General features: G+C 44.6%; 1 protein-coding gene across 2 annotated transcripts; it reads left to right on the forward strand.

The window, feature by feature from the left end:
• The first annotated feature begins 13,914 nt into the window (after positions 1-13,914).
• CEP20 (centrosomal protein 20) lies at positions 13,915-48,838 on the forward strand. 2 transcript variants are annotated; one of them, XM_069734093.1, is made up of 5 exons: positions 13,915-13,987; positions 37,027-37,224; positions 37,462-37,546; positions 42,601-42,728; positions 48,578-48,838. In XM_069734093.1, exons 1-5 carry the CDS (start codon positions 13,960-13,962, stop codon positions 48,652-48,654), a joined length of 516 nt encoding a protein of 171 aa, XP_069590194.1. In that variant the 5' UTR covers positions 13,915-13,959; the 3' UTR covers positions 48,655-48,838. The 2 variants fall into 2 exon arrangements, with proteins under 2 accessions (XP_069590194.1, XP_069590195.1); XM_069734094.1 differs by lacking the exons at positions 42,601-42,728; positions 48,578-48,838 and having other exon boundaries at positions 37,462-37,550.
• The last annotated feature ends 23,251 nt before the right edge of the window (positions 48,839-72,089 follow it).

A 72,089-nucleotide genomic window follows, 5' to 3' on the forward strand; every position in this document is an offset into this window, starting at 1 on the left:
TATATTACCTCAGTATTTGGTCGGTATATTACCTCAGTATTTGGTTAGTATTTTACCTCAGTATTTGGTCAGAATATTACCTCAGTATTTGGTCAGTATATTACCTCAGTATTTGGTTAGTATTTTACCTCAGTATTTGGTCAGAATATTACCTCAGTATTTGGTCAGTATATTACCTCAGTATTTGGTCAGTATTTTACCTCCAGTATTTGGTCAGTATATTACCTCAGTATTTGGTCAGTATATTACCTCAGTATTTGGTCAGTATATTACCTCAGTATTTGGTCAGAATATTACCTCAGTATTTGGTCAGTATTTTACCTCTAGTATTTGGTCAGTATATTACCTCAGTATTTGGTCAGTATATTACCTCAGTATTTGGTCAGTATATTACCTCAGTATTTGGTCAGTATATTACCTCAGTATTTGGTCAGTATTTTACCTCTAGTATTTGGTCAGTATATTACCTCAGTATTTGGTCAGTATTTTACCTCTAGTATTTGGTCAGTATATTACCTCAGTATTTGGTCAGTATATTACCTCAGTATTTGGTCAGTATTTTACCTCTAGTATTTGGTCAGTATATTACCTCAGTATTTGGTCAGAATATTACCTCAGTATTTGGTCAGTATATTACCTCAGTATTTGGTCAGTATTTTACCTCTAGTATTTGGTCAGTATATTACCTCAGTATTTGGTCAGTATATTACCTCAGTATTTGTAAGCCCAAACCAGGAGAAGAACAATAGAAGGAAAAGTATAATAGAAACATATGCACCACTTCAGTATTTATCACCCACTCCTGGTTTTGTCTTACAAATCCTGAGGTAAAATACCAAATACTGACATACCCAAGTCATGGACAAAACTCACCAATGTAGATCTGTGAAAAATTCTAATATCACTCGGATGCCATTTTTAATTACATTTTTAAATCAGTTTTATTTTTCATATGAGAAAAGCTGATAAAACTCGGATGATTAAAACTGACCAAATTCTGATGAAAATTGTTTCTTTTTTTGAGTATGAAAAAAAATCATTAACGTGTGAATGAGCCGTAATGGTAGAAAACGTGTAAATAACATATCCATTAGTTACCTGTCGAACAGCCGCGAGACATGCACTGCAAGGACGTGAACATATTTTTCGAGCACGCCGAAGACTTTTGGTTAGCACCCGAGCATGCTCAGATAACACCTAATCCGTGCACGTTCGCTCATCACTACCGGTGAGCGCTGAGGAAAGTGTGCCGGCGGAATGGTGGACCGGACGTCATCAATGCGGGAGTGATAAATAGGTGAACAATGCTTGTATTATTATTATAAAACATTTCCTGTTCTTAGAATATGTTCTCAAAAATCTCAACCAACCCCTATAAGACTGATATTTACGTGGACAGTTTCATTGTACAAGGACAAGGACAATCACACAAGCAAAGTAAATCAGGTAGCAGGCAAAAAAGGCACATGGGAGCTTAATCCCCAAAGCAAAGACGCCAGAAGTCTGTCATAAATTGTTTTGAAAAGTTGCACCATGAAATGTGGAGTTGTGCAAAAAATGTTATGACTTTTGGCGTTTTCATAACAGTTTTGCCCTGCTTTGCCAAGATGAGTGGAGATGGAGCGTGGCGGGGCATGATAATACAACTTGTCTAATTCACGACAAGCTGCAGCGCCACCTTACGCCAGAAATCTTACTTCAGTCTCTGGCGAGGTTTTTGGTGAGGTGCACCCCACTTGTCGGACACTCTTAGGCATTAGTAGCAAGTAGATTAGGCATCTGCCGAGGTCCCAGCTCCCCCAAGGGCCCCCAGCCAGAGGTGTGACACTAATAGCGGCACACCAAGCAGCCACTATGGGGCCCATGAGTCAGGAGGGCCCAATGCCACTGCTGCCCCCGCTCCCCCTGCATTCAACTGTATCGGCATTACGTTTTTTTGGTCGCCGCGACATTGCATTAAAATGCAATAACGGGCGATCAAAAGAACGTATCTGCACAAAAGTGGCATAATTTTTTTTCTTTTAGCAAAGTTTGGAATTTTTTTTCACCACTTCGATAAAAGAGAACCTAGACATGTTTGGTGCCTATGAACTCGTAATGACCTGAAGAACCATAATGGCAGGTCAGTTTTAGCATTTATTGAACCTAGCAAAAAAGCCAAACAAAAAAACAAGTGTGGGATTGCACTTTTTTTTGCAATTTCACCGCACTTGGAATTTTTTTCCCATTTTCTAGTACACGACATGGTAAAACCAATGATGTCGTAAAAAAGTACAACTCATCCCGCAAAAAATAAGCCCTCACATGGCCATATTGATGGAAAAATAAAAAAAGTTATGGCTCTGGGAAGGAGGGGAGCGAAAAACGAACACGGAAAAACGGAAAATCCCAAGGTCATGACATGAAGGTGATATGGAGGACTATGGGGAGTGAATTATACTATATGGAGGACTATGGGGAGTGTATTATACTATATGGAGGATTATGGGGAGTGCATTATACTATACGGAGGAATATGGGGAGTGTATTATACTATATGGAGGACTATGGGGAGTGTATTATACTATATGGAGAATTATGGGGAGTGTATTGTACTATATGGAGGATTATGGGGAGTGTATTATACTATACGGAGGAATATGGGGAGTGTATTATACTATATGGAGGAATATGGGGAGTGTATTATACTATATGGAGGACTATGGGGAGTGCATTATACTATACGGAGGAATATGGGGAGTGTATTATACTATATGGAGGACTATGGGGAGTTTATTATACTATATGGAGGACTATGAGGAGTGTATTATACTATACGGAGGAATATGGGGAGTGTATTATACTATATGGAGGACTATGGGGAGTTTATTATACTATACGGAGGAATATGGGGAGTGTATTATACTATATGGAGGACTATGGGGAGTTTATTATACTATATGGAGGATTATGAGGAGTGTATTATACTATACGGAGGAATATGGGGAGTGTATTATACTATATGGAGGACTATGGGGAGTGTATTATACTATATGGAGGACTATGGGGAGTGTATTATACTATATGGAGGAATATGGGGAGTGTATTATACTATATGGAGGACTATGGGGAGTGCATTATACTATACGGAGGACTATGGGAAGTGTATTATACTATATGGAGGACTATGGGGAGTTTATTATACTATACGGAGGAATATGGGGAGTGTATTATACTATATGGAGGACTATGGGGAGTTTATTATACTATATGGAGGATTATGAGGAGTGTATTATACTATACGGAGGAATATGGGGAGTGTATTATACTATATGGAGAACTATGGGGAGTGTATTATACTATATGGAGGACTATGGGGAGTGTATTATACTATATGGAGGACTATTGGGAGTGTATTATACTATATGGAGGACTATTGGGAGTGTATTATACTATATGGAGGACTATGGGGAGTGTATTATACTATATGGAGGACTATTGGGAGTGTATAATACTATATAGAGGAATATGAGGAGTGTATTATACTATATGGAGGACTATGATGCACTTTATACTATATTGAGGACTATGGAGCAAATTATACTATATGAAGGACTATGGTGCACATTCTACTATATTGAGGGCTATGGAGAATGCATTATTCTATATGGAGGACTATGTACAAATTGAACATGTAGAGGAAGTCAGAGATTAGCTGCAGCCCGAACTTCCTCTTCATGTTCAATCCATCCGAAGGCGGGGACAGTGACGCCAGCTCTGATTTGGTGCTGGACATCACATGTCATGCAACCTCACTGTCACTATTGTAGGGGTTGTCCTATTAGTGGACAACCCATTTTATGAATCAGGACTCCAATATACTCCCTCATCAAGACAGGTGAGAAAGTTTCTGATCTTGATGAATTGCGGCCGTGATGTGCTAAAATAACAAAACAAGATGGACGTATTAAAAAAACAGAACATATCAACAATGTGATGTGTATGGGTTCCATGATTGTCCCCCAGTGACATACAATAAGTCAGGAAATGAGGATCAGGAATGTTATATTTCAACATGTACAGTCATTATGATCTCCCGAGAGATGCATCATTTAACGGTTTGTTCCCCTCTTCCCATTGAGATATGCAGGATGTCCCTAAAGTCTGGACACACAGGCGAAAACACACATTTTCAAGAAATGAAATTTATTAGCAAAATTGTATTCAATTGGAATGTTAAATAATTTCTTCAATATGATTTCCGTCATTTGCGATGCAAAGGTTGATTCGCTTTTCAAAATTCTATTATAATTGAATTAAATGAACTAAAATGATAGTGAGAATTCCTATGTGTCCTTTAAGGACACCCTGCACAAGCGCTCATCTAGCTATCACCAGTGTTAGTGGTGGGTTTCCTCTGCATTCTCCAGTTTTTTATCCACACTCCCAAGGCATACAGATCATTTAATTGGCTTCCTATAATATTGTCCTATGATATTATGAATGGCATTGCTGTCCATACTGTATGCTGGACAGAATTGGTGCTATTTAGGCAATGGAAAGTACATTACATGTAGAAAGTATTGGAACACTAGTCTAGATCATTGAGTTCAGGTTTCTCATTCAGAGACAGGCCAGAATCTCTCTGAGAAGAGACCGCACAGGTCGAACTGGGACTAGCTCAGCCATGTGAGAATAGCCAGGGTCTACTTTGTTTAGTTGGCACCTGGACAAAGCTAGGGATTTGGGGTTCATGGTTTTGTTTTTCGATACTAAGCACCATGTCAAAATAAGCGTCACACTGTTTTGACACAAGAATCTAGTGTCTGTGTGAACGCACCCTACTGCGGAGCGTGGATCCCTAAAATAGTTAAATAACCATTCGAGTAAGGCTACAACAACTTTGGCCATGTGATATTAAGTTTGCAATGTCACGCAGTGAAGATCACAAATAATAGTGCATTGGTTACTTTGAAACCTTGCAAGATTACATTTTTGCTGACTGCAACCACATTAATGATCATTATTAGCAATTTAGCTTTCGATTCTTGAGAACACAGAGGATTTTTAATAAGAGATCAATTGCAAAGTTGCTTGTTTTTATAAGGAATATAAAATTTTACCTATTTATAATCTTGACGCAACCCCTTTAAGATTGCTTTCCTCTTTAAAGAGAACCTGTCAGCAGAACTGTGCTCAGTAACCTACAGACAGTGTCAGGTCGGCGCCGTTATACTGATTACAATGATACCTGGTGGTGAAATACATCTTGTGGTTATTGTTTAATATTTTATTTTCAGTTTTGAGTTAATGATATGCTCGTGCTCCGGGGCGGCCTGTGATTAGATATTCATAAGTATTGGCTCTAATAGGTCACTGATCCCTCACTGACCCGCCCCCTAGTTTACATAATAAATATTGTATATACTAAAAAAATCACCTGTGCTGCACTATGGTAGCATGTGTAATGTGCAGTTCAGAGGCGTAGCTAGGGTTTCGGTTCGGGGGGGGGGGGGGGCAAACTTCTGAGTGGGCCCCTAACCAGGTAACATTGATTACAACTGGGTGACGCACCCTAAGGCTGCCGTCACACTAGCAGTATTTGATCAGTTTTTTACCTCAGGATTTGTAAGCCAAAACCAGGAGTGGGTGATAAATGCAGAAGTGGTGACCTGTTTCTATTATACTTTTCCTCTAATTGTTCCACTCCTGGTTCTGGCTTACAAATACTGATGTAAAATACTGACCAAATACTGCTAGTGTGACGGCAGCCTAATAGTGGAGGAGAACCTCAGCAGATGACTGCGCTGTTGCTGAAAGTAATCTATATACAAAGAGCAACATTGATATTACCGCCATAAGGTCAGTGGTAGATACCAGTCCTACAGAACATACAGTGGGGCAAAAAAGTATTTAGTCAGTCAGCAATAGTGCAAGTTCCACCACTTAAAAAGATGAGAGGCGTCTGTAATTTACATCATAGGTAGACCTCAACTATGGGAGACAAACTGAGAAAAAAAAATCCAGAAAATCACATTGTCTGTTTTTTTTTAACATTTTATTTGCATATACAGGCAGCCTGTATAGTATAATGCACCCCCATTAGGCAGCCTGTATAGTATAATGCACCCCCATTAGGCAGCCTGTATAGTATAATGCACCCCCATTAGGCAGCCTGTATAGTATAATGCACCCCCATTAGGCAGCCTGTATAGTATAATGCACCCCCATTAGGCAATCTGTATAGTATAATGCACCCCCATTAGGCAGCCAGTACAATATAATGCACCCCCAATAGGCAGTCTATTATAGGGAGGATATTGTTGTAGGGAGGACTGAAGCTGGCACTGTTGTAGCGATGACTCTGATGTACTCTCGCTGGCACTGTTGTAGAGGGTACTCTGGCTGGCACTGTTGTGGGAGGTACTCTGGCTGGCACTGCTGTAGAGGGTACTCTGGCTGGCACTGTTGTGGGAGGTACTCTGGCTGGCACTGCTGTAGAGGGTACTCTGGCTGGCACTGCTGTGGGAGGTACTCTGGCCTGCACTGCTGTTGGGGGGACTCTGGCTGGCACTGCAGTAGGGGGTACTCTGGCTGGCACTGCTGTGGTTGTACTCTGGCTGGCACTGTTGTAGTGGGTACTCTGGCCAGGGCTGCCACTAGAAATTTTGGGGCCCCATACTGGCAAAATTTTCGGGGCCCCCTTGAAACTCCGCCCAGGCTCCACCCCAGCCCCGCCTCCAGGCTCCACCCCAGCCCCGCCTCCAGGCTCCAGCCCCGCCTCCAGGCTCCACCCCACGAACTGTCCACAATCCCACCGCTCTCGGAAAATCTCCACTTCTCACCTATCACACATTGACAGTTCCCATCACCAGATCACACATATAGCCGGCAGCTTTTGTTTTGGCCAAAAGATTTTTTTAAGCCACCACCATAACACGGTAGACACTTTTGGCCGGGCCCTACTCTACTGTAACCTACTAAATATTTGTTAAAATATGCAATACAATTTAGGTATATTTTTATTTATTTTTCAATTTTTAAAATGACCAATAATACTACATACAAGGAACAAATACCACAGCACTATGACCAGATGACATATTACCACCACAGTGATTGAATAATATAAAATACAAGGAACAAATACCGCAACACCATGTCCAGACCGCATATTACCACAAATGACTGAATACTACAATACTGATCAGTAATAAAAAAAAACCCACAATACTATCACCATCAGTGCCATTATGCACAGGAGATCTGTAATTAGTATGCAGTGTCTGTGTACAGGTAATACAGTGATCACCGGTGACATTACACACAGGAGCTCTGTATATAATGTATAGGTAATACAGTGATCACTGGTGACATTGTACACAGGACCTCTGTATATAGTATACAGTGTATAGTGTCAGTGTATAGGTAACACTAGTGGCGTATCCAGGGGGGGGGCAGCCGGGGCATGTGCCCCGGGCGCAGCCAACAAGGGGGCGCCAGCAGGCCACCTGATGCGGTGGTCCAAGGAGGAGGCTCCCCTTCGGTGGAATTCTCAAACATTGCCCCTGAGGCAAGCATCTGCGGCCCGAGGTGCACGCTAGAAGAGGAGGCGGCACAGAGCTCTGGGACTTTCGCAGCTGCTGGAGACGAGAGCTGCCCACAATGCATTGCCATTGATACGCAGTGACTTCCGACCCCGTCCAGTGCCCGGAGAATGAGCCGTGCATCGCTAAACAGGAAGTGTGCACTGTGCAACACCTGGAGCAAAGGATTGTGGGGGCTGGGGGGATGCAGAGCCTGGCTGGAAGGACAAGGTATGGGCTCTAATATACTGCGTGGGCTGCTATATATTACATGGCTGCTATTTATTACGTGGGCTCTGCTATATACTACATGGCTGCTATTTATTACGTGGGCTGCTATATACTACATGGCTGCTATTTATTACGTGGGCTCTGCTATATACTACATGGGCTGCTATTTACTATCTGGGCTCTGCTATATACTACGTGGGCTGCTATATACTACATGGACTGCTATTTACTTCATGGGCTCTGCTATATACTACGTGGGCTGCTATATACTACGTGGACTGCTATTTACTTCGTGGGCTCTGCTATATACTACGTGGGCTGCTATATACTACGTGGGCTGCTATATACTACGTTGGCTGCTATATACTACATGGGCTGCTATTAACTACGTGGGCTTTGCTATGTACTACGTGGGCTGCTATATACTACATAGGCTCTTCTATATACTACGTGAGCTGCTATTTACTTCGTGGGCTCTGCTATATACTACGTGGGCTGCTATTTACTACGTGGGCTGCTATATACTACGTGGGCTGCTATATACTACGTGGGCTGCTATATACTACGTGGGCTGCTATATACTACATGGGCTCTGCTATATACTACGTGGGCTGCTATATACTACATGGGCTCTGCTATATACTACATGGGCTGCTATTTACTACATGGGCTCTGCTATATACTACATGGGCTCTGCTATTTACTACATGGGCTCTGCTATATACTACATGGGCTCTGCTATATACTACATGGGCTGCTATTTACTACATGGGCTCTGCTATATACTACATGGGCTGCTATTTACTACATGGGCTCTGCTATATACTACATGGGCTCTGCTATTTACTACATGGGCTGCTATTTACTACATGGGCTCTGCTATATACTACATGGGCTGCTATATACTACGTGGGCTGCTATATACTACATGGACTGCTATTTACTTCATGGGGCTCTGCTATATACTACGTGGGCTGCTATATACTACGTGGACTGCTATTTACTTTGTGGGCTCTGCTATATACTACGTGGGCTGCTATTTACTACGTGGGCTGCTATATACTACGTGGGCTGCTATATACTATGTGGGCTGCAATTTACTACGTGGGCTGCTATATACTACGTGGGCTGCTATATACTACGTGGGCTGCTATTAACTACGTGGGCTTTGCTATGTACTACGTGGGCTGCTATATACTACATAGGCTCTTCTATATACTATGTGGGCTGCTATTTACTTCGTGGGCTCTGCTATATACTACGTGGGCTGCTATTTACTACGTGGGCTGCTATATACTACGTGGGCTGCTATATACTACGTGGGCTGCTATATACTACGTGGGCTGCTATATACGTGGGCTGCTATATACTACGTTGGCTGCTATATACTACATGGGCTGCTATTTACTACGTGGGCTGCTATATACTACGTGGACTGCTATATACTACATGGGCTGCTATTTATTACGTGGGCTCTGCTATATACTACGTGGGCTGCTATTTACTACATGGGCTCTGTTATATACTGCGTGGGCTGCTATATACTACGTGGGCTGTGTTATATACTACGTGGACTGCTATATACTACGTGGGCTGCTATATACTACGTGGGCTGTGTTATATACTACGTGGGCTGCTATATACTATGTGGGCAGTGCTGTATACTACTATGTGGGCTGTGCTGTATACTACTGTGTGGGCTGTGCTGTATACTACTGTGTGGGCTGTGCTGTATACTACTGTTTGGGCTGTCCTATATACTACTATGTGGTCTGTGATATATACTACTATGTGAGGACTGAAACAAGGCCAAGGGGCTGGATGGGTGCAATGTTCTGATTTCTGCCCCCATAATGTGCTCAGATTTCTTCTGCCCCCCCTAATGTCCTGATTTCTGCCCCCATCCCTCCCATATGTTCCTCAGATTTCTCCACCACATGCAACTGCACCCGGGAAGGGAGGGGATGGAGGCAGGAATCAGGACATTATGGGGGCAGAAGAAATCTGAGATTATAGGGGGCAGAAATCTGAGGGGGGGGCCAAACTGATCTTTTGCCCCGGGTGCAGGAGGAGCTAGATACACCTCTGGGTAACACTGACTCACCAGTGACGTCTCTAGGTGAAGTCCTTCATCTTTCATCCAGCACAGACCGCCATCACTTCATCCAGCCAGGACTCGTCTCTGCAGGAAATAAAACAGTTATCTCGAGTTCCGCTTGTAGAACACATTACTTAATTTTCCCAACTTCTACATTACACCACATGAAGAAGGCAACATAGTATCACTCTACACAGTAACAGGACCGCCTCCCCATTTAAAACAGTATACTAAAAAAATAAAATAAATACATCACTGCAATAATAATATCCCTTAATTAGCCCCTATGGTAATATTCGCCATCCTAGCCCCGGGGTGTCTCATTCCAGGCTCCAGCCATATGTTCTCCCATCCTGCCCCATATGATCTCCCCATCCTGCCCCATCTGTCTCCAATCTTGCTCCATCTGTCTCCATTCTGCCCCATCTGTTTCCAATCCTGCCCCATCTGTGTCCAGCACTCTGCCCCATCTGTGTCCAGCATTCTGCCCCATCTGTGTCCAGCACTCTGCCCCATCTGTGTCCAGCACTCTGCCCCATCTGTGTCCAGCACTCTGCCCCATGTGTTCAGCACTCTGCCCCATCTGTGTCCAGCACTCTGCCCCATCTGTGTCCAGCACTCTGCCCCATCTGTGTCCAATCCTGCCCCATCTGTGTCCAATCCTGCCCCATCTGTGTCCAGCACTCTGCCCCATCTGTGTCCAGCACTCTGCCCCATCTGTGTCTAGCACTCTGCCCCATCTGTGTCCAGCACTCTGCCCCATCTGTGTCCAGCACTCTGCCCCATCTGTGTCCAGCACTCTGCCCCATCTGTGTCCAGCACTCTGCCCCATCTGTGTCCAGCACTCTGCCCCATCTGTGTCCAGCACTCTGCCCCATCTGTGTCCAATCCTGCCTCATCTGTGTCCAGCACTCTGCCCCATCTGTGTCCAATCCTGCCCCATCTGTGTCCAGTACTCTGCCCCGTCTGTGTCCAATCCTGCCTCATCTCTGTCCAGCACTCTGCCCCATCTCTGTCCAGCACTCTGCCCCATCTCTGTCCAGCACTCTGCCCCATCTCTGTCCAATCCTGCCCCATCTGTGTCCAGCACCCTGCCCCATCTGTTTCCAATCCTGCCTCATCTCTGTCCAGCACTCTGCCCCATCTCTGTCCAGCACTCTGCCCCATCTCTGTCCAGCACTCTGCCCCATCTCTGTCCAATCCTGCCCCATCTGTGTCCAGCACCCTGCCCCATCTGTTTCCAATCCTGCCTCATCTCTGTCCAGCACTCTGCCCCATCTCTGTGTCCAGCTTTACTGCCCCCCCCGTGTCCAGCTTTACTGCCCCCTTTGTGTCCAGCTTTCTGCCCCCCCCTGTGTCCAGCTTTACTGCCCCCCCTGTGTCCAGCTTTACTGCCCCCCCTGTGTCCAGCTTTACTGCCCGTCCCCCCCCCCCCCATCCCTTCCCGTGTCCAGCTTTACTGCCCTGGGCCCCCCGGGACCGCCGCTCTCAATAAAAAAAAAAAAAAAGTTCTGCTTACCTGCCGCACTCCTGCTCTCTCCACGCAGCTGCAGCTTGCACTCGCCGGCGACTGACAATGACGTCAGACGCCGGCGACCTGCACGCTGCGGCTGGCGGCTGTTAACTATTGACGTGCGGGCGCGGGCCCGCACGTCAATAGCGTTAAAGAGCTGTAGCGCCGGCCGCCGCTAAGGGCCTGGTTCAGCCTGCGGCTGCCGGTAGGGGCCCCTCTGCTCACCGGGCCCCATACGCCAGTCACGGCTGTAATGCCCTGATGGCGGCCCTGACTCTGGCTGGCACTGTTGTGGTGGTACTCTGGCTCTGTTGTGGAGGTACTCCGGCTGGCACTGTTGTGGGGGGTACTCTGGCTGGCACTGTTGTGGGGGTACTCCGGCTGGCACTGTTGTGTGGGGTACTCTGGCTGGCACTGTTGTGGGGTTACTCTGGCTGGCACTGTTGTGGTGGTACTCCGGCTGGCACTGTTGTGTGTTGTGGGGTTACTCTGGCTGGCACTGTTGTGGGGTTACTCTGGCTGGCACTGTTGTGGTGGTACTCTGGCTCTGTTGTGGAGGTACTCCGGCTGGCACTGTTGTGGGGGTACTCCGGCTGGCACTGTTGTGGGGGGTACTCTGGCTGGCACTGTTGTGGGGTTACTCTGGCTGGCACTGTTGTGGTGGTACTCCGGCTGGCACTGTTGTGTGTTGTGGGGTTACTCTGGCTGGCACTGTTGTGGGGTTACTCTGGCTGGCACTGTTGTGGTGGTACTCCGGCTGGCACTGTTGTGTGTTGTGGGGTTATTCTGGCTGGCACTGTTGTGGGGTTACTCTGGCTGGCAGTGTTGTGGGGTTACTCTGGCTGGCACAGTTGTGGGGTTACTCTGGCTGGCACTGTTGTGGGGTTACTCTGGCTGGCACTGTTGTGGTGGTACTCCGGCTGGCACTGTTGTGTGTTGTGGGGTTACTCTGGCTGGCACTGTTGTGGGGTTACTCTGGCTGGCACTGTTGTGGTGGTACTCCGGCTGGCACTGTTGTGTGTTGTGGGGTTACTCTGGCTGGCACTGTTGTGGGGTTACTCTGGCCGGCACTGTTGTGGGGTTACTCTGGCTGGCACTGTTGTGGGGTTACTCTGGCTGGCACTGTTGTGGGGTTACTCTGGCTGGCACTGTTGTGGGGTTACTCTGGCTGGCACTGTTGTGTGGTTACTCTGGCTGGCACTGTTGTGGGGTTACTCTGGCTGGCACTGTTGTGGTGGTACTCCGGCTGGCACTGTTGTGTGTTGTGGGGTTACTCTGGCTGGCACTGTTGTGGGGTTACTCTGGCCGGCACTGTTGTGGGGTTACTCTGGCTGGCAGTGTTGTGGGGTTACTCTGGCTGGCACTGTTGTGGGGGTACTCTGGCTGGCACTGTTGTGGGGTTACTCTGGCTGGCACTGTTGTGGGGTTACTCTGGCTGGCACTGTTGTGTGGTTACTCTGGCTGGCACTGTTGTGGGGTTACTCTGGCTGGCACTGTTGTGGGGTTACTCTGGCTGGCACTGTTGTGGGGTTACTCTGGCCGGCACTGTTGTGGGGTTACTCTGGCTGGCAGTGTTGTGGGGTTACTCTGGCTGGCACTGTTGTGGGGTTACTCTGGCTGGCACTGTTGTGGGGTTACTCTGGCTGGCACTGTTGTGGGGTTACTCTGGCTGGCACTGTTGTGGGGTTACTCTGGCTGGCAGTGTTGTGGGGTTACTCTGGCTGGCACTGTTGTGGGGTTACTCTGGCTGGCACTGTTGTGGGGTTACTCTGGCCGGCACTGTTGTGGGGTTACTCTGGCTGGCACTGTTGTGGGGTTACTCTGGCTGGCAGTGTTGTGGGGTTACTCTGGCTGGCACTGTTGTGGGGTTACTCTGGCTGGCACTGTTGTGGGGTTACTCTGGCTGGCACTGTTGTGGTGGTACTCCGGCTGGCACTGTTGTGTTGTGGGGTTACTCTGGCTGGCACTGTTGTGGGGTTACTCTGGCTGGCACTGTTGTGGGGTTACTCTGGCTGGCACTGTTGTGGGGTTACTCTGGCTGGCAGTGTTGTGGGGTTACTCTGGCTGGCACTGTTGTGGGGTTACTCTGGCTGGCACTGTTGTGGGGTTACTCTGGCTGGCAGTGTTGTGGGGTTACTCTGGCTGGCAGTGTTGTGGGGTTACTCTGGCTGGCACTGTTGTGGGGGTACTCTGGCTGGCACTGTTTGTGAGGACACTGTCCATGACAGGACGTGGTCATAGAATGGGCCTGCTCTCCGCCTCCAGGCTGTTGTGTTCTGTGCCTCCTCTTCTTTCAGGTTACAGTTTTTTCACATGATCCTGAGGTTTCTCCCACTGTAGAGTTACATGGCGCACAATGTGTAACATTAGGCCAGTTCTCTGCACATGCTTCAGGTGTCAGTCAGTTGGTCTCTACAAATATGGCGCCGCGCTGTCTCTACGTGTTATCACGCTAGTGTTAGATACGTAATGTACGTAATGACATGAGGGAGAGCGAGGACAGTACGGCGCATGCGCAGTGTGAGGCGGGTACTGTGGCTACAGGAGGCGTCATGGCGACTGTGTCAGAGCTCAGAGCCGGTGAGTGTGGCGGGTCTGTCTCCTGTTACCGAAGCCAATGTATTATGTGCGGACGTGAATACAGCCACCGACATCGGCTGTCTGAGCCCGGTGTAACTTCCCACTATAGAGCTGCCTGCTCTGGTTACCATGGCTACAGCTATGCCTACAACTGTCAGGTTTCCTAGGTATTCTGTGTACTGAGACCCCCAGATTGTGTGAGCGGTGGTGTTGGGCTCCGTTACCCTTTGTATTTGGGAATATTGAGAATAATCCTTTATGGCCCCCTACAGACCTCTGGGGGTCTGATCCCACGGGCCTCATGGGGTCTCTGATCCCACGGGCCTCATGGGGTCTCTGATCCCGCGGGCCTCATGGGGTCTCTGATCCCGCTGGCCTCTGGGGGTCTCTGATCCCGTTGGCCTCTGGGGGGTCTCTGATCCCGTTGGCCTCATGGGGTCTCTGATCCCGTTGGCCTCTGGGGGTCTCTGATCCCGTTGGCCTCTGGGGGTCTCTGATCCCGCGGGCCTCATGGGGTCTCTGATCCCGCGGGCCTCATGGGGTCTCTGATCCCGCGGGCCTCTGGAGGTCTCTGATCCCGCTGGCCTCTGGGGGTCTCTGATCCCGCTGGCCTCTGGGGGGTCTCTGATCCCGCTGGCCTCTGGGGGTCTCTGATCCCGCTGGCCTCTGGGGGTCTCTGATCCCGCTGGCCTCTGGGGGTCTCTGATCCCGGGGGTCACTGATCCCGCTGGCCTCTGGCGGTCTCTGATCCCGCTGGCCTCTGGGGGTCTCTGATCCCTGGGGTCACTGATCCCGCTGGCCTCTGGAGGTCTCTGATCCCGCTGGCCTCTGGGGGTCTCTGATCCCGCTGGCCTCTGGGGGTCTCTGATCCCGCTGGCCTCTGGGGGTCTCTGATCCCGCTGGTCTCTGGGGGTCTCTGATCCCGTTGGCCTCTGGGGGTCTCTGATCCCGGGGGTCACTGATCCCGCTGGCCTCTGGCGGTCTCTGATCCCGCTGGCCTCTGGGGGTCTCTGATTCCGCTGGCCTCTGGGGGTCTCTGATCCCGCTGGCCTCTGGGGGTCTCTGATCCCGTTGGCCTCTGGGGGTCTCTGATCCCGCTGGCCTCTGGGGGTCTCTGATCCCGCGGGCCTCATGGGGTCTCTGATCCCGCTGGCCTCTGGGGGTCTCTGATCCCGCTGGCCTCTGGGGGTCTCTGATCCCGCTGGCCTCTGGGGGTCTCTGATCCCGCTGGCCTCTGGGGGTCTCTGATCCCAGGGGTCACTGATCCCGCTAGCCTCTGGCGGTCTCTGATCCCGCTGGCCTCTGGGGGTCTCTGATCCCGCTGGCCTCTGGGGGTCTCTGATCCCGCTGGCCTCTGGGGGTCTCTGATCCCGCTGGCCTCTGGGGGTCTCTGATCCCGCTGGCCTCTGGCGGTCTCTGATCCCGCTGGCCTCTGGGGGTCTCTGATCCCGTTGGCCTCTTGCGGTCTCTGATCCCGTTGGCCTCTGGCGGTCTCTGATCCCGTTGGCCTCTGGGGGTCTCTGATCCTGGGGGTCTCTGATCCCGTTGGCCTCTGGGAGTCTCTGATCCTGCGGGCCTCTGGGGGGGGGGGACTGATCCCGTGGGCCTCTAGGGGGGACTGATCCCGCGGGCCACTGGGGTCTGATCCTAAGAACAGGACTCTGAAAATCCCCATCATAATGGAGTAGAGGCCAGGAATGCTGTGGCAGAGTACAGTGGTCAGATATTTGCCGCTCTCCCATAGAGGAGGGCTGTAGTGGGGGTGCACCTGCTTGGACTCTGCTCGGAGGGGGCATTTCAGAGCTTTGTTCTTGGAATCAGTGGGGAGACCCACAGAGATTCCCTGGATAGGTGATAACTTGTAATATTAGTAATTACCTATTAAAGCAGATCTGTTATCTCAATCTATTGCCCTTTTTAAAGGGAGGGTGCCGTGATTTTAGTTTTTGTATTAATAATTATTGATTATATAATCAATTATTTTTAATACAAAAGTAAATGTACTACTTTAATACTTTTTTATTTATTCATTTTTACTTTTGCCACTGGAGGCCGCCATTTTCATTAGTGTGGGTGTAAGTGTCTGGACACGACACTTGCACACCTCACTTACGGCAGCCATGGGCATAGGAGCCAACAGTCGGGCTCTGACCGCTCCTCCTGCCTCTCAGCTGTGACTTGGCCACGCCCACTGGGCTGCTACGTCACAGCTGTGAGAGGAGATCGCGGCCATTTTGGTTTTTTCCTCTGTCATCGCACACACAGCTCAGTGTGTGCGATCATAGCAGGAGCTGCCAGGGAGAAGCTGCTGCTGGGAGCGAGGGTCGGGGTGAGTATCTGCAGCCAGGAGCTGTGATTGCAGCCTGTACTTAGTATTACAGCACAGGCTGCAATCGCTGCTCACTGCCGACCTGTTCAGAGCAGAGCAGGGAGATGTCACACTGCTCTGCCCTGAACATGACTCAGCACTTCCTGGGAGAGGACTGAAGGTAAGTACAGAGTTTTTATTTTCTTATGCATCTACCACTGCTACCAGCCCCTATATACCACTGCTACCAGCCCTTATATACCACTGCTACCTGTCCCTATATACCACTGCTACCTGCCCCTATATAGCACTGCTACCAGCCCCTATATACCACTGCTGCCTGCCCCTATATACCACTGCTACCTGTCCCTATATACCACTGCTACCAGCCCTTATATACCACTGCTACCTGCCCCTATATACCACTGCTACCTGCTCCTATATACCACTGCTACCTGCCCCTATATACCACTGCTACCAGCCCCTATATACCACTGCTACCTGCCCCTATATACCACTGCTACCTGCTCCTATATATCACTGCTACCTGCCCCTATATATCACTGCTACCTGTCCCTATATACCACTGCTGCCTGCCCCATATACCACTGCTACCTGCTCCTATATACCACTGCTACCTGCCCCTATATACCACTGCTACCTGCCCCTATATACCACTGCTACCTGCCCCTATATACCACTGCTACCTGCCCCTATATACCACTGCTACCTGCCCCTATATACCACTGCTACCTGCTCCTATATACCACTGCTACCAGCCCCTATATACCACTGCTACCAGCCCCTAAATACCACTGCTACCTGCTCCTATATACCACTGCTGCCTGCCCCTATATACCACTGCTACCTGCCCCTATATACCACTGCTACCTGCTCCTATATACCACTGCTGCCTGCCTCTATATACCACTGCTACCTGCCCCTATATACCACTGCTACCTGCTCCTATATACCACTGCTACCTGCCCCTATATACCACTGCTACCTGCCCCTATATACCACTGCTACTTGCTCCTATATACCACTGCTGCCTGCCCCTATATACCACTGCTACCTGCCCCTATATACCACTGCTACCTGCTCCTATATACCACTGCTACCTGCTCCTATATACCACTGCTACCTGTCCCTATATACCAATGCTACCAGCCCCTATATACCACTGCTACCTGCCCCTATATACCACTGCTACCAGCCCTTATATACCACTGCTACCTGCTCCTATATACCACTGCTACCTGCTCCTATATACCACTGCTACCTGTCCCTATATACCAATGCTACTTGCCCCTATATACCACTGCTACCTGCTCCTATATACCACTGCTACCTGCCCCTATATACCACTGCTACCTGCTCCTATATACCACTGCTACCTGCCCCTATATACCACTGCTACCTGCTCCTATATACCACTGCTACCTGCTCCTATATACCACTGCTACCAGCCCTTATATACCACTGCTACCTGCTCCTATATACCACTGCTACCAGCCCCTATATACCACCTACCACTGCTACCAGCCCCTATATACCACCTACCACTGCTACCAGCCCCTATATACCACCTACCACTGCTACCAGCCTCTATATACCATCTACCACTGCTACCTCTGTCCTGTGTAGCTAATCTAGTCCTGTGTAGCTAATCCTGTCCTGTGTACAGTATCACACAAGATAGGATTAGATACACGGCGCAGCAGTCAGTATCTAATCCTCTCCTATGCACTCCTCTCCCCCCTGCGTGTCTTTCCCCATTGTGGTTTATTATTTTTGTTGTGGGAGATGAGGGAGTCGAGGATTATGCGTTCGGTATGGTATAAAAAAGATTAATAAAGGACTTTATTCTGGCCGAGTCTTTATTTACAATACATGTGAGATCTATGTGGCAGCATTATGGGTGATCTATATGGCGGTATTATGTGAGAAGCATATGGTGGTATGTGAGAACACTGGCGGTATTATGTGTGATCTATATGGCGGTATGTGAGAACACTGGCGGTATTATGTGTGATCTATATGGCGGTATGTGAGAACACTGGCGGTATTATGTGTGATCTATATGGTGGTATTATGTGAGAACTGTATGACAGTATTGTGTGATCTATTTGATAGTATTGTGTGTGATCTATATGGCGGTATTATGTGAGAACACTATGGCAGTATTATCTTCAGAAAGCGGACCCATTCTATGGTGGTTCTGGCTGAGCACCTGCACGCGGGTCTGGGGTAATAGAGGGGACAGCGTGACCTCCAGTTAGGTGCAGTCAGGGGAAGGCTGGTGAGGCGGCTGAAGAGAGGGGTCTCATTTTTATCGTTACTATATGGCTACATTTCCTTCCCAGCGTCACCCCGTACTTCGCCTGTCACCTCGCTTTCACATATTGCCAGGACAGGATGGAGAAGACAGGATCTGAGGAGGGGAATGGGGTCTGTATGCAAAGTCTGGATCAGACCAGGCCATCAATCCGCAGAAATGTTTCCTGGATTTCTGTGGAGCAGACGGTCCATCCATGTGTATAAAAGACAGCGCCCTATGTACAATCCCTGGCTGCTCCGCGCACCAAACAGGGGGCCCCCATAGACCAGCACACTGCTCTCCTGAAATACTCTGTGCTGCTGTCACCCTGCTCCCTCCACCACATATCTCCCAGAATCCTTGCTGCCTGCCATCCTTGGTGACTGTCTACTTGTCAGTATAAGGCTGCCTTCACACTATCATTATTTGGTTTGTATTTTACCTCAGTATTTGTAGCCAAAACCAGGAGTGGGTGATAAATACAGAAGTGGTGCATATGTTTCTATTATACTTTTCCTCTAATTGTTCCACTCCTGGTTTTTGCTTACAAATACTGAGGTAAAATACTGACCAAATACTGATAGTGTGACGGTAGCCATACTCTGCAGTCACCAACAAAATGGCTGCTCACTGGGTTCCTGAATATCATCCTCTCTAATCCCTTAGCAAACACCCATAAGAGGAGGAGAGGAGACATCACACAGGTCAGCAGACTCCGCCCATAATTACTGCAGTGCAGTAATGTGAGCTAGTTGTACACTAGGTTTTTCTGAAATTTCAGCAGCTGCTCCCCCTAGTGTTTAAAAGTGGAAATTCCAAAACTTTTCAAATTATTTTTCATATTTTACTAAATTATAAACAAATGATAATGATTACATTTTCTTAAAAAATATTAATTCTTTACATTTTTACAATTTCTGAAAAAAAAATTTTTTGATGGCACCTTCCCTTTAAAGGTTAACTGTGACAAGTTTTGGATTATAAACCATGTCATTTAAAAACATGTAGATGGGGTTTCTACAACCCTTTATATCCTCAGAGGTGCCAATGCATACAGTCATGGCCAAAAGTATTGACACCCCTGCAATTCTGTCATATAATACTAATTTTCTTCCTGAAAATGATTTAACCCCTTTCTGCCATTAGACGTACTATTGCGTCCATGTGGGGTGGGCTTTACTTCCCAAGGACGCAATAGTACGTCATATGCGATCGGCAGCGCTCACGGGGGGAGCGCCGCCGATCGCGGCCGGGTGTCAGCTGTTTATCGCAGCTGACATCCGGCACTATGTGCCAGGAGCGGTCACGGACCGCCCCCGGCACATTAACCCCCGGCACACCGCGATCAAAGATGATCGCGATGTGCCGGCGGTACAGGGAAGCACCGCGCAGGGAGGGGGCTCCCTGCGGGCTTCCCTGAGCCCCCCGCAGCAACGCGATGTGATCGCGTTGCTGCGAGGGTCTCACCTCCCTCCCTGCTCCCTCCAGCCCCGGATCCAAGATGGCCGCGGATCCGGGTCCTGCAGGGAGGGAGGTGGCTTCACAGAGCCTGCTCAGAGCAGGCACTGTGAAGGCTGCAGCGCTGCATGTCAGATCAGTGATCTGACAGAGTGCTGTGCAAACTGTCAGATCACTGATCTGTGATGTCCCCCCCCTGGGACAAAGTAAAAAAGTAAAAAAAAAAAATTTCAAATGTGTAAAAAAAAATATATTCCAAAATAATGAAAAAAAAAAAATATATATTATTCCCATAAATACATTTCTTTATCTAAATAAAAAAAAAAAAACAATAAAAGTACACATATTTAGTATCGCCGCGTCCGTAACGGCCCGACCTATAAAACTGGCCCACTAGTTAACCCCTTCAGTAAACACCGTAAGAAAAAAAAAAAAAGAGGCAAAAAACAACGCTTTATTATCATACCGCCGAACAAAAAGTGGAATAACACGCGATCAAAAAGACAGATATAACTAACCATGGTACCGCTGAAAGCGTCATATTGTCCCGCAAAAAACTAGCCGCCATACAGCATCATCAGCAAAAAAATAAAAAAGTTATAGTCCTGAGAATAAAGCGATGCAAAAATAATTATTTTTTCTATAAAATAGTTTTTATCGTATAAAAGCGCCAAAACATAAAAAAATGATATAAATGAGGTGTCGCTGTAATCGTACTGACCCGAAGAATAAAACTGCTTCATCAATTTTACCAAACGCGGAACGGTATAAACGCCTCCCCCAAAAGAAATTCATGAATAGCTGGTTTTTGGTAATTCTGCCTCACAAAAATCGGAATAAAAAGCGATCAAAAAATGTCACGTGCCCGAAAATGTTACCAATAAAAACATCAACTCGTCCCGCAAAAAACAAGACCTCACATGACTCTGTGGACCAAAATATAGAAAAATTATAGCTCTCAAAATGTGGTAACGCAAAAAATATTTTTTGCAATAAAAAGCGTCTTTCAGTGTGTGACGGCTGCCAATCATAAAAATCCGCTAAAAAACCCGCTATAAAAGTAAATCAAACCCCCCTTCATCACCCCCTTAGTTAGGGAAAAATTAAAAAAATGTATTTATTTCCATTTTCCCATTAGGGCTAGGGTTAGAGTTAGGGCTAGGGTTAGGGCTAGGGTTAGGGCTAGGGTTAGGGCTAGGGCTACAGTTTGGGTTGGGGCTAAAGTTACAGTTAGGGTTTAGATTACATTTACGGTTGGGAATAGGGTTGGGATTAGGGTTAGGGGTGTGTCAGGGTTAGAGGTGTGGTTAGGGTTACTGTTGGGATTAGGGTTAGGGATGTGTTTGGATTAGGGTTTCGGTTATAATTGGGGGGTTTCCACTGTTTAGGCACATCAGGGGCTCTCCAAACGCGACATGGCGTCCGATCTCAATTCCAGCCAATTCTGCGTTGAAAAAGTAAAACAGTGCTTCTTCCCTTCCGAGCTCTCCCGTGTGCCCAAACAGGGGTTTACCCCAACATATGGGGTATCAGCGTACTCAGGACAAATAGGACAACAACTTTTGGGGTCCAATTTCTCCTGCTACCCTTGGGAAAATACAAAACTCGGGGCTAAAACATATTTTTTGTGGGGAAAAAAAAGATTTTTTATTTTCACGGCTCTGCGTTATAAACTGTAGTGAAACACTTGGGGGTTCAAAGTTCTCACAACACATCTAGATTAGTTCCCTGGGGGGGTCTAGTTTCCAATATGGGGTCACTTGTGGGGGGTTTCTACTGTTTAGGTACATTAGGGGTTCTGCAAACGCAATGTGACGTCTGCAGACCATTCCATCTAAGTCTGCATTCCAAATGGCGCTCCTTCCCTTCCGAGCTCTGCCATGCGCTCAAACGGTGGTTTCCCCCAACATACGGGGTATCAGCGTACTCAGGACAAATTGGACAACAACTTTTGGGGTCGAATTTCTCCTCTTACCCTCGGGAAAATACAAAACTGGGGGCTAAAAAATAATTTTGGGGGGAAAGATTTTTTTTTTTTTAATTTTCACGGCTCTGCGTTACAAACTGTAGTGAAACACTTGGGGGTTCAAAGCTATCACAACACATCTAGATGAGTTGCTTAGGGGGTCTAGTTTCCAAAATGGTGTCGCTTGTGGGAGGTTTCTACTGTTTAGGTACATTAGGGGCTCTGCAAATGCAATGTGACACCTGCAGACCATTCCATCTAAGTCTGCATTCAAATGGCACTCCTTCCCTTCTGAGCCCTCCCATGTGCCCAAACAGTGGTTCCCCCCACATATGGTGTATCATCGCACTCAGGACAAATTGGGCAACAAATTTTGGGGTCCAATTTCTCCTGTTACCCTCAGGAAAATACAAAACTGGGGGCTAAAAAAATAATTTTTGTGGGAAAAAAATTTTGTTTTATTTTTACGGCTCTGCATTATAAACTTCTGTGAAGCACTTGGTGGGTCAAAGTGCTCACCACACCTCTAGATAAGTTCCTTAGGGGGTCTACTTTCCAAAATGGTGTCACTTGTGGGGGGTTTCAATGTTTAGGCACATCAGTGGCTCTTCAAACGCAACATGACGTCCCATCTCAATTCCTGTCAATTTTGCATTGAAAAGTCAAACGGCGCTCCTTCCCTTCCGAGCTCTCCCATCCGCCCAAACAGTGGTTTACCCCCACATATGGGCTATCAGCGTACTCAGGACAAATTGTACAACAACTTTTGGGGTCCAATTTCTTCTCTTACCCTTGGGAAAATAAAAAATTGGGGGCGAAAAGATAATTTTTGTGAAAAAATATGATTTTTTATTTTTACGGTTCTACATTATAAACTTCTGTGAAGCACTTGTTGGGTCAAAGTGCTCACCACACCTCTAGATAAGCTCCTTAGGGGGTCTACTTTCCAAAATGGTGTCACTTGTGGGGGGTTTCAATGTTTAGCCACATCAGGGGCTCTCCAAACGAAACATGGCGTCCCATCTCAATTCCAGTCAATTTTGCATTGAAAAGTCAAATGGCACTCCTTCGCTTCCGAGCTCTGCCATGCGCCCAAACAGTGGTTTACCCCCACATGTGGGGTATTGGCATACTCAGGACAAATTGTACAACAATGTTTGGGGTCCATTTTCTCCTGTTACCCTTGGTAAAATAAAACAAATTGGAGCTGAATTATATTTTTTGTGAAAAAAAGTTAAATGTTCATTTTTATTTAAACATTCAAAAAATTCCTGTGAAGCACCAGAAGGGTTAATAAACTTCTTGAATATGGTTTTGAGCACCTTGAGGGGTGTAGTTTTTAGAATGGTGTCACACTTGGGTATTTTCTATCATATAGACCCCTCAAAATGACTTCAAATGAGATGTGGTCCCTAAAATAAAATGGTGTTGTAGAAATGAGAAATTGCTGGTCAACTTTTAACCCTTATAACTCCCTAACAAAAAAAAATTTTGGTTCCAAAATTGTGCTGATGTAAAGTAGACATGTGGGAAATGTTACTTAAGTATTTTGTGTGACATATCTCTGTGATTTAATTGCATAAAAATTCAAAGTTGGAAAATTGCGAAATTTTCATAATTTTCGCCAAATTTCCGTTTTTTTCACAAATAAACGCAGGTACTATCAAATAATTTTTACCATTGTCATGAAGTACAATATGTCATGAGAAAACAATGTCAGAATCACCAGGATCCATTGAAGCGTTCCAGAGTTATAACCTCATAAAGGGACAGTGGTCAGAATTGTAAAAATTGGCCCGGTCATTAACGTGCAAACCACCCTTGGGGGTAAAGGGGTTAAACACAAATTATTTGGTATTATCTTCATTTAATTTGTCTTAAATGAAAAAACACAAAAAGAATTGTCCTAAAGCCAAATTGGATATAATTCCACACCAAACATAAGCAAGGGGGTGGACAAAATTATTGGCACTGTTCAAAAAATCATGTGATGCTTCTCTAATTTGTGTAATTAACAGCACCTGTAACTTACCTGTGGCACCTAACAGGTGTTGGCAATAACTAAATCACACTTGCAGCCAGTTGACATGGATTAAAGTTGACTCAACCTCTGTCCTGTGTCCTTGTGTGTACCACATTGAGCATGGAGAAAAGAAAGAAGACCAAAGAACTGTCTGAGGACTTGAGAAACCAAATTGTGAGGAAGCATGAGCAATCTCAAGGCTACAAGTCCATCTCCAAAGACCGGAATGTTCCTGTGTCTACCGTGCGCAGTGTCATCAAGAAGTTTAAATCCCATGGCACTGTGGGTAACCTCCCTAGATGTGGACGGAAAAGAAAAATTGACAAGAGATTTCAACGCAAGATTGTGCGGATGTTGGCTAAAGAACCTCGACTAACATCCAAACAAGTTCCAACTGCCCTGCAGTCCGAGGGTACAACAGTGTAAACCCGTACTATCCGTCGGCGTCTGAATGAAAAGGGACTGTATGGTAGGAGACCCAGGAAGACCCCACTTCTTACCCCGAGACATAAAGAAGCCAGGCTAGAGTTTGCCAAAACTTACCTGAAAAAGCCTAAAACGTTTTGGAAGAATGTTCTCTGGTCAGATGAGACAAATGTAGAGCTTTTTGGGCAAGGCATCAACATAGAGTTTACAGGAGAAATTCAAAGGAAAGAACACGATCCCTACAGTCAAACATGGTGGAGGTTCCCTGATGTTTTGGGGTTGCTTTGCTGCCTCTGGCACTGGACTGCTTGACCGTGTGCATGGCATTATGAAGTCTGAAGACTACCAACAATTTTTGCAGCATAATGTAGGGGCCAGTGTGAGAAAGCTGGGTCTCCCTCAGAGGTCATGGGTCTTCCAGCAGGACAATGACCCAAAACACACTTCAAAAAGCACTAGAAAATGGTTTGAGAGAAAGCACTGGAGACTTCTAAGGTGGCCAGCAATGAGTCCAGACCTGAATCCCATAGAACACCTGTGGAGAGATCTAAAAATGGCAGTTTGGAGAAGGCACCCTTCAAATATCAGGGACCTGGAGCAGTTTGCCAAAGAAGAATGGTCTAAAATTCCAGCAGAGCATTGTAAGAAACTCATTGATGGTTACCGGAAGCGGTTGGTCGCAGTTATTTTGGCTAAAGGTTGTGCAACCAAGTATCAGGCTGAGGGTGCCAATACGTTTGTCTGGCCCATTTTTGGAGTTTAGTGTGAAATGATCAATGTTTTGCTTTTTCTTCATTCTCTTTTGTGTTTTTTCATTTAAGACAAATGAAGATAATACCAAAGAATTTGTGTTTGCAATCATTTTCAGGAAGAACCTGAGTATTATCTGACAGAATTGCAGGGGTGTCAATACTTTTGACCATGACTGTAGCTCTGAAAAAGTGTTTTATACATGTCCTGCAGTGCATGTCCGATGGGAGAATGCAGATTATGATCCGGTCTCTTCAATCACCGTCTCTTCTGTCTGGATGGAAGTAGATGACGTCTCTGTCATCTATGTGGTGTTTGATGGCTCCAACACTATATGATGGCCCCTTCACATTAATCTCCACACTGTATGATGCCCCCGTAGATAGCCTCCATATAGTATAAAGCACCAGATCGTCCTAAATGTTGTATAATACACTCCCCGTAAGCCTCCATATAGTATAATGCACTCCCCGTAAGCCTCCATATAGTATAATGCACTCCCCATAGGCCTACTCTATATTGTATAATGCACCCCCATAGGCAGACTCTATAGCACAAGGCAGCACCCATAGGCAGACTCTGTAGCACAAGGCAGCACCAATTTTGGCAGAGACTGTAGTATAAGGCAGCACCCCATAGGCAGACCCTGTAGTATAAGGCAGCACCCCGTAGGCAGACCCTGTAGTATAAGGCAGCACCCATATAGGCAGATCTTGTAGTATAAGTAAGCCCCCCGTAGGCAGACCCTGTAGTATAAGGCAGACCCTGTAGTATAAGGCAGCTGTTGTGAATTCCGTTCTGGAGCTCCCTCCTGTGGTTGCTAATGGTATTTTTGTGGGTTCTGCCCTTGGGCTCCCTCTGGTGGTTTCGAGTGGAACTGCTGCTCTGTTAGGTAGCTGTAGCAGCTGCCTTCACTAATCGCCTTGCCTGGGGTTGTTATTTAAACCTGCTCTGGGCTTTAGTTCATGCCTGCTGTCTATGTTCTTGGTTGGATTTGATTCTATCCTTGGATTTCTCATATGGCCAGTCCTTGTCTGCAAAAGATAAGTTTTTGCTTGTGTTTGTTTGTCCATTTGTTTGGACTCCATTGCTCTGCATATTTGTCTATTTTTGTCCAGCTTGTCACTATGTATTATTCAGGCTAGCTGGAAGCTTTGGGAAAGCAGATTTGCCCCTCCACACCGTGAGTCGGTGTGGAGTTCATTTTTGTAAACTCTGCGTGGATTTTTGTAGTTTTTAATACTGACCGCACAGTATCCATTGCTCTATGACTATCTAGTTTAGTATTGGCCTCCCTTTGCTGAATTCTGATTTCATTTCTGTGTTCGTCATTTCCCTCTCCTTTCACAGTCAATATTTGTGGGGGGCTGTCTTTCCTTTTGTGGCTTTCTGTGAGGCAAGATAGCTTTCTATTTCCTTCTTTAGGGGTAGTTATATCTGAGGCTGTGACGAGGTGTCTAGGGAGTGTCAGGAACCTCCCTCGGCTATTGAAATGGACCCTGTTAAAGTCCAGGCCATTCATGATTGGACTCAACCTACATCGGTAAAGAGCCTTCAGAAATTTTTGGGCTTTGCCAATTTTTATCGCCGCTTTATTGCTAATTTTTCTAATGTGGTGAAGCCTCTGACCGATTTGACGAGGAAGGGCGCTGATGTGGTGAATTGGTCCTCTGCGGCTGTTGAGGCCTTTCAGGAGCTTAAACGTCATTTTGCTTCTGCCCCTGTGTTGCGTCAGCCAGATGTTTCTCTCCCTTTTCAGGTTGAGGTTGATGCATCGGAGATTGGAGCAGGGGCCGTTTTGTCTCAGAGAAATTCTGATGGCTCTTTGATAAAACCATGTGCTTTCTTCTCCAGAAAGTTTTCGCCTTCTGAGCGTAATTATGATGTCGGCAATCTGGAGTTGTTGGCAATGAAGTGGGCATTTGAGGAGTGGCGACATTGGCTTGAGGGAGCCAAGCATCGCGTGGTGGTCTTGACTGATCACAAGAATCTGATTTACCTCGAGTCTGCTAAGCGGTTGAATCCTAGACAGGCTCGGTGGTCTCTGTTTTTCTCACGTTTTGATTTTGTGGTCTCGTATATTCCGGGATATAAGAATGTGAAGGCTGATGCCCTTTCTAGGAGTTTTTTGCCTGATTCTCCGGGAGTTCTTGAGCCGGCTGGGATCCTCAAGGAGGGGGTGATTCTTTCTGCCATCTCCCCTGATTTGCGGCGGGTACTTCAGGAGTTTCAGGCTGATAAACCTGACCGCTGTCCTGTGGGGAAATTGTTTGTTCCTGATAGATGGACTAGTAGGGTAATTTCTGAGGTTCATTGTTCGGTGTTGGCTGGTCACCCTGGGATTTTCGGTACCAGAGATTTGGTGGCTAGGTCCTTTTGGTGGCCTTTCTTGTCGCGGGATGTGCGTTCGTTTGTGCAGTCCTGTGGGACCTGTGTTCGGGCTAAGCCTTGCTGCTCCCGTGCCAGCGGGTTGCTTTTGCCTTTGCCTATTCCTGAGAGGCCCTGGACGCATATTTCCATGAATTTTATTTCTGATCTTCCTGTTTCTCAGAAGATGTCTGTCATCTGGGTGGTTTGTGACCGGTTTTCTAATATGGTCCATTTGGTGCCGTTGCCTAAGTTGCCTTCCTCTTCTGATTTGGTTCCATTATTTTTTCAGCATGTGGTTCGTTAGCATGGTATTCCGGAGAATATTGAGTCTGACAGAGGTTCCCAGTTCGTTTCTAGGTTTTGGCGGTCCTTTTGTGCTAGAATGGGCATTGATTTGTCTTTTTCTTCTGCATTCCATCCTCAGACAAATGGCCAAACGGAGCGAACCAATCAGACCTTGGAAACCTATTTGAGATGCTTCGTGTCTGCTGATCAGGATGATTGGGTGACCTTTTTGCCGTTGGCCGAGTTTGCCCTTAATAATCGGGCTAGTTCGGCTACCTTGGTTTCGCCTTTTTTTTTGTAACTTTGGTTTTCATCCTCGTTTTTCTTCAGGGCAGCTTGAGCCTTCTGACTGTCCTGGGGTGGATTCCGTGGTGGACAGGTTGCAGCAAATTTGGACTCATGTGGTGGACAATTTGACGTTGTCTCAGGAGAAGGCTCAGCGTTTTGCTAACCGTCGTCGGTGTGTTGGTCCCCGGCTTCGTGTTGGGGATTTGGTTTGGTTGTCTTCTCGTCATGTTCCTATGAAGGTTTCTTCCCCTAAGTTCAAGCCTCGCTTTATTGGGCCTTATAAGATTTCTGAAACTATCAATCCAGTGTCTTTTCGTTTGGCCCTTCCAGCTTCCTTTTCCATTCATAATGTGTTCCATAGATCCTTGTTGCGGAGATATGTGGTACCTATAGTTCCCTCCGTTGATCCTCCTGCTCCGGTGTTGGTTGAGGGGGAATTGGAATATGTGGTAGAGAAGATTTTGGATTCTCGTTTTTCGAGGCGGAAGCTTCAGTATCTGGTCAAGTGGAAGGGTTATGGCCAGCAGGATAATTCTTGGGTTGTTGCCTCCGATGTTCATGCTCCCGATTTGGTTCGTGCTTTCCATTTGGCTCGGCCTGGGAGCTCTGGTGAGGGTTCGGTGACCTCTCCTCAAGGGGGGGGTACTGTTGTGAATTCCGTTCTGGAGCTCCCTCCTGTGGTTGCTAATGGTATTTTTGTGGGTTCTGCCCTTGGGCTCCCTCTGGTGGTTTCGAGTGGAACTGCTGCTCTGTTAGGTAGCTGTAGCAGCTGCCTTCACTAATCGCCTTGCCTGGGGTTGTTATTCTTTAGTTCATGCCTGCTGTCTATGTTCTTGGTTGGATTTGATTCTATCCTTGGATTTCTCATATGGCCAGTCCTTGTCTGCAAAAGATAAGTTTTTGCTTGTGTTTGTTTGTCCATTTGTTTGGACTCCATTGCTCTGCATATTTGTCTATTTTTATCGAGCTTGTCACTATGTATTATTCAGGCTAGCTGGAAGCTCTGGGAAAGCAGATTTGCCCCTCCACACCGTGAGTCGGTGTGGAGTTCATTTTTGTAAACTCTGCGTGGATTTTTGTAGTTTTTAATACTGACCGCACAGTATCCATTGCTCTATGACTATCTAGTTTAGTATTGGCCTCCCTTTGCTGAATTCTGATTTCATTTCTGTGTTCGTCATTTCCCTCTCCTTTCACAGTCAATATTTGTGGGGGGCTGTCTTTCCTTTTGGGGCTTTCTGTGAGGCAAGATAGCTTTCTATTTCCTTCTTTAGGGGTAGTTATATCTGAGGCTGTGACGAGGTGTCTAGGGAGTGTCAGGAACATCCCACGGCTATTTCTAGTTGTGTTGTTAGGATTAGGGACTGCGGTCAGTAGAGATACCACCCTCTCAGAGCTCGTTCCATGTTGCGTTTTAGCCACCAGGTCATATCAGTGTGGCCTCTTAACCACCAGGTCATAACAGGCAGCACCCCGTAGGCAGACCCTGTAGTATAAGGCAGCACCCATATAGGCAGACCCTGTAGTATAAGGCAGCACCCATATAGGCAGACCCTGTAGTATAAGGCAGCACCCCTATAGGCATACCCTGTAGTATAAGGCAGTACCCCTATAGCCAGACCCTGTAGTATAAGGCAGCACCCATAAAAAATAAATACTCACCTCTCTTCTTCCTGATTCCTCCGCAGCTCTGAGCGCCCGCTCATCTCCTGACAGTGGGCGCTGTTAGAGACGTAATTGCACCTGCTGTCAGTATTGGCGTCGGTGAGGCCAGACGCTGACAGGGGGATGATGGCAGAAGGAGCATAGCGCTCCTCCCATCAATGCGATCAGCTGTATCGGCTAAATGCTGATACAGCTGACCCTGCAATGACGGGCAGGGGGCCCACTGCTGGCACTGGGGCCCTCCCACCTGCTCAGGGGCCTATAGTAGCCGGGTGGCAAAGCAGGGAGATTGATTCTCCCTGGTCTGCGGCAGAATGTAATTGTATCGGCGCGCGCAGTTACAGTATCGTAGCTCTGGGTGGGCCCCCTCAGAGCACGGGGCCCTGGGTGACCGCCCCCTCTGCCCCTGGTAGCTACGCTACTGTCGGTCTCTGATGCCTTGCGCTGGAGCGAGACCTCCGGCACTGTATGGATGACAGACATCATCCCCTTTCATACAGATAGAAGAGGCGACAATTGAAGGCACCGAATCTTAATCTGGATTGGCCAGACCACACAATTCACATGCAGAGTGGGACATGTATAAAACACTGTTTATTCAGTCGCCATGACAGCAGCACGAGAGAGGGGATCTGCCCTTCAGGGACAGGAAATCTACAGACATAAAAAGGGCAGCACCTCTCTCCTGCATCAGCTGGTTTCCTGTCCCTGACAGGCGATCCTTTTCAGACAGACCTTGTGAAGAAGGTGGAAGAAAAGACTACCCAGTCCTGGTGGTCCGATGCAGGTAGCGGGTGGGCCCCTACATCGGACTGTCCAGGGCGCAGGAAGCACCACACAGCAGGGGGACTGCCTTGTGTCAGGTGTCAACAGAGGGAAGCAGCCTTCAGAACGGCTTGCTTCCTAATGACCCTTCGCCGCAGGTACCCGGTAAGTATGTGGTACCTGCTCCTGGGGCTGTGTCTGGCGGGCCTTTCTGGGTCTGATCGCGTCCTGCGGTGGTGAATGCTTTGGTCCGGACGCGCGGCCGGCATGTCCGGGTGTCTATGGACGCGCCGCAGTCGTGACCGGAAGGGGCGCTCCCTGGTGAGACCAGCGGCGCACCCTGATGACGCGGCCAGCGGCGCAGTCTGATGACGCGACCAGGCATGCGCGGTGGAGCCGCGCCGGATGGTGGCGTATCCCTCTGGGTTAACGGTGAAAGCGAGTGTGGCGTAGCCTGGGGGGGACCCTATTGTCAGCTGGGGGCGCGGCCTCGGGAGGGGGAGGCCAGTCCTCACGTTGGTGCCGGGCAGGTCACGCGGAGATCCTGCTGACCCCCATCCGGGGGCGGTACCGTTGGGGGCATATTTAAGAAAGGATATGGCAGCTGCTGAGTGTCTCAGACCCATTTTTCAAATGGAGTCACCAGAGCAAGAAGCACCGCAGCTGGAGAAGCGGCCTCAGCCCATAGAAGAGACCCATGCTATCTCCCAGCGGTGATCTAGTGGCAGTAGTCGTGCTGGTGGAGCCAAAAGTATTCAGAAGTCGAGCATGTCCTCAAGCCGTAAAACATTACCGGCCAGGAAGGACCTCCCCACTAACTACGGTACCGTGAACTACGCATCTGGGCAAGTAATCTATGTGAAAGTTCACTTGGTGATCCTCTGCCCTCTTTATGTCCCCTCTCTCTTTACTAGGGGAGAAAATGTTCCACCAAGGCCAAACACAGGGAGTGTGGGGAACCACTCCCGGATAGCTATGAGGAAAGGTTGTACAGGCCTTGCATACAACGCTTAATAGAGGAAGAGGCCCCTGACCTTACATCTACCTTGAGAGATATGGTTAGACGAGAAATCAGGGGTTCTATTAAATCCCAAAAGACAGATTTTAAAAAGGGGGAAAAAAATTAGATCCCCAATGTCGGACTTTAGTTCAGACTCGGGCAAGCTAAGCTCAGATTCCTCTCCATCTTCCTCTTCATCCATGGACGCTGAGTCGGGTCACTCCTGCTTACCACTAGATAGAATTAATTGGCTGGTTAAAGCAGTAAATAATACAATGGGGATTGAGGAGCCCCAGTCGGAGTGCTCCATGCAGAACATAATGTTTAAGGGGTTAGGTAAAAAATCCCGTAGATCTTTTCCGGTGATTGATAAAATAAACGCTTTAATCACAAGGGAGTGGAAGAAGCCGGAAATGATCACTTCCACCAGCGTTTAAGAGGAGGTATCCATTCGAGGAAGAAGATTCATCCTCATGGGATAAAGCCCCGAAGTTAGACGCAGCAGTAGCCAAAGCATGTAAAAAGACCTCGCTACCATTTGAGGATTTAGGCAATCTAAAAGACCCGTTAGACAGAAATGCTGACATTTTTCTTAAGGGTACTTGGGAAACGGCAGCGGGATCTCTGAGACCAGCAATTGAGGCTACTTGTACAGCACGGTCGCTAATGGTGTGGCTTGGCCGCCTGGAAGATCAACTTAAAAACAAAGTCCCTAGAAATGAGATCTTAGCCTCCCTTCCTATAATTCAAGAAGCAGCAGCTTTTCTTTCAGACGCTTCGGCGGATTCGGTGAAATTGGCAGCCAGATCTTCAGCCCTGTCGAATGCAGCCCGCAGGGCTTTATGGATAAAGTGTTGGCCAGGAGATTTACAGGCCATATCAAAATTGTGGCATTCCCTGTGAGGGGGTGCACTTGTTTGGGCCAGTACTGGATGAGCTGGCGATAATAAGAAAAACTATTTCCCTTCCTAGGAAGAACCTCATACAGACGGGAATACAATAGAGGATCGTTCAACAGCAAAAGGTCAAATAGAGAAAGATCCAGACAGGAGAAGAGGTAGAGGGTATATGTTTAATTCCTCTCTGGACTATAAAAAGCCTCAATGACTGCTGGACCAGGTGGGTGGAAGACTTTCAGCCTTCTACCTGGCCTGGTTGAAGATTTCCAATAGCCCATAGGTCCTCAGTATTATTGCAACTGGTCTAAAGTTCGAGTTCCAAAGGAATCCTCAGGATAAATTTTGTCTAACACCTGTCCGTTCTTCTTCTGCAGAACAATTGGCACTGGAATCAAGTCTGGGAACTTCAGCAAAAAGGAGTGCTGATTAATGTACCCACAATACAGAGAGGTAAGGGGTTTTATTCCCCCCTCTTCCTGATTAAAAAACCTGATGGGTCCTTCCGCACCATCATTAACTTAAAGGCCTCAATAAATTTCTGCTTGTTCCTTCCTTCAAGATGGAGTCTGTAAAGACGGCAATAAAGCTTATGTTTAACAATTGCTTCATGGTTGTCTTAGATTTGAAAGACGCCTATTATCCCGTCACGATAGACGCAGACCACGAACAATTCCTTAGAGTGGCCGTTTCAATTAATGGTACAATTGAGCACTTCCAATACCGAGCACTTCCCTTTGGTGTCGCGGTTGCACCCCGTGTATTCACTAAAATAATGGTAGAAGTCATGGCGCACCTTCACGAACAGGACATCTTAATAATTCCCTACTTAGATGACTTATTAATCGTGGGACATTCGGAGTCACACTGCACTGACCAATTAGGGAAGGTGACTTCAGTATTGCAGAAATTGGGTTGGATCATCAATCTTAAAAAATCTTGTTTACAACCCTCTAAAGTGCAGGAGTTTTTGGGTCTTGTCATAGATTCTAGCGGGCAGGAATGTCGTCTTCCAGATAGAAAAGTGGATAGGATCTAACAACAAGTAACTAAAGTGATTAAAAATCCATCAATCTCTATAAGGAGCAATGTCACTGTTAGGATCACTCACATCATATATCCCGGCGGTTCTCTGGGCTCAATATCACACCAGAGCAGTACAGTGGGACGTATTACGTAACACCTGTCACTTGATGGGACATCTTGACAGTATTTTTTCACTATCCACCGAATCTATACAATCTTTACATTGGTGGACACATATACCAAATTTACGTAGAGGTGTTCCCTGGACAAATGATGTGTCCCGAATAGTAACTACAGATGCTAGTTCCAGGGGATGGGGAGCGCACATGGAAAATAGTTGGGTCCAGGGACTGGTCTCAATCTGAGCAGAATTCATCTTCCAACTTAAAAGAATTATTAGCGGTAGAACGCGCTTTAAATAGTTTCCTTATACCCCTACAGGGTAGACATGTCAGATTTTTTTTTTCAGACAACCAGGTGACCGTAGCCTATATTAACCATCAAGGAGGTACTCGGTCAGGTTCGTTAATGGATGTTGCGAATCGTATTTTTCAGATGGCCGAAAATCATCTGCTATCCCTTACGGCTCTTCACATAAGGGGAAAGCTCAATGTCGTGGCCGACTATGTAAGCCGCAACAAACTCGGACAGGGAGATTGGACATTGTACAATCTGGTTGAGGATGATCTGATTCAATTATGTGAAAACAAGGAAAACAAAAAGCTACATCGGTTCTGCTCCTTAAACCCCAGGGAAAACCCATATGCAGCGGACGCTCTCCTAATTTCGTGGCACTTCAATCTCGCTTATGCCTTTACCCCTCTGAACTTAACTCCGATAGTTCTGAGGAAGATACGGGAGGACAAGGCCCGGGTAATCATGGTAGCCCCATTCTGGCCCAGAAGGTCATGGTTTCCGTGGCTGATGAAGATGTCCGTTTCCCAGCCTTGGATTCTCCCAGAAATACCAGATCTTCTCTCCCAGGGCCCAATCCTCCATCCACGAGTCGCCAATTTACATCTAGCGGCGTGGAATTTGAGAGGTCATTACTAAAGGCGAAGGGTTTTTCTCGAGACCTAGTAAATACATTACTAAAGAGTAGAAAGGTGTCTACGACAAACATTTATGTCAGAATTTGGGGGAAATTCTTGGAGGTCTCGGGGGCACATATTGGCCAAAAAGTCTGTATTAATAAAGTTTTTGAATTCTTACAGAAGGGATTAGAAATGGGTTTAGCCACAAGCACTCTTTGAGTTCAAGTGTCGGCTCTGGAGGCGCTGTACAATAGTAAGTTAGCCTGTAATCACTGGATATCTAGGTTTTTCAAGGCTGTCACTAGGTCCAGGCCAGTTATTAAGTAGAAATTGGTTACATGGGACCTAAATTTTGTACTGGCAGCTCTGATGGAAGCTCCATTTGCACCTATTCATACTGTCCCAATTAAAATCCTATCTTTTAAAAACGGCCCTTTTAGTCACGCTCACATCCGCAGGAAGGGTTAGCGATCTACAAGCCCTATCTAGACAACCTCCATACATGCAGTTTAGAGAAGATGGTTATTTTGAAGCCTGATCCTCTTTACCTTCCAAAGGTAGCGTCAAATTTTCATAGATTACAGGAAGTTGTTTTACCTTCATCCTGTTGTAACCCCACTAATGATAAAGAGCAAAAATTCCGGCGCATTATTGCTATTGTTAAGTTAATGTAGTTAAATGTTGTATACTAGGTGATTTATAAGACGTCAGTGATTTAACATACACAGTTTGTCACTTTTGTAATACTTTTAGATATAATAATGCATGACCCCTATCTGTATTTCATACTGTTACTAATAATGACAAATGCAAACGTGTGTATTGTGCAGTTTATTCTGGAATTAATAAACAAATTTAAAAAAAAAAAAAAAAGAGCAAAAATTCCATTCTCTAGATGTAAGAAGATGTCTTCTTAGATATATTTCGGCTACTAGCGCTTAGAAGAAAGAAAAATTCCCTATTTGTATCCTTCCAGGGAGTTAGAAAGGGGCTTAGTGTCCTAAAACTCATTAGCTAGATGGATCAGGGAGGCAATTTCTTTAGCTTAATCAGCAGGTGGCGTGCAGATCCCGGAAAGTATAAAAGCTCACTCCACTGGAGCCATGGCTACTCCCTGGGCAGAGAGATCAGAGGTGTCGATTGAAGACATTTGTAAGGCGGCCACATGGTCTTCTCCATCTACTTTTCTTAAACACTATAGACTAGATCTGGGTAGCTCCTCCGATCTCACGTTTGGGAGAAAGGTGCTTGAAGCAGTTGTCCCTCCCTAGTCTCTTTTACTTCTCTGAAAGTCTCTCGTGGTGCTGTCATGGCGACTGAATAAATACGTAAGCTACTTACCGGTAGCGGTGGTTTTCAGGAGCCCATGACAGCACCCTTATATTCCCTACCCTTTTTTCTTTTTCTCGTCTTGGTCAACACCCTTTTTCCATTTAAGGCCTAAGTTTTTCCACCGGGTGAATTGTACTATGTTTAAAATTAAATTGTGTATATGCTACTAACCAAGGAGATCCTCTCGTGCTCTGTAAACCAACTGATGCGGGAGAGAGGTGCCGGACTTTTTATGTTTGTAGGTTTCCTGTCCCTGAAGTGCGGATCCCCTATCTCGTGGTGCTGTCTTGGGCTCCTGAAAAACACTGCTACCAGTAAGTAGCTTACGTATTTCAAAACTAGGTAGGGACACCTCTTGAGGATATAACGATGTTGTAGGAATCCAATTTGCAGGATTTCTGAGCAAAAAAACTGGTGACAGGTTCCCTTTAAATGGATTTGATTCTATCATTGCATTAATGACCCATTCATAGGATGTGTGATCATTCGATCAGTAGAGATCTGACACCTTCTGTGCTGCTGTTATCATTATCAACACCACCGCTCGATACTCTGCTGTATTCCTCCTGGTACTCAGATCAGCTGCTATTACCTAAAAAGACGGCCACTAAACCGTGTTGTGTTCACTGTTACGCTCCACATCCGACCACTGCTGGAGCTGGTAACCACTGCTGGATGGGTGCTTGGTGCCGGACCTCCACTATTCTAATATTAATTACCTTTTTACAAGTATAGGTCATCAATATCCTAGTACTAAAAAAACCTTTTGGGTCTGTGCACTTGATCCGGAAGTGGCAGCGCTTTGGACGCAGCACATGTTCGCTGTGGGTAAAGCGCTGCCATCTATTGAACGTAGGTGAATCTGCATGTGTTCACTGAACCGTGCAGATTCAGTGGTCGGACCCCCACGGATCAACAAGTTATTACTTATCATGTTTATAGATGATTCCCCAGAGAAGACCTTTAATATAGTTATGAATGGCCTCTCTCCATACCTGTGCTTTGTCTGTGGATTTGCTGCACAGACTAAAATGAATTTGTGCTATTTTTGTTACACACATCCAATATAACAATGGTATTTTAGATTTAATACTTGGTTTTATTTTACATCTTATTTTCTTCTTTAGTTTTGACAGATACGTTGGATAAAAGAGGCGTGCTAGGACAGCTCAAAGCTCGGGTGCGGGCCGAAGTGTTTGCTGCACTGAATGACCAGAGCGAACCTAGACCTGAGCTGTCACATGAAAATCTCCTGATTAATGAAATGATCAGAGAGTATCTCGAATTCAATAAATATAAGCACACGTCATCTGTTCTATCTGCAGGTACAGCCATCATTTCCCCCTCTGTCACCGGGCTAACCCCTTAGTGATTTACGTTCCTTGCAGAGAGGAGGCCATAAGTGCTGCACTTTTATATTGGCATCACAGCTGCATCAAGTATTTTTTTTTTTTTTCATTAATTATAAAATGTTGATAAATTTAACATAAACTGTCACATGCTAATATTTGTTTCCAAGTAGCGCATATATATACACATAATTGTTTTTTATTTTTTTGCAGAATCTGGTCTATCGGACGTCCCTCTGGATCGCTCTTTTTTAGCAAGAGAACTGAACCTTATTGAGGATACAAGAGCTCAGTCAGTGTAAGAGAATGTATAAGTTACTCACCAAAAAGGAAATAAAATTCATAAAACATCACAGAAAAAAGAATCCATATTCACCAACACCAGGCTACAATATTAAAAGGGCTGTTCAGGCTTGATGTTAGTCTGCAGTCACTTTATGTGACTGCAGACTTTTGTATCCTTTCAGCATGCACTGTGCACGCTCAGCATTCACTGATGCCGGGAGCGGGCGATCGTATGACCACACATACGTGATCTAAAAAGGATCTGTCACCAGATTTCATAATGCAAAATGTATACATTGTTAAACCTATCTTAGACCGGATAAGACTGGTGTATTTATTTTGAAAATCCTTTCCATAAAGACTCTATATTCTTGATCTTAAGATGAGCATTTTACGAGTCCTGCTATTATGAAATAGCTCATGATTCGAAGTGTTCTTAGTCTGCGCCCACCCGGCCTGCCTGACCGCTGCAGCTTGTACTGAACAGTGTGAGATCTCAGCAGCAGGGAGGAAGGACACCGAGGAGCGTCATTCAGGTGGGCAGAGACTTGACTTAAACATTCATAGAGGATGAGGCTGGTAAGTACACCAGTCTCATCAGATCTTTATAATGTTATATGTAGTTTGCATTATGAAGTGTGCTGACAGATCCACATTGAAGGGGAAAGTTATCAGGGAGCCTGCAATTATTGCAAAAAAAAATCTTAATCTTTAATTATCCAATTATTCCAATATACAGTAGACAAACGCTGAGATTACACAATAGCCGTAGTCATGCACTGATTTTGCAGAGCATTAGAGCCGTGTTTTGTGTAGAGTGTGTGTTCTATTAAATGAAGGGGTTGTAGAGGATGTGTCCTATTCCCCAGTGCACAGCAGTAACGTGTGTAGACATGCTTTGTCTTCAAGAACATTTGCTTGGTAATATTTGACAGCCCCATGCAAATTAATAGAGAAACCTGACACGCGCATCACTTCTCCGTCTCTGGTGACGGGTTCCTTGTAGATCTCAACCAAAACATACGAAGGACCATGATCTATCAACCATGTCAGTAGTCCAAGGCTGGTGGATCAGAGCATTGCAAACCTCCTACAGCTTGCCCTGGACATCTCTGCTGATTAGTAGACCCTCGCAACGTCAATTTAATGACATTGCAGTAGCCTCCTAACAGGGTCTTGTGCATCTTTTTAGATCTACTGTTGTTCCCTTCCCCATTTACCAAACCTATTTTGTGGAGATTCCACATATGTCCAGTATAAGATGGGATAAACCCTTAACCCATTACTAAAGTTATATTTTAAAGAGCACCAGTCACCACTTTTTATGCACTAATTGGCGACCTCAGGAGAAAGTGGCTGAAGAACTAACAGTTTTTATTATTTCTTTTTTTATGCTCTTTGTTGCAGAGGTTTTGGATTGTAAAGTTCTTGATCAGTGTTTCCCGTACTCCAGTTGTCATGGCCGCTCACAGATCATGTTCTCGGGATTTTCATAGTATTGCACGGGTGGTGGAAATATCATCAAGGCATCAAGAATTCTCTCACCTGTGCAGTTCTATGGAAATCCTGAAAACATGATCTGTGGGGGCCATAAGGGTACCGTCACACTATAACATTTCGATCGCTACGACGGTACGATTCGTGACGTTCCAGCGATATCGTTACGATATCGCTGTGTCTGACATGCAGCAGCGATCAGGGATCCTGCTGAGAATCGTACGTCGTAGCAGATCGTTTAGAACTTTCTTTCATCGCTGGATCTCCCGCTGTCATCGCTAGATCAGTGTGTGTGTGTGACACCGATCTAGTGATCTAGCGATGCGATCCAGCGATGCGTTCGCTTGTAACCAGGGTAAACATCGGGTAACTAAGCGCAGGACCGCGCTTAGTTACCCGATGTTTACCCTGGTTACAAGCGTTAAACTAAAAAAAAACAAACAGCACATACTTACATTCTGGTGTCCGTCAGGTCCCTTGCCGTCTGCTTCCCGCACTGTGACTGCCGGCCGTAAAGTGAAAGCAGAGCACAGCGGCTGTGCTTTCACTTTCACTTTACGGCCGGCAGTCACTGAGTGCGGGAACCAGACTGCAAGGGACCTGACGGACACCAGAATGTAAGTATGTGCTGTTTGTTTTTTTTTAGTTTAACGCTTGTAACCAGGGTAAACATCGGGTAACTAAGCGCGGTCCTGCGCTTAGTTACCCGATGTTTACCCTGGTTACCCAGGGACCTCGGCATCGTTGGTCGCTGGAGAGCTGTCTGTGTGACAGCTCCCCAGCGACCACACTACGATTTACCTACGATCACGGCCAGGTCATATCGCTGGTCGTGATCGTAGGTAAATCGTATAGTGTGACGGTACCCTAAGGGCTGGAGGTTGGGAAACACTGCTGTAGATATTGGCTGCCACCGTGCTCTGCGTGAATCCCAGGTACCAAGCCGTTATTCCCCGATTTCCAAAGCGTTTGATACCGTGCCGCACAAGAGGTTGGTACACAAAATGAGAATGCTTGGTCTGGGGGAAAATGTGTGTAAATGGGTTAGTAACTGGCTTAGTGATAGAAAGCAGAGGGTGGTTATAAATGGTATAGTCTCTAACTGGGTCGCTGTGACCAGTGGGGTACCGCAGGGGTCAGTATTGGGACCTGTTCTCTTCAACATATTCATTAATGATCTGGTAGAAGGTTTACACAGTAAAATATCGATATTTGCAGATGATACAAAACTATGTAAAGCAGTTAATACAAGAGAAGATAGTATTCTGCTACAGATGGATCTGGATAAGTTGGAAACTTGGGCTGAAAGGTGGCAGATGAGGTTTAACAATGATAAATGTAAGGTTATACACATGGGAAGAGGGAATCAATATCACCATTACACACTGAATGGGAAACCACTGGGTAAATCTGACAGGGAGAAGGACTTGGGGATCCTAGTTAATGATAAACTTACCTGGAGCAGCCAGTGCCAGGCAGCAGCTGCCAAGGCAAACAGGATCATGGGGTGCATTAAAAGAGGTCTGGATACACATGATGAGAGCATTATACTGCCTCTGTACAAATCCCTAGTTAGACCGCACATGGAGTACTGTGTCCAGTTTTGGGCACCGGTGCTCAGGAAGGATATAATGGAACTAGAGAGAGTACAAAGGAGGGCAACAAAATTAATAAAGGGGATGGGAGAACTACAATACCCAGATAGATTAGCGAAATTAGGATTATTTAGTCTAGAAAAAAGACGACTGAGGGGCGATCTAATAACCATGTATAAGTATATAAGGGGACAATACAAATATCTCGCTGAGGATCTGTTTATACCAAGGAAGGTGACGGGCACAAGGGGGCATTCTTTGCGTCTGGAGGAGAGAAGGTTTTTCCACCAACATAGAAGAGGATTCTTTACTGTTAGGGCGGTGAGAATCTGGAATTGCTTGCCTGAGGAGGTGGTGATGGCGAACTCAGTCGAGGGGTTCAAGAGAGGCCTGGATGTCTTCCTGGAGCAGAACAATATTGTAACATACAATTATTAGGTTCTGTAGAAGGACGTAGATCTGGGGATTTATTATAATGGAATATAGGCTGAACTGGATGGACAAATGTCTTTTTTCGGCCTTACTAACTATGTTACTATGTTACTATGATGCCTGGGGCCATTTGTGGAGATGTTTGCTTTTTTTATGTATGTATATGTTTGTTTTTTTTTGTTTTTTTTTGTATGACACCGCCTGCTTCTGATTGGTCAGTATCATAAAAGTAAATGCTCCTAGAGAAGAATCTCTAATGTTCCTATGGTTGAAATTAGCATATTAGGTGTCCTATAAATTAAAATCTCATGACCCAGATTTGTCAAGTGTCGTTGTTCACCCCAGTTTTTATGGTGGGGAGGGGGGGTGGGTGTGCTTTAATCAGACACACTGGATTTATTAAGAGTTGCTGCCTCTTAATGAATCAGGCATGTCTGAAAAATGATCATGAATTAGATGACCTGTGACATCAGCCCCATCATTTTGTATAAACTTTCTTCAAAACTCCAAAAGTAAAAAAATAAAATAAAATCACAATTTTGCGATTTATCAAAGTGTTGGTGAATCAGGGCCAATATCTCCCCAACGAAAAATGTAATTCAGATCTTCAGTAATTGTATAATGGTGTAACCAGTTTAGCATGTAAAAAAAAAAAAGTCCTTAAAGCGTCACTCCAGCATTTTTTTTTTAAATTTACCGAAGCTTCAAATCTAAGTCCCCTGCCCCATCTTATACTCTCCCTCCGGCATCTACATTTGTTATCGCCGCTCCAGTCGCGGTCTCCAGCAGTTTGTGACCTGCCGCCTGCTCCAGCGGTTCATGCAGCGAGCCGGAGGACACAGCTCAGTACAAGTCTGTGAGGGCCTCGTTCTGATCTCATAGACTTGCAATGATGGCTTGTGACGTAATGTCTGACTTCTGGCCACTTAGAAACTGGGCTCACAAGATCAGCGGCACCAAAAAATGGGGAAGATGCCAGAGGGTGAGTAGAAGTGTAGGAGCAGGGACCTTAGGTTTAAAGCACCAGTGCAATGCCTCGAAAACAAATGTTGGAGTGGGGCTTTAAAGGGAATCTGTCAGGTGATTCATGCTGCGCTAACAGCTGGCACCACAAGTCGCAGCCAGGCATGTTATTCTGAAATGCTTCAGCATTTTACTGGAAATTATTCTTTGAAGAGTTCCTGGCAGGGGATTGACCAATATCTCCCTATGTACCCATGAGAGACCTGCCAATCGCATGCAGTGGCGCTGGGAAGAGTCTGTTTGGAATGTCTTCAGACTAGTTTCACTCCCGGTTGGTTCTTCATGGTATATTTTCTCTTAGAAGCTGGAACTTTCCAGAAAATTGTATACCTGGCTTCAATCATTCAGCCAGACTGATTCATGTTGTTCGTACTTTGGGGCCTTAAGACACCTGACTTGTTCCCTGCTAAACTCTTGGATAGGATAAAAATGTGTTTTTTGGGATTGGCATGAGCTTCAAGTTTTCATTTCCAGGTGAATTTCTTATACATGCTGTTCTGTCTTGTTCTTCCATTTACAGACCAATCCTATATGGCTTGCTGGCTCATTTCTTACATGCACACAGGGAGATGCCTTGTCCCTCCGCGCTGGGGCAATCCTCAAAGAGACAGACACACGCTGAATACTCCGCCAACAGAGCTGCAAAAGGTAATTAACTACTTTTATTTTCTTGCCAGTGTGAATAAGACAGTCATAACAGGGGATTTCTTAATAATCGGTGATCATGGTTCAAGTGCGACCCAATGTTTTGTTGGATCGCACTCTTACCAGTAATACGGGCGTTTGTACAATCCCGTGGTCAGATCTGATATTTGATTTGGACATATCACTTCAATTGCCATTAGGGGGAGCTACCGATCCTTACAATCTTATTACAATCAGCCTGTTTTGCAGGCATTTTCCTGATTTGTGTAGATTTCTTCAGAAATAGCATGCATTAAGTCTAAGCACCTCTGTCCTGTCACGTAAGAACCCATCAAGTCAATGCATAGGACTTTGTTTAGGCTACAGAGCCAAGACGTGAGGGGTGGTATGTGTGACCCAGTCTCCTGACTCTGCCCCGTTGGCATTCATTATGACTACTTTGCTGCAGTTATGGAGACAGCCATGGGCCGTGACTAATATATATATATATATTATATATATATATATATATATATATATATATATATATATATATATATATATATATATATATTTTTTTTTTTATGCATTACAGAAGCAACATATTGTGAATATTGATTTTATTGTTTGACTTCTTTTTTGTAGAACTTTAGACTAATACAAGATTTAAATGTCCAGCCCTAATGTAGGATAGGGGGTCAAACATTGCACGTGTATTTACTTACAGACATGTATCCCCTAAAAGTTTGGTGTCCAGCTCCGATCTTCTCTGCTCAGTGACATCACTGCAATTGCGACTAGCCGGATCGCTCTATGCATGAGCCACTTATTTTTGAGCACGCTTATAAATCATTTTACCTGTTGAACAAGTGCTTTGCTTGTTTATTAGGTGATTGGCAACCTGTTTATTATTCCCCCATGATTATTGGGGAACGAGTATTCCTAGGAAAGCTCGTTCACTGCAATCATACCTTGCAAATGCACCTTAACAAGTTGAGCACATGTAATCAGACCCTGTACCAAATCAGATCATTTTTCACCTTTTGGTGATTTTTTTTTTTATTTATTCATTTTTTTTAATTTTACTATGACTGTTGTCCTATAGCCTTAATCAAAAGAGCTACTGTTTCAAAGGCGCCAAAATTATTCGAAAGCGCCAGACTCCTTCTACTTTGTGGAGCCCATACATCATCAACTGGAATCTAAGCCCGCAGTCAACTGCTGCTGATTTCCACTATGTCAACGTATCCATCTATTCTCTATCTCCCAATAAAACGTAGTAGGAGTAGTGGGGAAAAGGCCAGAAAGTAGAATATTTTTGCTCAAGTAAGTCTAGTATAAGGTAAAAAAAGTGACGACTTTACCTTAGAATTGTGGCACACGGCCCTTTGTGACAATTTCCGTCTCTATAGTTCTAGTGAATGTGCTTGTAGGCATTGGCAGACGTGGCATGTGTGAGCTCTGAACATCCTGATCTTCCATTTTTAGATCTATTTTTACATGTATTAACATGCATTTCTTCTAGAACATTACACTTTGATGTGAAGGTGCCAATGAATGGTGGTGTGTGTGTATTCACATTGATTTCTCCACTTGCTGATCACATTTCCATCCACGATTAATGAAATGGTTTATTTTGCTTTGCGCAGAAATAATGACAATCTCCCTTGAAATATCAGCAATCGCCGACCAGACTCGCTCATGTGTGTTCTGCTTAAATGGAACAGATTGCAGAACTGTTTAGAAAAATGTAAAAGAAACACTTAAGCTCTTAATCTCGATCCTCGTCCGTTTATATATTTGTCAGCGTTTATGAAGGAATCTTGGACAGGACAATCTGTTGTAAAATTGTTCTGAACTTCAGAAACTGCGAATCTCATAATTGTTTATGATACATTTCATTTCATTGCACTTCCCAGAGTGTAAGTTTCTAATCTGTAGAAAATACCAATCAATAGTTCAGTGCACAAAACCAATTGTCATAAATGTTTTATCTCTTGGGCAGAGTGGAGAAGGCTTCCCGCTAGGACACACCTTCTCATTTAAAGATTTTTCTGTATTTTCACGACTATGAAAATTGTACATTCGCACTGAAGGCATCAAAACTATGAAAAACAGGAACACAGGTGGAATTATATAATTATTATTATTATTATTATTATATAAAAAGTGTGAAACTGAAATTATGTCTTCTATTCTAGGTTCTTCAAAGTAGCCACCTTTTGCTTTGACTGCTTTGCACACTCTTGGCATTCTCTTGATGAGCTTAAAGAGGTAGTCACCCGGAATGGTCTTCCAACAATCTTGAAGGAGTTCCCAGAGATGCTTAGCACTTGTTGGCCCTTTTGCCTTCACTCTGCGGTCCAGCTCACCCCAAACCATCTCGATTGCCTTCAGGTCTGGTGACTGTGGAGAGCAGGTCATCTGGCGTAGCACCCCATCACTCTCCTTCTTGGTCAAATAGCCCTTATACAGCCTGGAGGTGTGTTTGGGGTCATTGTCCTGTTGAAAAATAAATGATGGTCCAACTAAACACAAACCGGATGGAATAGCATGCCGCTGCAAGATGCTGTGGTAGCCATGCTGGTTCAGTATGCCTTCAATTTTGAATAAATCCCCAACAGTATCACCAGCAAAGCACCCCCCACACCATCACACCACCTCCTCCATGCTTCACGGTGGGAACCAGGCATGTAGAGTCCATCCGTTCACCTTTTCTGCGTCGCACAAAGACACGGTGGTTGGAACCAAAGATCTCAAATTTGGACTCATCAGACCAAAGCACAGATTTCCACTGGTCTAATGTCCATTCCTTGTGTTCTTTAGCCCAAACAAGTCTCTTCTGCTTGTTGCCTGTCCTTAGCAGTGGTTTCCTAGCAGCTATTTTACCATGAAGGCCTGCTGCACAAAGTCTCCTCTTAACAGTTGTTGTAGAGATGTGTCTGCTGCTAGAACTCTGTGTGGCATTGACCTGGTCTCTAATCTGAGCTGCTGTTAACCTGAGATTTCTGAGGCTGGTGACTCGGATAAACTTATCCTCAGAAGCAGAGGTGACTCTTGGTCTTCCTTTCCTGGGGCGGTCCTCATGTGAGCCAGTTTCTTTGTAGCACTTGATGGTTTTTTTCAACTGCACTTGGGGACACTTTCAAAGTTTTCCCAAATTTTCGGACTGACTGACCTTCATTTCTTAAAGTAATGATGGCCACTCGTTTTTCTTTACTTGGCTGCTTTTTTTCTTGCCATAATACAAATTCTAACAGTCTATTCAGTAGGACTATCAGCTGTGTATCCACCAGACTTCTGCTCAACACAACTGATTGGTCCCAACACCATTTATAAGGCAAGAAATCCCACTTATTAAACCTGACAGGGCACACCTGTGAAGTGAAAACCATTCCTGGTGACTACCTCTTGAAGCTCATCAAGAGTCTGCAAAGCAGTCATCAAAGCAAAAGGTGGCTACTTTGAAGAACCTAGAATATAAGACATAATTTCAGTTGTTTTACACTTTTGTGTTAACTATATAATTCCACATGTGTTAATTCATAGTTTTGATGCCCTCAGTGTGAATGTACAGAAAAATCTTTAAATGAGGTGTGTCTAAACTTTTCGTCTGTAACACACACACACACACACACACACACACACACACACACACACACACACACACACACACACACACTCTGTGACTGAAAGCTGGAGGCTGCAGGGATGAATACGGTTAATTTCCACCTGGCAGCCGGGCTTTCAGTTTTGCGGCTGTGCAGTCTTAGTACGCTTTTAACCTGCATATTAACCCCATATCTATAGGTTGTGTTTTTTAACATGACAGGTTCCCTTTAAATGAAGTAGGGCAGCACAGTGGCTCAGTGGTTAGCACTGCAGCCTTGCAGCGCTGGAGTCCTGGGTTCTAATCCCACCTTGGGGAACATCTGCAAAGAGTTTGTTTGCTCTCCCCGTATTTGCGTGGGTTTCCTCCGGGTTCTCCTGTTTCCTCCCACATTCCAAAGACATACTGATAGAGAATTTAGATTGTGAGCCCCATCTGGGACAGTGATGATAATGTGTTTCAAAACTGTAAACCGCAGCGGAATATGTTAGCGCTATATAAAATATAGATTATTATTAAGTAAGGATTCTCCATGGGAGAAAATCCCTTTTACTTAAAGAAAACTTTTCACCAAGTTCACCAGCACTGACTGTGAGCGACCCTAATACTGAGCTGCTGTCAGTCAGTGTCGGGGGCATGGTAACTTGTACCGCTGTCTATACACAGAGCGGCGACTGAAACCGCGCCAGCGCCACCCCTATTACTGGAAATTGAGAATAGTTATTTTCTTCCCAGCAGCGGGACTCGATGTGGGCGACGCACGGTGCCAGAACTCTTTTAACCTGCATATTAACCCCATATCTGCAGGTTATAGCGTTATTTTACATGACAGGTTCATTTTAATCATTTTATAATAAAGGATATAATTTTGCGTGTGCTTGTTGCTCACCAGATCTCTGCTAGCTGCCATTGAATGTAAACTACGTACCCTTCCTGACTGTGTGCACTAGTGCAAATAAACCTCATTATTTGTAAAATGTTTAATTTCCCTTTTATTAGTATTAGAAGGTGGGAAAGACGGAGGGAATCCAGACCTACAGCTGCATATATACGTTTTCTAAAATATTGCATATGTTCTCATCTCGGTAAGGCCCAGTGCAGTATTAGGCCATGTTCACACGTTGCATTTTTTTTTTTTTCTACAGACAAAACCTGCTCTCTTGGCAGTAAAGAAGCTGCTTAAAATTACCAGGATTTGCTGTGTTTTTAATGTCTTTTGTGCGCTTTGATAAAGTTTAGCGCCCCAACAAAAACGCAGCAAAATCCAATACCTGTGTTTTTTGCACGTACTCATGCTTTCTATGGGTGAAACAACGCTGAAAGAGAAATGCAGCAGTTTTCCAACTCATTCAGGAAAAAAAATCAATGTGTGCGTGAGATTTCTGAAATATCATAGCTTTCGCTGCTGTAAAACGCAGCTTAAAAGTTGCATTAAAAACCACAGCAAAACTGCAACATGTAAACATAGCTTTAAAATGAGGCACTGTTTTTTTACCGAGTCTACACAGTAGTTAAAGGCCTTTAAAGGGAATAACAATGTGATTTTTGGAGATGATTATGACGCCGTTTTGATTGAAAACATGTTAGTGACGCACACTGCATCACAAACACACTGGGGGCTGTTTAGTTGCTTAAAATGACGTGACTGGTTCCTTTTAAAGGGGTCATGGGCAGGGGTCCCAGCCCTGTATTCCTGCCCCCTGCATTATCAGTGTGGTGCTCAAGCACATGTCCTGTCACTCCATTCAATGTTTCTGGGTGTGACGGAAACTTGTCCTGTCTCCATTTCCCCTGGAGTGGAAGGATGCATGCACAACCACAACTTTAATCAGTTTCCTCACTGCGTTGATAATTTGCATTTTTTTTTCGTCTTTCAGAGCCTCCCATTGTAAAGCTATTTTTCAATCAAAATTTGCACCAATTTTGTGCTTCGATTTGCAAAAAAGTCTCAGGAAAAAAAAAACCAATACTGTTAGCAAGTAGGATCTACATTGTATCTAATATAATTGGCTACATTGTAAAACCTTTATCAAAAGAAACCTAATTAGTCCGATATCCGCAGACAAAGTGCCGGATAAAAGAGCGAAGTTCTCCGATGTTCCATATTGGGGCCAAGCAAGGAATGAGACGTTTGTTACATTATTTATGGATGAATGGATCGGTCACATCGTCATGAATATCTGTACTCCTGTTAAAAGAATATATCAATCCGAATATTTTTTATTGTAGACTAAATATTTCACTATATTTTCTTATTTTTCAGGTGCTCATCTAGAACCCACGGACATGATGCAGCCCAGCTCTGCTGATTCATATGTACCCCAGGGCGCACACAGATGACAACCTGTTATGTTTAGTTTAATTTGTATATATTTTCATAATTTTATTTTTTTAGTCTCTGCACGAAAAAGAACGTTCGTTGCAATTATATTTTCAACCTCTGTATCGGCCGTGTATTGAGTGCGTTGATTTTAAGTTATATAATGGAATGGTAATAAATGATCCTCATTCTTTTTGATATTTATATTTGTGTAATTGGACTGAATCATTAGAAAAATATGCAAAATTAAACAGTAATAAAATCCCCGTATCCAGCAGTTGAGGATTTTGGCTTAAACTGAGCTGAAACTTTATGCAGAGTAGATTTTACTGTTAATTAGGTTTAGTTGGATGAATATAATAAATGTATAAACTATAATGTTGTTAGTTCTGTCGACACAACATGACAGATTAATACAAGCACGAGCGCTCGGTGCACCCTTAGTGTGGCCAAAAACGGGTCACTCCATTTTATCTCATGCTTGTTTTCCACCTTTCTCTGCCTTCTTATAACATCCGAGCTGTCAAAGGAAGAGAACAGAGATGGATGAAAATCAACTAGATGGGAGTGCGCTGAGCAGCTTGGTTTGGACTGAACCATTTTGCTGCTGTTCAGACTTTTAGAAGAGAAGTTCAGGATATTTTTTTGTGTTTTTCCTCTGTTAGCAACTGTGTATGTGTAATGATTGCAGTGACATAGTCGTTTCGGTCCATTCCATCACTACGTGACCACATTTGTGACCCGCCATATCACTTGGTGTCTGCTATGTGGGGTGGAGGTTTCTTTTTCTTTTTTTTTTTTCAATTATTTTGTGTTCTCAATGTAAGTCTACGAGACTCATAACCAGGGTAGTGAACCTCACTCCGTCCGATAGACTTGCATTGAGAAAAGTGCTCTCCTGCTGCTTTTAATGTAGATCCAACATAAGGTTGTGCGTACAAATTGCGTTTTTGCTGTTTTTTTTTCTTTCCCACATGTTGCTTGTTTTTTCCTTGCAGATCTGCAGCATGTCCATTCCTAAGCGTATTTCACCAATACTAATTTACGCTGTGTTTTTTTTTTTTGGCTCAATTTTCAGCAGAATTGTGCACACAGCCCCCCTTTTCTTCATGGTTGTAATTGATTTGATCTCTTCTATGTAAATTTGCCACCAAGGATCAAGCCTGTACCTATCTCAATGCCTTTTTATTTGCACTGCGTCTTCTTTTTGCTTTCCCTTCTCTTAGGCTATGTGCACACGTTGCGGATTTGCCTGCGGATCCAACGCTGCGGATTTGCAGCAGTTTTCCATCCGGTTTACAGTACCATGTAAACCTATGGAAAACAAAATCCGCAGTGCACATTCTGCGGAGAATACCGTGCGGAAATGCTGCGGTTTATTTTCCACAGCATGTCAGTTCTTTGTGCGTATTCCTCAGCGTTTTGCACCTATTCCTCAATAGGAATCATCAGGTGTTAAAACACAGGTGAAATCCGCACAATAAACGCTGGAAATACGCGGGTAATCCGCAGGTAGAAAGCAGTACGGATTTTTCAAAAACTGAGCGGAAGAATCCGCACAGAAATCCGCAACGTGGGCATATAGCCTTTGACCCCGATTCATCATTGCTGTTTCTTCAGCGCTTTATTAGTGACTTTTAGTATCTGTGCCATATTCCTTAAAATGTTTTTTTTTTCCTCGACCGCTTTGCTTAGTGAGATGTTTTAGATTCATGAAATTACTTTTCACAAATGTCGGTACTGTACTTGGCACACCAGGAGGCTAAATGCAGTTAATAAAACTTTAAATTCATATTAAAATCTAATTGTAAAACCAGTGTAACTCCAAAAACAGAGGATTCAGCATGATCTAAGCTCCTCAATTATAACTTGAAGAGCACACCATATGACTGCACTGATCTCATGATGCTCAACTTCGAAAAGATAGAATAAAATGGCACTCACCATCCAATAATCTCCTTGTTAGAAAAGCAATAACAACGTATTCCAAAAGAGGCAGCGGTACTACTGTGGATGACGTCCATTTGCATGTAACATTGATCGCCGATCCTTAAAAGCGTTGTTACACGCGCCCACCCGCCTTCTTCTTTTGGACACTTTTTTTATTTTTTTTTATGGCTTGTGAGTGCCACTTTTTGTACATTTTTGATACATTTTGTGGCATCACTATTAGGGCGCAGACAGGCGGCCTACAGCACGGACGAGGATCACCATGGACTGACCAGCGGCTCCCCGGATTTGGGTGTGATAGCATGTATTTCTATGCAGCTGTCATGCTCTGGTGGGGAGAACCGCTGGCCAGTCCGAGCATTGTGGTGCGATCGTTGTCCATGTTATACGGCCGTCTGCCCTTATTTACAACATGCAACTGCTCTGATAGAGCATTAAAGGGGTTGTCGATGGCACAAAAGTCTTTAGTCACTATCCAGGTTTAGACTTCAAGTCTGCAGTCACCCTGTGAGTCTTCACAGTGCGCGGTATTGAGACCGAGCGGTCTTGACAGGTAAGTGATATGCATCCTCCCGGCCACATTCTGACTAGACGTGCATGGTGCCTCAAGTCATATGTCGACCTGGTCTCGCCACCAGCACTGGTGAATCCTTACAGTGCGTGCTTTGAGTGTTCACGAGTCTGCATTCACACCGAGTGACTGCAGACTTCTGTGAAAACCATGGCCAACTTCTTTTAAGTATAGTAACAGTGAGTTGTAGGCAGACATGTACTAACATAGATTAAGCGCCTCGCTATGACAAAAAGAAATGGAGCACTCTGTCTTGACTTATCAATTATAGCTACAATGTAATGAGATAAATTTTACTGGATACAAAGTTCTAAAGGTACCATCACACATAACGATATCGTTAATGATATCGTTGCTTTTTGTGACGTAGCAACGATATCGTTAAGGAAATCGTTATGTGTGACAGCGACCAACGATCAGGCCCCTGCTGGGAGATCGTTGGTCGCTGAGGAAAGTCCAGAACTTTATTTCGTCGCTGGACTTCCCGCTGACATCGCTGGATCGGCGTGTGTGACGCCGATTCAGCGATGTCGTCACTGGTAACCAGGGTAAACATCGGGTTACTAAGCGCAGGGCCGCGCTTAGTAACCCGATGTTTACCCTGGTTACCAGCGTAAACGTTAAAAAAACAAACACTACATACTTACCTTCAGCTGTCTGTCCCCGGCGCTGTGCTTCTCTGCACTCCTCCTGCATCCTGTGTCAGCGCCGGCCAGCCGGAAAGCACAGCGGTGATGTCACCGCTCTGCTTTTCTGCTGACAGTGCAGAGGAAAGCAGAGCGCCGGAGGACAGACAGCTGAAGGTAAGTATGTAGTGTTTGTTTTTTTTACTTTTACGCTGGTAACCAGGGTAAACATCGGGTTACTAAGCGTGGCCCTGCGCTTAGTAACCCAATGTTTACCCTGGTTACCGGCATCGTTGGTCGCTGGAGAGCTGTCTGTGTGACAGCTGTCCAGCGACGCTGCAGCGATCGACATCGTTGTCGGTATCGCTGCAGCGTCACTGAGTGTGAAGGTACCTTAAGTATAGGAGTGAACTTTTTTCTAGACTCTACATAGCCTATTGTTCTAAATTGAGAGCAATCAAGCAGACCTAACTACACTGCTCAAAAAAATAAAGGGAACACTTGCAATAACACAATGTAACTCCAAGTCAATCACACTTCTGTGCAATCAACCTATTCAGTTATGAAGCAACACTGATTGTGAGTCAATTTCTCCTGCTGTTGTGCAAATGGCACAGACAACAGGTAGAAGTGATAGGTAATTAGCAAGACAACCCCTATAAAGGAGTGGTTCTGCAGGAGGTGACCACAGACCATTTCTCAGTTCTCATCCTTTTTGGCTCTTTTGGTTACTTTTGCATTTCGTCATTTCTCTCACCCCTAGACGTACAGTAGCATGAAGGAAAAGTTGCTCAGTTAATGCAGCTCATCCAGGATGGCAGATCAATGTGAGCTGTGGCAAGAAGGGTATGTATGGTTAGCACAGTGTCCAGAGCATGGAGCAGATACCAGGAGCCGTGGAGGGGGCAATAGGAGGGCAACAACCCCCTCCTTTGTGCAAGGAGGAGCAGTGCCAGAACCCTGCAAAATGACCTTGAGCAGGCCCATGCCACCAACATCCACGTGTCTGCTCAAATAGTCAGAAACAGACTCCATGAGGGTGGTATGAGGGCCCGATGTCCACAAGTGGGTCTTATTATGCTTACAGCCCAACACCATGCAGGTCTATTGGCATTTGCCAGAGGACATCAAGATTGGAAGATTCGAAATTGGCACCTTGTGCTCTTCACGGGTGAGAGCAGGTTCACACTGAGCACATGTGATAGTCTGGAGATGGTCTACTGCCTACAACATCCTTCAGCATGACCGGTTTGGCAATGGCTCAGCAATGGCGTGGGGAGCCATTTCCTTGGAGGGACACACAGCCTTCCATGTGCTCGCCAGAGGTAGCCTGACTGCCATTAGGTACCGAGATGAGATCCTCAGACCCCTTGTGAGACCGTATGCAGAAGCAGTGGGACCTGGGTTCCTTCTTATGAGGCAATAATGCTACGGACTGGCCTGCCTGTTCCCCTAACCTGAATCCAGTCGAGCAAATCTGGGACATCATGTGTCGTTCCATTAATGCCAGGTTGCAGCACAGACTGTCCAGGAGTTGATGCTTTAAAGGGACACTGTCACCTGAATTTGGAGGGAACAATCTTCAGCCATGGAGGTGGGGTTTTTGGATTTTTGATTCACCCTTTCCTTACCAGCTGGCTGCAATATTGGATTGAAGTTCATTCTCTGTCCTCCATAGTACATGCCTGCACAAGGCAAGATTACCTTGTGCAGGCATGTACTACGGAGGACAGAGAATGAACTTCAATCCAATATTGCAGCCAGCATGCAGCCAGCGGGTAAGGAAAGGGTGAATAAAAAACCCCACCTCCATGGCTGAAGATTGTCACCTGAATTTGGAGGGAACAGTGTCCCTTTAATCTAGGTCTGGGAGGAAATCCCTCAGGAGAACATTCGCAGCCTCATCCGGAGTATGCCCAGGCGTTGTAGGGAGGTCATACAGGCACGTGGAGGCCATATACACTAATGAGCATCATATTCTTGTCTTGAGGCATTTCCACTGAAGTTGGATCAGCCTGCTGATTTTCCACTTTGATTTTGAGTATCATACCAAATCCGGTTCTCCATGGGATATTCATTTTGTTTTACATTGATCATTTTTATGTTTTGTTGTTTTCAAGTTTTTTTATGCATTTTCTTGATATTGTGTTCAAATGTATAACTTCTGTATTATGCAGAATTTATTACCTTTCATAGTCCACTCTTTTTGCCCACTACTCATTTTTGTTTTCTCTCCTTTTCCACACCTCTTAACAATGACTGTCCCAAGAGATACCATCTCCGCACAGATTCAGGTACATTGTGTTTCTAAGCTCTTGTAACTTTCAGGATTAACATGACTTTGAGGTTTTGCCAAATTTACATCAATCTTTTCAACACTGAAGAGGTTAATTACTAACATTAAACTATTGGGATCCAGATTCGGCAACCTGTTTCTTTCCTGAGAGTAAGCCAAAGCTTTGAAAGTGACCATGTATGGGGAAAATGCAACAACAATTTATACGTTGCAGTATATGCTTCCATCCAGCAGACTTCTCTCTTCCATCAAGTTCTCTTGTCCGCATTCCTGAGACTTCTCCGAAACATTTTCCAGTGGAGCATTAAAATGTTTGTGTCTTGTACAGAAAAGAAAACGTGCCTGTCTACTCAAAACAGCGTGATTTGTTAAAGTAGATTATGGTTTACTACATATGTTTACGTAATGGCAGCACTATATTTCCGTGTTCCTCATTTGTAGGAGAACATTCTAAGAACATCACCATGGCAGAATAACCTGTGCATTTATATGGATCATTAAAGGGGTTTTCCTTAGGATAGGTCATCAATCTCAGATCTGTGCAGGTTCCGCGCCGACCAGTATATAGTCACTGCACCACATCCCCATACACTGTATAGTGAATGTTCTCAAGTGCTGAAGCTCAGCTCCCATTCAGTTCAATAGAAACTGAGATGCAGTATCTGAGAACAGCCACTACACAGTGTGTGGAGCCACAACAGGACCTGCCAACGACTGATCGTGGGGGTGCCAGATGCCTGATCCTCACAATTCTGATATTGATCTACCCTAAAGGGGTTTTTCCACTCTTCCAAGTTAGTCTGCTGCTTGGTTATAACAACAACAAAAACTATCAAAAATAAAAAAAAGATATACTTACCAGTGCTAACGTGGCCTGTGATTGGCAGCAGACTTCATATGCTCATCACTGCTGGAAGAGGAGGCACGTGGATTAGTGGGGAACCTGGGCAGAGTTAGAGGAGAAGGAAATGTCATAGTAAGGTGAGTATAATTTTTTTTATTTACAACCCCAATTCTACAAAAAGTTGGGATGCTGTGTAAACTGTAAAGAAAACAAAAATACAAAAATTTGGAAAGATCTTGTAGCTAGTGATGAGCGAGTATGCTCGTTACTCGAGTTTCTCCGAGCATGCTCAGGTGGTCTCCGAGTATTTCGTCATGCTCGGAGATTTAGTTTGTGTCGACGCAGCTGCATGATTTGCGGCTACTAGACAGCCTGAATACATGCAGGGATTGCCTGCTCTTTAGACAATCCCCACATGTATTAAAGCTGTCTAGCAGCCGCAAATCATGCAGCTGCATTGACAAACTAAATCTCCGAGCACGCCAAGATACTCAGAGACCATCCGAGCATGCTCAGAGAAACTCGAATAACGAGCATACTTGCTCATCACTACTTGTAGCCATAATTTATTCACAACAGAACACATCAGAAGACATTTTCCCATTCCATTTGAGGAAATGAAAGAGGTTATCCAGGACTTTTAATATTTTTACTTTGGGCCTAAGAACTAATAGGAAAGTAGTTGCTGACTTCCTACCTGTTGTTCCCAGCGCCAATCACAGACCGCTCCTGCCGGCGATTCAGCGGCTTCCGCTGACATCAGGTCGACTGAACAGCGTTTTTTTTTTCTTCCACTGTTCTCTTGATGGGCTGTGACTGCCGACATCATGCTGATTAACAGTCGACTCTCTGCTGCCTAACTGCCAGCTATCAATCAGCATGACGTCGGCAGTCACACCCCGTAGACAGCAACCTGGAAGAAGAACCTCTGTGGATGTGAAGCAGCTGAATCGTTGACAGGAGCAGTCTATTAGCCATTGCCTGCTTATTATTTTTTGGGATCATAGTAAAAATAATAGTCTTGGATAACGCCTTTAACTCATTTATGCAAATTGCTTATCTAGCAATTTGCATATTTAATTTCCCAGAGGAACACTGCATGTCTTGTAGGACTCCTTACACTGGCATGACAGGCATGTCAGGGGGCCTACAAGACATGTCTCCTGTTGTCTATAAAACCTCAAACTTTATTTTATTACAGAGGACCAGTCAATACATTAAAAATTAAAAAAAAAATGTTCCTCATTTTTCAAATGGTTTAAGAGATCTGGTCCTTTTTATTTAGTGCTAATTGTTATAATCATAATGCTTTTATTACTTTATAAGCCACATCCTCTTGTAAAGATGATAAAATAAAAAGGCCAATATCTCTGACACCAAGCGCGGACATTGTTCCATTAGTGCAACCTATGCAGGGGCACATTATTAAAGGACGGGGACCAGGATAGAACACATTATCCCAGGAAGGGAACCATGATGGGGAACACTATACCCGGAAATTGATCAAGATCTGGCACATTGTCAAAGGAAGGGGCACATTATACTAGGAAATGGACCTAGAAGATTGGGCATATTATCAAAGGTAGGGGACCAGGATGGATAATATTATCTCTGGAAGGGTACCAAAATGGGAAACATTATACCAGGATGGAAAACCAAGATGGAGCATATTATACTAGAATGGGGGACATTATCCCAGAAAGGGGAAATTATACCTGGAAGCGGACAAGGATAGGGGACATTATACCAAGAAAGGGACCGGTATGAGTGACATTATACCAAGAAGCAGAGCAGGATAGGTGACATACAAAGAAAAGGACCAGGATTGGGGATATTATACCAGGAAACGGGCCAGGTTGGGAGACATTATCCTAGGAATGGGCCCAGTATGGGGGGACATTATTACGTACCATTCTCTCTAACTATGTATGGAGCGGTTCCTTACTACATAATGTCTTCTGTTGTTATGTACAGTGCTGTCCTATTATTACATAGTATTATGTCTTATTTATCGCACTGTCTCTTACATAGTGTATTCTCATTATTTTTATTCACAGTGCCCTCTTTTGTTGCATAATCCTTTGTTAGATACAGTGGGGCAAAAAAGTATTTAGTCAGTCAGCAATAGTGCAAGTTCCACCACTTAAAAAGATGAGAGGCGTCTGTAATTTACATCATAGGTAGACCTCAACTATGGGAGACAAACTGAGAAAAAAAAATCCAGAAAATCACATTGTCTGTTTTTTTAACATTTTATTTGCATATTATGGTGGAAAATAAGTATTTGGTCAGAAACAAAATATCATCTCAATACTTTGTAATATATTCTTTGTTGGCAATGACAGAGGTCAAACGTTTTCTGTAAGTCTTCACAAGGTTGCCACACACTGTTGTTGGTATGTTGGCCCATTCCTCCATGCAGATCTCCTCTAGAGCAGTGATGTTTTTGGCTTTTCGCTTGGCAACACGGACTTTCAACTCCCTCCAAAGGTTTTCTATAGGGTTGAGATCTGGAGACTGGCTAGGCCACTCCAAGACCTTGAAATGCTTCTTACGAAGCCACTCCTTCGTTGCCCTGGCGGTGTGCTTTGGATCATTGTCATGTTGAAAGACCCAGCCACGTTTCATCTTCAATGCCCTTGCTGATGGAAGGAGGTTTGCACTCAAAATCTCACGATACATGGCCCCATTCATTCTTTCATGTACCCGGATCAGTCGTCCTGGCCCCTTTGCAGAGAAACAGCCCCAAAGCATGATGTTTCCACCACCATGCTTTACAGTAGGTATGGTGTTTGATGGATGCAACTCAGTATTCTTTTTCCTCCAAACACGACAAGTTGTGTTTCTACCAAACAGTTCCAGTTTGGTTTCATCAGACCATAGGACATTCTCCCAAAACTCCTCTGGATCATCCAAATGCTCTCTAGCAAACTTCAGACGGGCCCGGACATGTACTGGCTTAAGCAGTGGGACACGTCTGGCACTGCAGGATCTGAGTCCATGGTGGCGTAGTGTGTAACTTATGGTAGGCCTTGTTACATTGGTCCCAGCTCTCTGCAGTTCATTCACTAGGTCCCCCCGCGTGGTTCTGGGATTTTTGCTCACCGTTCTTATGATCATTCTGACCCCACAGGGTGGGATTTTGTGTGGAGCCCCAGATCTAGGGAGATTATCAGTGGTCTTGTATGTCTTCCATTTTCTAATTATTGCTCCCACTGTTGATTTCTTCACTCCAAGCTGGTTGGCTATTGCAGATCCAGTCTTCCCAGCCTGGTGCAGGGCTACAATTTTGTTTCTGGTGTCCTTTGACAGCTCTTTGGTCTTCACCATAGTGGAGTTTGGAGTCAGACTGTTTGAGGGTGTGCACAGGTGTCTTTTTATACTGATAACAAGTTTAAACAGGTGCCATTACTACAGGTAATGAGTGGAGGAAAGAGGAGACTCTTAAAGAAGAAGTTACAGGTCTGTGAGAGCCAGAAATCTTGATTGTTTGTTTCTGACCAAATACTTATTTTCCACCATAATATGCAAATAAAATGTTAAAAAATCAGACAATGTGATTTTCTGGATTTTTTTTTCTCAGTTTGTCTCCAATAGTTGAGGTCTACCTATGATGTAACTTACAGACGCCTCTCATCTTTTTAAGTGGTGGAACTTGCACTATTGCTGACTGACTAAATACTTTTTTGCCCCACTGTATAAAATGCCTGCTGATGGAGCAGCAGCTTTCCCCATGCTCCATCAGCCATCATTGCATAATATATCTAAAAAGAAAGGATGGTATAGGGAACAGGGCACTATAAATAACAAAAATAGCAAGAGAATCCGATATGTAGGGAAAGGCTGTACATAACAAGGGAGGGCACTGTGTAATAAGGGACGGTAATATACATAATGAGTAGTGATGAGCAAATATACTCGTTACTCGAGATTTCCCGAGCATGCTCGAGGGTCCTCCAAGTATTTTTTAGTGCTCGGTGATATAGTTTTTCTTGCTGCAGCTGAATGATTTACATGTTAGCCAGCATAAGTACATGTGGGGGTTGCCTGGTTGCTAGGGAATCCCCACATGCACTTATGCTCGCTAACAGATGTAAATCATTCAGCTGCGGCAATAAAAACTAAATCTCCGAGCACTAAGAAATACTCGGAGGACCCCCGAGCGTGCTCGAGAAATCTCGAGTAACGAGTATATTCGGTCATCACTAATAATGAGACTAGACTGTGTAATATAGATATATGTAGCTTAGTTGCCATTTCATGCACAGGGACCCCAAACTGTTAGTGTCGCCCCTGATCTCGGATATATGTTTGGCATACCTTAACCCCTTAACATTCGCTGTGACAGCGGTATTTAACAGGCTTCGATATTTTGAACTACACTTCTGACGTTTGCCATGGTAGCCAGGGGTCTCCTGAGGTCTCTCAACGTCTGCCCTGAAAGATCACCTATGAAATCAAACCCTGTGACTGACTACATAAGAGATTGTCAGTTTCACAATACACTGAACCTCTGTAGTCTTGTAGTGTATTGCACAGGTGATCGAGATATCGCAGGTTCAAGTCCCCTAAGGGGACTATGTCGAGAATAAGCTTCTAAAAATATATAGAAGTTTTCCACTAACATAAAAAGCAAAATGTAAATAAGAAAAAAAAACATATTTGGCACTGTAGCATGCATATTTGCCTGAACTAATAAAATATTAATATTTTGGATTGTCATATGAAAAAGTTAGGGATCTCAGAAAATGACTACACAAACCCAATTATTATTTTTTACTTTACAATTTTTAAAAAAATATTCCTTTGGTATTTCCGTAATCATAATGATCATAAAAGTCATGTTGCCAGGTCATTCTTACTGCACAATGAACACCGTGAAAACTAAGCCCAAAGAACAACAACAGAATTGCTTTTATTTTGCCAATTAATCCCATTTTTTCAATGGATTATGTCATAAAATAAATGGTGTAATTAATTCAAAATTATGACTCTTCCTGCACAAAACAACGCAAAAAAATGCTCCGCTCTCGAACAGATAGATTTTTGCTGTTTTTGCCACAGCTTGTTATAAAAATCTGTCATATTAAAGAAAGCATTGAGCAAAACTCTCCATGAATATAGTCAATGATATTAATTCCAATGACCGTTCACCTTTTGTTATGTCATTATGTCTTCTCCAAATTCTTTTTTGGCTCTTTTTCCTGTTTTGATTATTTTTTACTAATGCAGTCGATCAGTCGCTCAGTTTAGAGGAAGCTCTGTCCACATTGCTTATTTGTGTTCTGCATAAATATATCCCTGTATAATCCGCTGTCATACTATTCCACAGCTGGGGCCCTAATCTGTACACCAACAAACCCTCGTCGTAGCCTGGGGCCAAGTTTTGTTGTTTTTTATGTTGGCAAAAACATTAGCATTTCAATTTATGTCTAAAAGTAAGTTTTACTAAGACTGACCAACTTTAAGAAACACATCAAAAGCAGAGATGACTTTTAACACATATTCTTATAGTTAGATTAATGTTTTTAATCTTTTATTATCGTTGTTAGATTATTATTGCATTTATTGGCCAACTAATGTGTTTTCAAAGAGAGAATCAACAATAATGTTGTCTGAGCGCCGAACCACTGAACCAGACAAACTTGTTAATAGGGGTTTTCTGCTTAAGGAGAAATCTTCAGCAAGCGCTACAGGTTACCAAATCCTTACATTGTGCAATGCACACACCGTTAGGATTCGGCTTCTCTTGCTAGTACCAATAGTCGTGATGTGAGTGCAAGTATACAATGTACATACTTATGCCGACTAAAGTCTCAACCACGTCTCACAATGTTCTATTGAGAGATGTGGCTGAAACTAATCAGAACCGAACCCTAACACTGTGTACATTACACACTGTTAGGATGTGGCAAGCAGCAGCTTAAACAGTAGAGGACAACCCCATTAATTGGGTATCACTGGATACCTGCCATGTGACAGATATATTATGGCTTTCAATGCTTAAACCACTGTAATGTTGGTGTGTGTGGACTCACTGTGTCACAGGCTGGGTTTACTCTGAAGGGTCGTGAGTAAGTGTCTACTGGATATTCATTAGAGCCTCTGATGGTGAGGATAGGCTGGGCCGCTGATAGACAACAGGTACCAATCCAGGGCAGTCCCTGGGACTGTAGCAGGTGACCGGAGGATAAGAGACTCAGGTATTGGTACAGGTGCGTGAGACAAAAGCATAGTCAGATGGTCCGAGGTCGGGGCAGGCAGCACAGGTTCAGAGATAGTAGCTGAGGTCAGGAGCGAAGAGATCAGGATAATCGAGAAGGCAAGCTCGGGTAATAGCAGGTGAGACAAAACAGTAATACACCAATATTGGAACTAGAGACAGAGCTACTAAGAACATAAGCTCAGGCGATGAATTGAGGGTGGAGTTGCCTAATATATTGATAGACCAGGGAAGCAGATCTCTGCTGGATCTAATGGAGACAATTTCTGCAGCGTTTGGCAGCGCCAGGTTTAACTCACAGCCAGCAGAGATGGAAGAGAAGCAGCTCAGAGCGATGGACAGGTACTGGGTGGAGCAGAGCGATACACGCAGTGAGTAAGGTGGCGCTTAGGAGGTATGCATGTGTCCAGCGTAACAACCACAAACTGATTCTGTCGTTTTCATAAATGCTGCAATTAAAAGAGGTTACATGTTCATTCTTTGGGCGTCTCTCGCTTGGAAGCCGCCTACTCTCTAAACAACTTCACAGTATAAAACTAGGGCCGCTGGCCACAAGAAGGCACTGGCGAAGCCGCTTTAGGAAAATGACCTCCGGCGTTCTCCTTAAGCGGCTTCACCTGAAAAAATATTCTTCTGCTGCATCGGCATCTATGATCACAAATCATAAAGTAGATTTCATGTGCTTGTTCTAATGTTTTAATTTAGATCCATAGAGTAGGATACTATAAATCCCATCAGTCCTCCTTTCTCCTTACGTTTCAGAATATTTCTTAACAAAGATGTTAAAATACACAGGGCAGCAGGGGGCTGTAGGAAAGCATTTTGCCTATTTTTAATGTCATGAGAACTCAAGGGTTGATCTACCAGGATTTTTCCTTTTTCTTTACTATTTTCCAGTTAGTCAACTGTTATCTGTAGTGATGTAATTTTACAGAAAACTGTAGATTGCTGCAATGTGTATATTTCTGTAGTTGTAATGTTAATATCTAATAATAGTGACTCCTTTTCTATGGTTAGAACAGTTTAAGCTTCCCATTTGTTTTATGATTGGAAGGATGGAGGAGTAAAGAGGCCGTACACATTAGATGGGTGTTGTCCGAGCGATAGTTCGGGCGACTGTTTGGCCGACAGCCAGCTGAGCCGGATCTTCTATACACAGTAGCACTCAATCGTTTGAGCTCTCCTGTGTTCTCTTTAAGGCCGGTGTCACACTTGCAACTGCAATGCAAGTAACTCACGCAAGTCTCTCGCCTCAATACCCAGCAGGACTGGAGTGTGCGGCTGCATGTATTTCTATGCAGCTGAACGCTCCGGTCCCGAGTGCCGGAGGCAGTGCCGGGTATTGAGGCGAGAGACTCGCGAGAGTTTCTCTCATTGCAGTCGCAAGTGTGACACCGGCCTAAGAAAACTGCAGGCTGACATGTCTGATATCGGCCTTTCTCCTGGACACATTATGATAGGCAATCTGAAGCAGGAGATGTTGGATCGACATTTCCCTCGACAATAAATTGTTTGGGGCATCCATACATATTGAAATGTCAATCGAATGGCAGCATTGAGGCGGCTATCAATCAGCATGACATCAGCAGTCAAGCCCCATCAACAGAGAGTGACGTCAGAGCTAACTACCTGCCTGTTATTTCTTAGGCCCAAAGTAATGAAAATACGTAGTCCTGGATAACCCCTTTAAGTGATTTGGGTGTGACAAAGCAGTTTCTGAGTCTCTACCACCCCGTTCACCACCTACCTTTTTAGCTTGATTAGCTTGTCTGGCATCTGACATTACAGACAGTAAGCTATCAATCAAGGTAAAGAGGCTGGTGCTGGATGATGAAACACCCTGGGGAGGCAGAAGCTCAGAAAGTGCTCTGTCACACCCAAAGCACTTAAAAAGAATTTGCATACGAATTAAATGTTGATATTTCAATGGAGCAGCAGTATGTAAATTGTCTCTTCAGAAAGGAAGAGGACTTGAACTCTAGTGCCAACTATTGGAAGTAGCAATCCTACAAGTCATGTAGGATTGCTACATTGAGCAGCAACAAATATAAGATATAAAGGTGTTCATGGATTTAGCTTTCAAAGACCTGCATAGAAAGATTCATACAGGCTTCATAACAGGCTTTATTACAAACCCATAATTGTGTACATATTGTGCAAAAATTCCATTCTATAGATCTAAATAAGACCATTACGTTATATTACTTCTGCTTTTATGCACTGACGTGAAGTGAAGATTCCACATTTATTGGCTCACCTCTATTGATTACATGACTTTCTGGTAAGAACACAATATATTATCTGCAATACCTCATAGTCGCCTCATTGTATACAGTCTATCTGCTTTCTGGCTATGAATGGGTAATATTACAATACAAGGATTCCCTATGTGGTGCTGCTATTGCCCAATAGCTTCCAGGCTCCGGCCTCTTAGAGTCATAACTCAAAGTGATAAATCCCAGCACGGGATGAACATCGCTGTAGAGAGTTTCCTTTCCATATCTTCAGTTCTAGGGTAGTTCCAGTTACAAGTTAGGCCATGTCTCCTGCCATAAGCTTAACCATATGTTCACACGTTCAACTCATCTACACGTTTTTGCATAGAAATTGTCCACAATTCATTGGATGCAATACAGAAATCTGCATGCGTTTTTGCCGCGTTTTTGATGCATTTTTTCTGGACATTTCCCAATGCATTTTGTAGTGGGAAATCCGCAAAAAAACGGAAAATTAATGAACATGCTGCGGTTTTTACCACGATGCGTTTTTTTCACGGAAAAAAACGCATCATGTGCACAAAACATGCAGAATTCATTCTAAATGATGGGATGCTTATTGTATGTTTTTTTTTTTTTTGCGGTTTTATAGCGTTTTTATCGGGAAAACACGCGAAAAAACTTGAAAAAACAGCAACATGTGCACACAGCCTTAATGTTAAAAATACAACCCTCCAAAAAATGCATATTTATGATAACGTGTCCAATTTTTAAACAATGTAAGGTTAGATTACACAGTTTTAAAATCTGCCAGGCTCATCACATTGGCTCATCCTCAATCAGGGGTGGGAAAACTCAGGCCCACGGGCTACTTAATTACTTTTTCTCCGGTCCCCAGGCACATTCCCCTGCACCACAGTGTTGAGCGGTTTTGATAGACTTTTAATTCCTAATTGCGAGAACACTGGGACGCATGCTTTGAGGGATTACCTCCTGATGCCAGCCAGTTTTAACATCTGGATGTATTTTGTGGGTGGAGTTAGCGTGTGCCACAGATGAAAAAAGCAATGGCAGCCCCACTGTCTCCTGTGATGTATATGCTCCATCCCTAGTGTCTTCTTTGAGATGTGTATGCTCCAGCCCCAGGAAATCCTATGTGATGTATATGTTCCAGCCCCAGTGAATCCTATGTGCTGTATATGCTCCAGTCTCAGTGAATCCTATGTGATTTATAAGCTCCAGCTCCAGTGTATCCTATGTGATGTATATGCTCCAGCCCTAGCATCTCCTTTGGGTTGTATATGCTTCAGCCCCAGTGAATCCTATGTGATGTATATGCTCCAGCCTCAGTGAATCCTATGTGCTGTATATGCTCCAGCCCCAGTATATCCTATGTGCTGTATATGCTCCAGCCATAGCGTCTCCTTTTGGGATGTATATGCTCCAGCCTCAATGAATCCTATATGATGTATATGCTCCAGCCTCAGTGAATCCTATGTGATCTATAAGCTCCAGCTCCAGTGTATCCTATGTGATGTATATGCTCCAGCTCCAGTGTATCCTATGTGATGCATATGCTCCAGCTCCAGTGTATCCTATGTGATGTATATGCTCCAGCTCCAGTGTATCCTATGTGATGTATATGGTCCAGCTCCAGTGAATCCTATGTGATGTATATGCTCCAGCTCCAGTGTATCCTATGTGATGTATATGGTCCAGCTCCAGTGAATCCTATGTGATGTATATGCTCCAGCCCTAGCATCTCCTTTGGGATGTATATGCTCCAGCCTCAGTGAATCCTATGTGCTGTATATGCTCGAGCCCCAGTATATCCTATGTGCTGTATATGCTCCAGCCATAGCATCTCCTTTTGGGATGTATATGCTCCAGCCTCAATGAATCCTATATGATGTATATGCTCCAGCCTCAGTGAATCCTATGTGATGTATAAGCTCCAGCTCCAGTGTATCTTATGTGATGTATATGCTCCAGTGAATCCTATGTGATGTATAAGCTCCAGCTCCAGTGTATCCTATGTGATGTATATGCTCCAGCTCCAGTGTATCCTATGTGATGTATATGCTCCAGCTCCAGTGTATCCTATGTGATGTATATGCTCCAGCCCTAGCATCTCCTTTGGGATGTGTATGCTTCAGCCCCAGTGAATCTTATGTGATGTATATGCTCCAGCTCCAGTGAATCCTATGTGATGTATAAACTCCAGCTCCAGTGTATCTTATGTGATGTATATGCTCCAGTGAATCCTATGTGATGTATAAGCTCCAGCTCCAGTGTATCCTATGTGATGTATATGGTCCAGCTCCAGTGTATCCTATTTGATGTATATGCTCCAGCTCCAGTGAATCCTATGTGATGTATAAGCTCCAGCTCCAGTGAATCCTATGTGATGTATAAGCTCCAGCTCCAGTGAATCCTATGTGATGTATAAGCTCCAGCTCCAGTGAATCTTATGTGATGTATATGCTCCAGCTCCAGTGAATCCTATGTGATGTATAAGCTCCAGCTCCAGTGTATCCTATGTGATGTATATGCTCCAGCTCCAGTGTATCCTATGTGATGTATATGCTCCAGTGTATCCTATGTGATGTATATGCTCCAGCCCTAGCATCTCCTTTGGGATGTGTATGCTTCAGCCCCAGTGAATCTTATGTGATGTATATGCTCCAGCTCCAGTGAATCCTATGTGATGTATAAACTCCAGCTCCAGTGTATCTTATGTGATGTATATGCTCCAGTGAATCATATGTGATGTATAAGCTCCAGCTCCAGTGTATCCTATGTGATGTATATGCTCCAGCTCCAGTGTATCCTATGTGATGTATATGGTCCAGCTCCAGTGTATCCTATGTGATGTATATTCTCCAGCTCCAGTGAATCCTATGTGATGTATAAGCTCCAGCTCCAGTGAATCCTATGTGATGTATATGCTCCAGCTCCAGTGTATCCTATGTGATGTATATGCTCCAGCTCCAGTGTATCCTATGTGATGTATATGCTCCAGCCCTAGCATCTCCTTTGGGATGTGTATGCTTCAGCCCCAGTGAATCTTATGTGATGTATATGCTCCAGCTCCAGTGAATCCTATGTGATGTATAAGCTCCAGCTCCAGTGTATCTTATGTGATGTATATGCTCCAGCTCCAGTGTATCCTATGTGATGTATATGCTCCAGTGAATCCTATGTGATGTATAAGTTCCAGCTCCAGTGTATCCTATGTGATGTATAAGCTCCAGCTCCAGTGTATCCTATGTGATGTATATGCTCCAGCTCCAGTGTTTCCTATGTGATGTATATGCTCCAGCTCCAGTGTATCCTATGTGATGTATATGCTCCAGCCCTAGCATCTCCTTTGGGATGTGTATGCTTCAGCCCCAGTGAATCTTATGCAATGTATTTGCTCCAGCCCCAGTGTATCCTATGTGATGTATTTGCTCCAGCCCCAGTGAATCCTATGTGCTGTATATGCTCCAGCCATAGTGTCTCCTTTGGGATATATATGCTCCAGCCTCAGTGAATCCTATATGATGTATATGCTCCAGCTCCAGTGTATCCTATTTGATGTATACATTGCAGACCTCCCACTGATTGTGTTCTATAAATGTAATGTGAACAATTATGGATTTCCTACTGTGAAGAGACCTGCAGTGTAATATACCGTACATCTGTGTTTGGAACAATTTACTGCTGTGAGTTCTTTAGAAATCTTATCACCGAAAAGAGTCGCCTGCGCTTCAGGCCAACGTAATCCTGGAAAAGCAGTTGCGAGTAGCAACATCAATCATCTCACCAGTTTCAGCCACCACATTAGGGTGAGTTAATTATTTGTTTGACCCAATATAGCTGGATCATTTTCAAGTTGATCAAATATCCAAATGGCCCCTGTTAGAAAAAAGACTTCTCACCCCTGTCCTAGATGATAAATTTGATGCAGTCTTAGGACTTATTCAGAAGTTCATTGATCTCGGCCTGATCATGGATTAGAATGCACGGTCTAACCATGAGGCTTCCGACCCAAGTGTCCCAGCCTCAAAAAAATATATGACCTATCAGTTACATTGCTTTGTACCCAAAATTTGTGGCAAAGTTTTTCAGAGTTTATTCTCTGATAATATTTAGAGAAGCCAAAGAAGTTTCATTCTGAATCTGGAATAATATCTAGAATTTACAGCGCATTAATTTATGGAATGTGTATGTTTCTTCAAAGCAGCAAGAACATATGGTGAGTGGTCTACATGTTGGTTCACATGGGTTAAATCATAATGAAAGAAGCCACTTCTGAAACAAGATCCTTCTTTCATCTTAAGGAAATTCAGCTTGAACAAGTAATTGTTTGGCCCTTCGGGCAGTTCCTGATAAGATGGTTTGGAAACATTGCTAACACCTTTAAATCTCTAGTGCATCTTGGGGCCAATGATGGGTTGAAAACAAATAGTTAAATCGAGAGAACATCTCAATTATTGTCCATTATTTAGACGTGAGAGTCCTCAGTGGTTGATACCTTTTAATGACTAACTGAAAAGATGGTAACAAATTGCAAGCTTTCAAGACTACGCAGGTCCCTTCATCAGGCAAAGACTAAAGCAAAATCTGTTCCATGAACAGTTTAATCAATTTCATCTTACCATCAACTTTAACCATTAACTTTTTGGACACCATCATTAAGCTGCAGAACAATGAAATAGAAACATCCCTGTATCAGAAGCCAATCGACTGCCCAACATACCTTAAATGGGACAGTTTCCATCCAAAATACATAAAAAACTCTATTGTCTACAGCCAAGCCATCAGATACAATCGTATATGTTCCAACCCCATGGATAGAGATGAACACCTTGGTCGCCTCAGAAAGACCTTTTTGGATCAGGGCTACCATCCAAGAGCAATTCAAAACCAAATTACAAGAGCCACCAGAATATCAAGGAATCACCTGCTAGATACAAAGCTAAAGAAGAAAATAACTGGGTGCCTCTAGTAATCACCTACAATCCAAATCTGGAGGTGCTAAGGGGAGCTGCAAGGAAATTACAGCCTTTACTACAAAAGATGCCCCCTTACAATCCATTTTTCCAGACCTCCCACTACTGTGTTTTAGGCAGCCCACAAATCTAAGAAGCATCATTGTCAAAAGCTTTCTGTCCTCTCAAATAGCTGCAGGAACCCTTCCTTGCAACCAGAAAAAATGTAAAACCTGTCCACTTATAATGACCATGGACAAGATAAAGTTTCCCAATTCACATCAGGACTACAAGATTCCATGAACTTTCAGCTGGAATTTTGTGAAGCATGTAGAATGTCCCTATTCTTGGACTTTCTGGTATCAGGTCATCAGCTCTTATGGATTCGTCGGGCAGACAAGATACCAACTTGTTTAGTTCCTTGTAATAGTCCTGTGTAGGATCCAATTCCAATTTTTTGTAGTAGCGTGTGACTATAAGTTGTCTGTTTGCTTCTTTCATTTAGTCTGATGTGTTCATCTTGACTATTGCACCTCCCTTGTCAGCAGGTTTAATGATGATTTTCTTGTTGGTTTTCAGAGACTGTATGGCCTTTCTCTCCTGGGCACTGATGTTGGATGCTTGTGTCCTGTTAGTATCTATGATGGTGCATTTTATTAAATGTCTGAAGGAGTCTATATATTTATCCAAATGAGGGTTGCGTCCATTGGAGGTGTCCAGTCTGACCTCTTCTTGGTTGTCAGGATCCCTTTTTAAAAGGTATCAACCACTGAGGACTCTCACGTCTAAGAAAAAAACAAAATACAAATAGCTAAGGTCTAGTATTCCAAGGGGCAAAACCAAAAAACTGACAAAAGACCTAAAAAATATGTTTTAATATAATGATTAAAACCAAACAACGATAATACCATATAGACCAATAGTAGAGAACCTGCAGGATTTAAGGTCTCCGGTATATATGTAATGCCGGAAAAAATACATATATAAATATCGGAAAGGGCTAGGGAAGATAGACGTGCCTATCCCTAAAAGATTTCCCTTCCTGACAGCGGAGGTTGGCACCCTGGGATATGATATGGCGCCCCCGCTCAACGTGGACTGACCCTAAAAGCCCTAGCAGGTATCCCTACCAAAAAGCCACCACCAAAAACAACACCACAAAAAAAGAAAAAAAAGAAAAAGTGTGATAGTGTAAAATAACAGTGCTGCTAAATGCTGGCTATTGGTGCAGAGGTAGCACAAATAAGCTAATATTCAGTTCTCTCTGGCGTATAACGTGAGCTGAAGATGAATAATGGTGCTTAGAGAGACTAATAGTGATGTTATATTCAGATATCAAGAAAATCTAAAAAAAATGCTCTTATTGTCTAGTGTGCAAGCACTACAGAGAGGAGAGGAGAGACCAATATAGTACTCAATATGTCCCAAGTATATTCACTTTGATATTAAGGACATAAAAAAGGTCTCAAACCCCTCTATATGGTATTGCCCTTTCAGAACAGTATGACTTATATGGATGACAAAATAGAAACAATGCTATAGAAAATAAGTCACACTTGAAAGTATTGGCATTACTGCCGTAATATCAAAGGCATAACCACCAAAAGGAAGCTCATTAGAACGCACCTCATATGATGATAACTCATATATGGACTAGATTTGCCATACTGCAGACTTTGATGAATGCAGAAATAAATGAGTTAGTTACTCAGTTTTATAACCTAATGGCATCACCGCCAGATAAGAAAATTCATTCAGATGTAATGAGGGGCATCCTCGCCAGAGATAAAATAAAAAAAATACTTGATGGCATCAACGCCAGAAATATATGCACGGAGTATCGATCACCTGGTCAAGAGGGCTAATAGGTTCACATATAAGGGCATCCCCGCCAGATAATAAATAATTTGCAGATAAATACTTATATGGCATCAACGCCAGAGAAAAAGAAAAGGAAATGCCCAAATAGTCACCCAATCAAAAACCCAATGGCATCTTCGCCAGACAAAAACAATGTTTCCTGCATGTAGAGGCACCATTGCCAGGGATATGATTAATCAGGGCAAATTGCCCCTCAACCAGGACCGGTATGTACTCCACACAGTGATAAATAGGTAGTCAAGTAAAGTTAACGTTTGTGCTTAATAGCCAACATAGTATTCATATGGCGTAATGGACAAGCGCCAGCACAGCAGCACATGTGTGTACTTTCAATGCACTTATCTCAGAGAGACAGATGTCTCATCCAGACGCGTTTCGCCCCATAAGGAGGTCCAGAGGGGAGTGCCAATCATAGGCATAAGCAGCGGGCGATGTGGGCGCTGCACGCGGTCCAGAGAAAGCTGTGGCCATAGGAGCGTCCCCGCAGTATAAATGTATTAAACCCGGAAGTGAATATACCACTTCCGGAGTGCATCTAAAGCGCAGATAGTGCGCATGTCCAAGAAGCTCCTTGCGCAGGAACATACTGCGCAGGTAATGGCGCCAGACACTAAGCTATGCACAATCTTGCGCATGCCCTAAAAACCTTACTACGTAATGACTCCTTACACCAATACCAGCGCCGGTATCTGTATTGAACCCGGAAGTAAGTGTATCAATAGCGATGTCAGTATAAGGCGTCAGTAGTGCGCACGCCCCAAAACACTCCATACGCAGTGCTACGTTAATAACGGCCAAAGACCACAGCGAGCAAAGCACTGCGCATGCCCAAGATGATTCTTACATATTGACTCTTAGCGCAGATAGTGGCGCAAATATATGAAGATGTTTTTAGTGCGCATGCCCAGATTTCTCCTTACATATCATTATACAATGCAGATGGAGAGAGCCCGTGCGCGATAAACTACTGTGCAAGGTAATATGATGCCAACAAAACGTTGCATTGAGAAGATCCCTGCTCACAGCAATAAAGGCCGACCGACTGTAAATAGGTAAAAAAAACCAGGGGGAGGGGGCGTAAGGGGCAACCAGAGTAATGTGGCTCTAGACAGAGCAACTGCCATAATGTAAACCACAGTATAGCTAGAACCGCGTACGCACAATCAAATACATAGTCCAATGATATTTTAAAAGATATCAACAGTCACTCTATCTTGAGTGACAAATCAATAAATGACATCATGGTCTGTGCGGACCAATATAATGTTGGAAAGACAAAATCTTATACGGAATAACCAGATTTAAATAAAACACCCAAAATTTAATTGCTCATTTAACACCCCAGGACTGACAGATTCCATTAAAAAAATCCATCTAGTCTCCCTCTGGATAATCTTTCTGTCCCAGTTACCCTGTCTCTCAGATTGAGGAACCGTCTCAATGGCTTTGAATGAGATAGATCTCACATCGCCAGCATGGAACTCATTGACATGGCGTGCCACCGGGGTGTCACGCTGGTGTGCGATATCCCCGATGTGTTCCCCTATCCTCACTTTAAATGGTCTTTTTGTTTTGCCTATGTAGTTTAAAGGGCATGTACACGTGCACAGGTAGACAACCCCTACTGTTTTGCAGTTAGCAAAAGATCTATTATGGAAGGTTCTGCCTGTGATGGCGCTGGTAAAGGTGTTACTAGTCATAATACATTTGCAGAACTTGTATGAGCCACATCTAAACGTTCCCTGCTCCCGGCGATCAAGCCAGGTACCCGCTGGTTTTAGTGGGCTGAAGTGGCTATGTGATACAAAGTCACAGACAGATCTCCCTTTTCTGAACGTCACGGAGGGTTGAGGTGAGATTATACTGCCTATG

Source organism: Ranitomeya imitator, chromosome 7, assembly GCF_032444005.1.
Source record: "Ranitomeya imitator isolate aRanImi1 chromosome 7, aRanImi1.pri, whole genome shotgun sequence".
Lineage (NCBI taxonomy): Eukaryota > Metazoa > Chordata > Amphibia > Anura > Dendrobatidae > Ranitomeya > Ranitomeya imitator.

Coding starts and splice junctions, on each gene's coding strand:
- CEP20 (XM_069734093.1), top strand. CDS start 13,960: ATGGCGACTGTGTCAGAGCTCAGAGCCG. Junction 13,988..37,026: donor TGTGTCAGAGCTCAGAGCCG/GTGAGTGTGGCG, acceptor TTTCTTCTTTAG/TTTTGACAGATACGTTGGAT. Junction 42,729..48,577: donor CGCCAACAGAGCTGCAAAAG/GTAATTAACTAC, acceptor CTTATTTTTCAG/GTGCTCATCTAGAACCCACG.